Here is a 72089-nt window from a genome sequence, read left to right on the forward strand (position 1 = left end):
TCTCTCAATTGCTAAGATGGTGAAAAGTAAAAAGTCAATTGTTTGTTTTCCTACCACATAACCATTAAATAATTTTGGTAGGTGCTGAGTGAAGTAACTGTCTCGACATCATAGAGTCCTAATTTATCTTTCCATGAGTTCACAGCTCAATTAATTCAAGAGAAAAACTGAATTCAGAATGTTAAGATCTACAGGCAGGATTCCAAGACATAAATCTAACTTGTTATTCTATCACAGTTTTACCATTATCTGCCAGAGGCATGAACTTAAAAAATATAAGCATGTGAAACGCCTCAATTATAAAAATAGAATTTATTTAAATCATATATGGAGTGCACGATGTATTTACTTATTACATACAAATTCAGCTTCTCAACTAGAAAGCTGTATTTATTCCTAAAAAGTTCATTGTATTTCTTTGATTCTAAATCTCATGTTTCCTTTCCACATCTGAACTGGATCTTACAATCCTACGCACATTTACTATGGCATTTATTTTCTTCTAAAAACTGTTATGCCAATAGTATAGCAAGTATCTTTAGATTCAATAACATACAATATTTGGAGTAAAAGGTTTTAATCTTTTAGACAATGCACTTTATTTGTCTTGAAGCAGTATGTTTTGAATTAAGCCCAGTTTCACAGTCCATGTAGCTAAGATACATGGAGGTAAAAAGCAAAAGGTCAAATCAATTATTTGTCTTCCCATCATATAACCATTTTAAATAATTTTGTTAGGTGCTGATTTAAGTAACTGTCCTAACTTAAGAGTCCCAATTTGTATTTACTTTAATAAGCAACATCCTTTTCCATGTATTTGAAAAGTTTTTCAACTTTTCATTACGCATGTAATAGTAACAATTTTAAGAAATGACAATAATGTATGTAGAAACACAGTAAACAGTGCTTCCAAGTAAATAAAGACTGTACTGAGTGGTAATTATCTCAGTAATGTACTCTGTAAATGCTACAAGGACAAGACCACATCTGTATTACATAGGTTTTAATATACAGTATTAAGGGCAAAGATGATTAAATGGAAAAGTAATGTATTCAACTCCAAGCTGGCTCAGAGGTAAATACTGTCCATTCCAACACTGGGGACAATTTTAGAAGAATGATAATTTTTACATATATACAGAAAGATAAAAGCTGCAATGTTTTGTGGTGCTGAGGATTAAACCCAGAGCCTTATGCACCCCAGGTAAACACTGTCCCACTGAACTATACCCCCCAGCTCAGAAGCTGCAGTTTTTAAGGTAACTGGAGTGATGGTAGTACTACAGCAGCCACATATTAAAGATGAAACACTGTTAAATGATGCCAAGTATTTCCATTTTGGAGTTGATAATAAGCCCTGAGACAAAAGAGATTGGTTCACACCCAGTAGTTGTAAAATGCTTCCTCTGCAGTTGATATGCTTTATATAGAACAATAGGTATATAAAAGCTTTTGGGCCATTCCAATATTCCCGCTGCTCTGATAAATGAGAGATAAGTTGTAGGCAATATCTCTTCGTAAGTCTAACTGGTCCACCTCTATACCCTAGGAGGAAAAAAAAAAAAAAAATTATATTTCAAACTGCCAACAAGGACAATTTTATGGCAATTAGTTTTATAATTATATGTATGCAGCTATTAAAATCCATATAATACTAAACAAATTATACCTTGGACCAATGCTGATTCATTCATCATTACAGTAAGTTTCATCAAAGACTTAAAAATGTATAACCAATGTTTATAGAAAAAAATCTCACCAATAAGCCATAGCAAAATAATCTTAAGAACTGATTTAAAAAAAAAAGAGAGAAACCATAAAAAAAAAATACAGTTGAATAATAAAATCTTGGGAAAGGCCCTTCTAAATATAATAGTAAAACTCAAAACTATAGGGAATGCTATTTAATAAAGTGTTACCCAATTTTAAAATAAAGAGTAAAACCTATTAAGACTGCTAAAACTGAACTGTTGTAATTTTGTCTTCTGACAGGGCAGGCAACCAGCGGAAGATCCAAAGGCAGCTGCTGCTTTCTTCCGAGGCACTCTGAGGAATGCAGGAGCCCTGTCTTCTTCATGGAGCCCCAGGGGTTTAAGTGAGGTGCCTCTCAGCAAGCTTCTGTTCATTTTGCACTATGCCCCAATCTTTCTGGCTTTGAGGATACTAGGCTTAGCTGGCACAGTGATTTTAAATGCCGGACTTATGCAACATTTTCTTAGAAAATGGTTGGATTTCCTTCCACAATTATTCAGCAGATGCTACGATCACAGCCTCAGTCCCTACGATGGTGAAAAGTAGGAAGTTATAATTTGTTCAATGCCTCACAGAATTTCCACGAGCAATTCAAACATTTTTAAGGAGTAACCCAGGTGAATGTAAATAAATTGGATAAAAATTTATAAATGAACAATCCTTTTTAGTAACTTCAATCTTAAGGTTGTGCTCTTTTAAGTTTTATATAAATGTCCAGGTCATTTCCAAATAAGTTTAAAATAGTAAACATTAATTTTTAAGCATGAATTTAAGGTGTACATACTTAAATATCTTGTTTCTATAGGGCATAAAGAATCTAAATATATTTGTTATACTGTTAGTAAATATATATTGTTCCACATTTTAAAAACTTGTTCTCATATTGCTAAAAATTATAAGATATTAGTCTACTGATTGTTGGTTCAAAATTACTAAGAATTAAAATTCTAACTATTTTTTTTTTCTAATATGTGGTATCTAAACATAAGAAAGGGAAACAATTCTGTGAGGAAAACCAAGCCTGTTTTATAGAGGTGGTTATGGAATATGAGGATGTTTTTGTTGAGGGTATTTTTCTCTGGTTATTCCACACTGAGAGGGAAGGGACGTGTGGGGCAGACCTTCACAGAAGGCCTGTGAAGATGGCTCTTGTAGAAACAAAACAATTTATGACTGGTCAAGGTGGTTAAGATTAAACAATTATTTGTATTATTTTCTAAATAAAAAGCATTGATATAAAAAGTACACTGATATAAAGCTAGAGTTGAAAACAAAAATTCTATAATTTTCTTATACCTTTGAAATCTTTTGTCACTTTGGTTTTATTTCACAATGATCTATGATCCTATTTGAGTGTTTTAAGCTTTTAATATTTTTTTACCTTGAAGGGCCCCTAAAAGTCCAAAAGGGACATATTTAACTTATTTCAACTTGTTAAATTATATGGGACGTCTTCTCAAACAAGGAATGTTTAACCTTCTTTGAGTTCTATTTGTATGGATATACTGTTAATTTATGTTCAAATGACTGTATAAAATTCCTAGAAATTTGAAGTCATTCTTGCTATTACATTAAACTACTATATGTCACAGAATAAACTTTCATCAGATTTTAACCATGGCTATTTTAAAGCTTGTTGTCCATAGTTAAACTGCTTTTTTCTGATGTTGTTCTGGGAGCTTTTTGTAAGTTACGTAATCCTATAGTTTTGTGTCTTCAAGGAGATTCATAGAAAGGATAAAAAGAACTCTGATGAGTGTAGGTTTCTAGTAGTTTTAAGACCAACAAGCAATTGGTCCGAGTAAGAATTCCAGAATGCTGATGGAAAACCTAGACTTAAAAAATTCATAAGCTAATATCAAAAAGAACAAGAATTACATGAAACTGAATGAACTGATGAAGAATTATTAGGTGGGTTTTTCTTTTTCTTTAAAGTGTTGATTCTTTTCTGTTTGGTTTTCCAGATTAAAGGAAATGAGTTTCATCTTTTTAAGCTACCTACAGTTTAAAGTAGATTAGGTAGAATACATTTTCATAAACAAAAATCAAAACATTCATTTTTTTCTTGATCCCTCCAGAATCTGGAAGCTGTTCATGAGTACCCTTTCACTATGCTTATATATATGTGTGTATGTGTGTGTGTGTGTATATATATATACACACACATATATATATTTTCAATAAAATCTATTTTTATAATAGGATACAATTGGAAATATCGGCTTTGACTAGAATGTAATGCTTAAGAATATACATAGAATGCCTGGTTTTAAGGCTTACAGTGAGGGAGCAAAAACTGTCACTTCCTGGTAGGCCCCGGAATCTCAAGATATTAGATACTACAAATAAAGTCTGCCTTGGTTTGGTTTTCCAGCCTGGAAGCTTTTAAAAGTCCAATCTGAAACTCCCTGTCAAATTTCCAACAAGAAATTTAAAAGGAGACTATGGTTATTATGGCTACACTTACATAAGTAATCAAGAGACTACCTATTTTGCAAGTAATCTGGTCTGTGATTATCTTTGGTAAACAAATGGGGGTGATTAGAAGGAGAAAGCTACAGAATATGCCTATTATTCGACTGTAGCCCTATTCATTGTTTGAGTTTTTAATGATTCACCCTTAGACTGGATTGGATTCTGAACTCTAGTTTTCTCTAATATCTGGTAACAGAAACTACTTGGGTCCTGAAGCCCTGCACACTGAAGCTGGACGATTTGATGTAAATTAGAAAGGAAAAATCTTATTCCTAATATACGGGTCAAGGTTCACCAGAACAAGAAGTTCCTACCTTACCACTGTAAGCAGCTTCTCCCATCTAAGACTGTCATATTAAGATGCTCACCCCTCAAAATTTTTCCTTGCTCAAGACCTACCTCTTTCATTTGGCAGGATGCTGCTATAATTAGAATTTAACAATTAGTAGTTTTCTAATTTAAGAGGTCTGTTAAACATATCTTTACAGGTCCAAAGAAATTTTGTACCTCGTGCCCTACTGCCCCTGGGGCTAGCAGCATCCCTACTGCAAGTCTTTGTTCAAATTGTACTAGTTATCGTTTTTAGCACTATCTACCCTATTCCTAGGATGCTTGATGATGGAACTAGCACTTCTTGTTGCATACTGATAAATATTTCATGTATTGTAGGCACTTGGTTGCAAAAATGAATGAATGGGCTACCTGGTTAAAACACACTGTTGATCTGGCTTTTCAAATTATTTGATTTAGTTGGCTGGTTTATGGGAGCCATACTTGGCTTCTCTGGCCAAGAAAAATACCCCAAACTCTTAGAATTAGTGTCCTGGTAGTATAATAGTTTTCTGTTACACTGTATTTTCTCAAAAAGTTTTAAATAAATGTCAAAACAGTCTCTCTTTGGCTGGAATGACAAAAACTCTTTTAAAAAAGAGATCATGGGGCTGGGGAGATAGCTCAGTCAGTAGAGTGCTTGCCTTGTAAGCACAAGGCCCTGGGTTCGATCCCCAGCACACACACACAAAGAGATCATGATCACAAGGACACCATGATTTGTTGAGACCAGAACCCCAAAATGATGGTAACTGAGAGTAGCACTAACATCTCAAAAGGGGATAATTCTTAAATACAACTTACGATAGGCCCATGTTTTGGACTAAGCTCCTACACATTGAGCTAAAAATCAAAACGAAGTCATTAGTGCTAAAGTTCCACGTCCCCCAGCTGAAACTAAGCTGTTTATCTGACCTTGCAATAAACTGGGATTAGAGAGCTACTGAGTCTTAATCTTCAAGATAATGAAGTTCCCTTTGTTTTAATCCTTATAATCCTTACACAGAAAACCTGAAGTAACTTGATGGTAACTGGTCATTTCAAAGTTACTTTCTTCGTAAGGAGGTGCAGAGAAACAGAATAATAATTTAAAAAAACAACCAATCTGCTTTTTTCAAGCCTTTCCCTATCTATAAAACCAATTTCCTCTGCTTGGTTCATCAAAATACTTGTTGTATCTTGTGGAATAAAATGTTGCCTAATTCCAGAATTTAAAAAAAGCCAATTAAGATTTTTTTAAAAATTCTATAGATATGACTTAATTAAAAAAAAAAAAACATATAAAAGACGAGATGGGGGGAAAAACACAGGCGTATGAAGAATAGGTCAAGTAGGGTATCTATCAAGTTGATTGATTTCCTCAGGTGTATTATCTTTTTTCCTATTTAAACAACAAAGCAGAGTTCAATCCCTGGCACCAAAAAAAAACAAACAAAAAACAAAACAAAAAAAAACAACAACAAAGCAATGAACTGCACAGCAAACCCTCCAGTAACCTCCAGCAATTGTCTCCCCACAGAAACATCAATGTGAACAGCTATTTACAGGAGATCCTCCCTTCATCAGAGTTAAGGAAAACAGGTAAGGAATTGCAGTTTTAGCATAACAAGAAAAGATGCTTTGAGAGAAGGCAGAAATGAAAGAGTTGCCTGAGTCACCCTCCTCAACACAAGAAGAGAGACTCCTCTAACTTACGGAAAATGGAATTGAGTCCAGAGCCTTAATTCCTTAGACTTGGAACCCTGCAGAGCCCCAAGGCTCATGTCCCCCAGGCCAAAGATGGGCCCTCCCATGTGAGCCTTGTGGCTGACCAAATTACTCTAATGCTTCTCCTCCAACCTTGGGCTTAGAGTGTGGAAAAAGATTCCATCTGTTGGGGAAAGGGATGAGGTAAGACAGGGAAGTCTACATAGAACTTTGCCTTGATACTCAGTATTGAGTTGGTGAAATCCAACACCAGGCAGATCCCAATGGTTCCCATTGCTAGGCCAGTGCTTATAGACAGGTTCTCTGGACCTACCCCAGTGCCAGGCTAAGACCTGGGCCTACAGGGACAGAGTTGCATTCTGGCTGGTTGTGATCTCGGGCCATGACAGCACCAATCTGATCTTCAACCTTAGGCAGTACAACATAGAAAGAGACATTGTCCGCTTGGGAGAAGAAGAATAAGATAAATGTCACCTCATTATTTAGGAATCTAGGACTGTCTTCTCCAAAGTGAGGCCCAGCAGAATCCCAAGATGACTGATCACACAGGATGGTAACTTTGGACAAGTTGTCTGGGCCCTTCCTGTCTTGGGGTGCACTCTAGTGCTGAAACATAGGTAGTGACCATAAGCACAGAGAAAAGAAGCTTGCCTGTATCCTGAAGGACAGATACAAAGTCAAACTGTGAAGACTTAGTAATACCTAATCATTCAATATGCAGACGTCATCACTGTTCACCACAAGCATCAAGAACATTCAGGGAACCACAATTTCATCTGACAGACAAAATAAAATGCCAGTAACTGACCAAAGAGCAATGTGTACACACCTTCGAAATTTTAAATACTTATTATTTTAAGGAAAACACAGAAACAACTGAGTACTTTGTGAGAGAAATTTAAGAGACTGAAGTACATTTTAAAAACAAATCCTGCCAGGCACAGTGGCTCACACCTGTAATCGCAGCAACTCTGGAGGCTGAGACAGGATTTCAAGTTCAAAGCCAGCTTCAGCAATTTAGCAAAACCCTATCTCTAAATGAAAAATAAAAAGGGCTGGAGATGTGGCTAAGTGCCCCTGGATTCAATCCCTGATACCAAAAATAAAAAGCAAATCCTAGAGCTGAAAAGTGTACTGAAAAACAAAACAAAAAATAGCATTAATAGCAAAATAGATAAAAAGAAGAAGGCACCCCCCCCCCAAAAAAAAAAAAAAAAAGATTAAGAAAACTTATTAAGAAAAACTTTGGGACAGCAAGTATTTGGATTATTGTGGTTCAAAAGAGACTTGAAAATGCTAATAGTGTAGAAAGTTTATTCAAGGAGGAAATATTTCCCAAAACTTCCCAAACCTAGACAAGGTATCTAAGTACCCAGGAAACAGGATGGTCAAAGAAGATTGTCAGATTCAACTCAACTAGGTCTACTCTGAAACATATCAAGCTCTCAGCAGTTAAAGAGAGGATTCTCTAAAGAAACAATACATAAATGTGTCCCAATTTGACTGACAGCAGACTTAGTAGAAACATTACAGGCCAGGAAAGAATGATGAGAGATTAGAGTGCTTCAGGGAGAAAACTGCCAACCAAGAACACTATACTAAGGAAAGCTATCCTTCAAAAATGAAAGCAATAAAGACCTTCTCAAACAAGCTAGAATTTATTACCATGAGATCTGTCCTATAGGAAATCCTAAAGGGCATTCTTCAAACTGAAAGAAAGATACAAAAAAAAAAAAAAAAAAAAAAATTGGAAGTATAAAATTCATGGATAAGAGTAACTATATAAACTCATTGTTCTAATACTGTGAACATAGTGCATAAACCATTTATAGCTTTAGTATGAAGACTAAAATAGTTTTTAAAATAACTAATATGTTGAGATAGGCAGTATAAAAGTGAAATGGAGGTATGTATGGTAGTACATGCCTATAATTCCAGCTACTCAGTGAGGTAGAAGGATCACAAGTTCAAAATCAATCCAGGCAACTTAGCCTACAGCTAACATCATAATGAACAGGAAAGCTGAAAGCTTTCTGAGAACTGGAACAAGATAAAGATACCCATTTTTATCACTTTTATGTAACACATACTAGGAGTCCAAGCCAGAGTAATTAGGCAAGAGTAAAAACTAAAGACATCCATATTGGGAAGGAGGAAGTCAAATTGTTACTGTTTGCAGATGACATGATCCTAAATGTAGAATACTCTAAAGACTCCACCAAAAAACCTTTAGAATAAATAAATTTTAGCAAAGTTAAATTCACAAAAGTCAGTAGCATTTCTACATGCCAAAAGCGAATTATCTGAAAAAGATATCAAGAAATTAATGTTTGAAAAGAGATATTCTTACTCTCATTTGACCATTACAGTGTATATATGTATGGTCATAAATATATATAATTTGTGTCAAAAACCAATAACTTAAAAAAAAGGAATAGATCAGAGTGATGTTTATAATCTTCCCCAATAGAAATCTGTGAGGTCAACAGGAGAAAACAGCTGCAACAATTAAAAATCATATGTATAAAATTAAGGTAGCAATAACTTTTACATGTTTTCATATAAACAATACAAAAGTATACTTTATAAGCATAACTACAAAAGTATACATTGGCTTAAGGAGCAAAGTCAGATGAAAATAATAAAAAACAAGTTATATATACTGATATATATAATTTAAAACTTATTAATGAAAATGAAAACACTCATACTCTTCTTCAGGAATTCAAGTATATATCAGAATAAATAAATAGAGATCAACATAGTACTGGTAACACTTTACCTGTCGTAAAATAAGAAGTTATACTAATATTAGTCTTTTATCTTTATAAAGAAATGTTCATTATACTTGAACTTAGAAATGAATAATGGCAATTATTCAACACTCAGGTTTCATATCTACCAGCTCCTATCTGTAAAGTGCAGGGGCTATCTTAGGACAAATCAAAGGGTCATCGCAAATTGTACATGTTCATATGGTTGCTGATCATGTCATAAGGCTAGGATATCAGATTTTTCTGTTGCTGAACATAATTACAAATACAATGAATTAGAGAAAAATACATGTTAATATAGAAGTCATAATTTCACTGACTGGACCACAATACTTAACTAACTGCACTTATCTACAGAGGAAATGAAGTGATTGCTTAAGTTAAGTAAATTATACAATACCTCTACTACAAGTGGAGGGAGCTCCAAGGCCTTCTGGTAATAGTGAATTGCAAGATGAGTCAGACCCAGTTGATGAAGGCCACGACCCAAATTGTAGAATGATTCCTGGCAAGGTCCACGTAAACTGAGGTATCGATTAAGGAAGGAGAAGCCCTACCAGAAAGGAAAAAGATAATTCAGTATTTCACTCATGTGTTAAGTATGTATTAAACCACTCTATGTGCCAGGTACTGGGAATACAAATATTGAAGAAAAAAATAGTCCTACCTTATAAGAGCATAGTACATGTTACACTACATCATATTTTAGATACATCAAACATATAAAATAAGGAAATTAGCCAGGTGTGGTTATACATCCCAGACATGAGGGAGGCTGAGGCAGAAAGAATTTTGAGTTTGAGGTCAGCTTGGGCAAGTCAGTGAGACCCTACTTCAAAATAAAATAAAAAGGGTTTAGAGGTATAACTCAGAGGTAGAATGCTCCTAGGTTCAATCCCCATGATGAGAGAAAAATAAATAAGGAAATTATAAAAACAAAAGTGTTGAAGATACAGTAGTGAACAAGGCTGGTAAAAATCTCATCTTGGGGCTGGGGAGATAGCTCAGTCGGTAGAGTGCTTGCCTTGTAAACACAAAGCCCTGGGTTCGATCCCCAGCATCCAAAAAAAAAACCAAAAACAAAAAACTCATCTCTTGGAGTTCATGGTCTTATAAGAGGAGACAAGCTACCAAAAATGTAAAAAGCAAAACAAAAACAATTTTGAATTGTTATAAGAACCAGGAGGAAATCTGTTTTTTTGTAGTGCTGGAGATCAAACCTAGGTCCTTGCCTTGCACATGCTAGGTAAGCATTCTACCATTGAGCTATAACCCCAGCCTCCCCAAAAGGAAAATTTTAAAAATAACATCTGTGGGTGATGGTGTAAGAAATCATGTGCATCCAACATACATTATCATATACATATATATATATTTTTTTTATTGTAAACAAATGGGATACATGTTGTTTCTCTGTTTGTACATGGTGTAAAGGCATACCATTTGTGTAATCATAAATTTACATAGAGTAATGTTGTTTTTGTTTGATTCATTCTGTTATTTTTTCCCTTCCCCCCACCCCTCCCACCCCTCTTTACCCTCTATACAGTACTTCCTTCCTCCATACTTGCCCCCCTCCCTAACCCTAACTCTAACCCTAACACTAACCCTTCCCTCCCCCCCCATTATGTGTCATCCTCCACTTATTAGCGATATCATTCGTCCTTTGGCTTTTTGAGATTGGCTTATCTCACTTAGCATGATATTCTCCAATTTCATCCATATATATATTTTTAATGAGGGTTTTTTGTTTTTTCTTTTTTGGTACCAAGGATTGAACCCAGGGATACTTAACCACTGAGTCATATCCCCAGCCTTTTTTATTTATTAATTTTGAGAGAGGGTCTCACAGAGTCACTGAGAATGGTTTTGAACTTGCAACTCTCCTGCCTCAGCCTCCTGAGTCGCTGGGATTATAGGCATGTACCACCACACTTGGCTATATAATTATATATATATATATATTTTTTCAATATTTTTAGTTATAGTTGGACACAATATTAGTTGTTTGTTTATTTAATGTGGTGCCTCATGCATGCCAGGCAACCGCTCTATCACTGAGCCACGACTTCAGTCCCTATAATTAAATTTTTAAAAACTAATTTAAGTTAATCTTTTAGGGCCTAGAAGAGTAGAGATGTTGGGGGTCCAGAGTATAAGGGAGGCTGCATATAAATTCCTCTAGATTTTGCCAATGTCTTTTCCCCGTGATCTGGTTGTGTATCCTTACTACCTTGCTCTAAGTCTTGGCCAGGAGTACAACTACATGCTGAGTCCCATGAGTACTGAACATAGGGACAAATGTTGGGTGTCCCAGTGTGTACCAAGCAGGTATTACTTTTGAAGTAGGATTTTAAAAAAGCATTTGTCCATTTTCAAGTAACATAAAAACAAGAAATCCAAATGAATTACCTTACCTGCACAATAAGAGCATGTCTCTTTAACACATACTTCTGAGATGCCATGTGAATAAAGGTTAGGCCTATACAGAGGCTATAAAGAGGTTCATCAGGATAACTGCGAAAGGCTTGCACATATTGTCCTGGAAAATTCAAAGTGGTGTCAGATGATGTGACAAGAACAGAGTTCCTTATTTCCTCAACACTCAAACATTTTAAGGCCAAACATTACTGATCTAAACATATTCAGGGTGTACATTCTATCTTAGCTATCAATGGATGCATATTAATTTTATAGCAATATGTAACAGAATACAATTAGAAGTTTCTTCAGAAATGCATCTAGATCATGAAAATATGTGAGTAACTAAAAGTAACTTTCTTTTAAGCACAGCTAGACATTTCTATGTATAATAACACTTCTAAAAAATCAATTGTGATCATAATTCTATTTATGATCTTAAATCTATTTTAAAAAGCAATGGGTAAATGTACCTTCTGGTGAATTTTTTATAAAATTAATTGATCTAATAAATTCAAATGTGACAGATCATAGAAGTGAGAAAAGCAAAAGAAAAAGGCTTTGTTTCTTGGATTCAGTGTTTTCTTAAAGGTAACAACTATAATTTTCTTAAGAGAAGCTCATGTATCTAATAAAAATTTGGGGTTTTATGAATTCCATATATATAATTATGTCCAAAAATGATCAAATGAGCTAGGATAATTTAGCCAAATTCATCCTACATAGATTAAAAACTTCTACTCCTTCTAGCTTCTATTCCAGGAGGAATGGTAACACAAGGTTTTAGTTTTAGTTTTTGATTTTTTTTTTTTAAGTAAGAAAGATGGTAGACTGCCATTTGGACTTTTCTATTTTTACTGTCTGTGAAAACTTTTAAAATCTCAATTTTCTATTTTCTAAATATTAAACGAACAAAAAAGCTTATAAAGTTCCAATAGCTGATGTTTGAGGTTAGTGGCTGAACAATTATAAAAACATGAGTTTTTTTTTTAAGTTTTAAATAGCCAAAATTGCAGTTTATTCAGATAATTCTGAATAAACCTGGCAGCCCTAACTTTCAGGCAGCAAGAGAGATGTGCCAATTTTAAGTTTAAACATTTGGTTAAGTGTTTTTCTTCTTTTGTGCTTCTGATTCCTTGTTACAGAAATTTCTTTTATGATAAATTAGCAAATTCTTTAAGTTTAAGTAGAATTTGTAATCATCATGTAAATAAATTTTGTTAGTAAAACTTGCCTCCTAGAACAATGACTATCAGCAAATCTTAAATTCTTTTTTTGCAAATTAGGTGGCAAAGCATTCATAATTAATGAAAATTATTCTAAAAACAAACAAACATAAGCAGGGAGAGCTGCTGACCTTTAAAATGAGTAAGTTCTTTCAAAACCAAAATTTAAGAATAACAAATACTGCCAATTATTGCTAATAGTTATAGCTACATATGCTATCTTTGTACCAGGCGCTGTTTTAAGTACTTTATGTTAACTCACTTAATTTTCACAGTAATCTATAGAGTAGGTCCAATGATTATCTCCATTTTAGAAATAAAGGAACAGAGCAGAGCAAGACAGAATAACTGTTATTTAAGCCCAGGTGATTCTGCTCCAGGGGCTTGGTCCTTAATCATTACACTATCTATGCTTAACAAAGCATGTGCCAAAATGCTTACCAAGTGCATGCTTAAAACTACCAGATACAAATGCATTGTGTCCATTTAAAACACACAGGGCATGATTATCTGGGTTTTTCAGCATTAGACGGAGACAGAAGCGATGATGTCTTACGTCTTGGGAGTGCATGGTAACTTGGTTGAAAATATTCCAGAGCTGGGGTTTATTGACATTTTCCATTACCATTATCCTATTGCAGAAAGGTGAGGGGGAAATAATGTTTAAAAAAAAAAAGTCCATTTCCTGATTTCTAAGAATGAAACTCTTCAGTGCTATCCTTCTATTACCAAAATGTGCCATCCCTAACAAGGAAAAGCAGAGTGCTTCAATCTATTTAAGCAAAACCTCTTATACAATAAAAGATTTTACTCAAAAAATGCTGCTTAAATTAGTATGTCTACATCTTGTTTAAAACTTTTAACCTTTTAAACCAAATAAAATCTAGACTCAAATGGTTTCACTTTTTCCTCTTCCTGCCCAGCTGTAAAGCTGAAGTACAATAAGCACTGAATGAATAATAACGTGCTCCTGACACTGCTAAAAGGCTCTGCACATAATTTGACCCTCATAATACTATAGGGAAGTAGTGGTATTAAGAGGTCCTTTTAGAAACAGGACAGAGAGATACTACAGGTTAAATTAACTAGCCTTAAGTCACAAAGCCAGGGCTGGAATTTGAACCCAGGAAATTTAGCTCTAGAGTCCATCCTCTCAAATGCTGCCTCTGAGAATCACTAATGAACTGAATCAGCAAGCAACAAAAGCTAAAAATAAACAGCTTATTAATTCTTGACTATGAGTCTAAATCAAAGTAAATGTGTACTCTATCAAAGAATTTGATGAAATTATTGGAAAGTCACCTGATGTAGTTGTATGCCTTTCTGAAATTTTTATCCAGAATTGCAGCAGACAGACCAAAGTATTCTAGTTCTTTGCGTTTCTGCCTGTCGTCATAAAATGAATAATATTCCAATGAAGAATCTACAAGTAACTCAGCCTCTTGAAATCGGCATAGATCACATAAAGAATATATGGCCTTCAATAGAAGGTTCCACCAGTCATCTTTTGGCAAGACACTTGTGAGTACAGCAAATATTGCTAAAATGAGATCAATGAAAACCAGTTAGGACAGGGTATTTCCAGAAACAGCAGTGTCAGAAAGAAAAATTCACATCCTTGATTTTAAGATAAACTTAATAACTATAGTCCTATGGGCCTAAATTCTTGACAATAACACTCCTGACAAAAATGAGAAGGAAGCAGTTGCTTGTGTAAACTCCTTCAACGCTATCCCCCTTTTCTCTGCCTGTTTAACAATATGCAATTGTTAATTCTCATTCTGACTTGTTCTCTACAAAGTCCAACTAACCCCATTTGCATTTCTTGGTACCAGCTAGGATATAACCTGCTCCAGAGCAGAACAAATGTCCTTTCCATGATTGTGACCAGATAGAGGATTCTGCACATACAAAGCATCCCAATGCCATTTTCTGAGCTAATGACTTCCAATTTATATTTCAGATTAAAGTGTTCTTCATCTTCTTCTAATCAGTTTTGTTTTCTCTGTTGTGAAATTTTTCTTTTAACAACCTTCTTATCCTTCTTTCTCTGTAATAAGCTTCCCTTTTATAACCTTAAAAGTTACTAAAAATATTTTCCTGTCTTTGATCCACTAAGTCTCCTTGTGGGAATCTATCCTAAATTATCAAAATATGGATAAATCTATATATACAAAGATGCTTACTATATTATTTACAAAAATTTAGCAGAAGTAATCATATACCAAATATAATAAGGAAATGATTATAGAACTTCTATAGAAAATACAGCTAAGACAATATTCCTAAAATACAGTTAAGACAAGAGAGCAACATGAGAAAATTTCTGTGAGAAAACGTTAAGTGAAAATACTAAAGTTGCATGTAACACAAAAAGGCTTTAGCTCATCCACCTGGGACATCAGTGATCCCCACCATGATGAAATTAACAAATCTAACCAACAAAACCTTATGAACCTAAGAAAAACCAACAACAGATCTGAAACGAATCCACTGAAACAAGCAGGATCATATATAGAGAAAAATAAAACTTTAGGAAACATGTCAAAATATATACTTTAGTGGTAGAATATGTTGGGATAAGCCCATAATAAATGAACTGGAGAGTTGGCAGGGCTCTCAGGAATTTATAGCTAAATTATAACTGTAGTTTGTGCCAGGCTAGCTCAGATGCTGGTAAGGACAGAGTCAAGACCCCAGACTCCAGGAGCTGGGTGGAAGCAGGCTTGTGGAGAGCAGCCTGCAAACTCATTTATTGCGGGAACAGCCATCCTTTTTATATGCCCATCCACTTCTCACTTTATGCATCTTACCTGCAAAACCAGGCCTAGTCACGTAGGCAGGAAGGAGAGATAAAAGGGGGGAAAGAACTGGAGAACAAAAGAGACCTTAACCGATTAAGGATGTAGGGTGCGCTCACTTCTTGGGACTTTAGAACACCAGCCGTGGCCCCCTTCTCCCTCCTGGGAGAGGTCTGTGTTATTAACTTTAAATAGAACCTGCTTAATATGCTAAATCCTACTGTAATGTTAGGATTAGCCTGCATACTCTTCCTTATAGTACTTGCAGCTCTTAAATGTGTGTGGTCCATTTTTAACAAAAGAATCACAAGGGTTCAGGTCAATCAAGTCCTCCTGAAGGAATCCCTGGATGAAATTATTAAAAATTGGGGAAATGTTGGAAATCCTAGTTCTTGGCTGGGAGCAGTGAATGTCTCAAGTGTGTAAGGAAAACTTGCAGGGAGGAGCATTCTGCTTCTCCTAACTAGGAAAGTAAACAACTGCCCCAAGTTGACTCAGTGTTACCAGGGGAACCCATGTAGGAGCCTGGTGGTCTGATCCCCCGTAGCACATTGTGATTGGGCAAGAAGCCTATAAAATATATAGCTGTTCCCGCAATAAACGAGTTTGCAGGTTGCTTGCCACAAGCCGGCTTCCACCCAACTCCTACAGTTTGGGGTCTTTTTGACTCTGTGTCCTTACCAGTGTCTGAGCTAGCCTGGCACAAACTACATATATCAGCTAAGTCCTCCTGCCTTTCTTCTGATTCTAATAATGCCATAGTGATTTAATAAATGTTGGTTGAATTAATTAACAATGAAGTCAGAGTCTGTCTGACTTATATCTCTAGTTTAAAGCCTAAGTAATTTTCAAAGTTCTCTGAGTAATAACCTCATCCAAAACATACTTGATGCTTTTCCAAGTAAAAATAGATGCCTTTTAAAGTCCTAGGACTTGAGAGTAGGGCACAGCAACTTATTTTCAAAGAGTTTCTATTAATATTACTACATTCATCAAAACAAACAGGGAATGGAATGTATGTAACTGAAGTGACTAGACAAATAATTGGTATTGTCACCAAATCTTCAAACTTACTTTCTTCTTAAAAGTCAAAATTAGCCAGGTATAGTGGTACATGCCTATAATCTTAACAGTTCCAGAGGCTGAGGCAGGATGATCATGAGTTCAAGGTCAGCCTCGGAAAGTGAGGCACTAAGCAACTCAGTGAGACCCTGTCTCTAAATAAAATACAAAATAGGGCTGGGGATATGTGACACTCAGTGGTTGAGTGCTCCTGAGTTCAATCTCCAGCACCCCACAAAGAAAAAGGGGACTAGGAATATGGCTCAGTGGTAAACCATCTCTGGGTTCAATCATAAGTACCAAAAAAAAAAAAAAAAAGTCAAAATTACAACTAATACTTTTCAACAGAAAGTTGTAAGCAAATGTTTTTCCTTTTAATCTTTTTAAAATTGAAGTATTGGGCTAGGGGTGTGGTTCAGTGATAAGAGTCCTTGCCTAGCACTCGTGAAGCACTGGGTTCCATCTGCAGCACCACATAAAAAAACTAAATAAACAGAAAACAAAGGTACTATGTCCATCTACAACTAAAAATATTTTTAAAATAAATACATAAAATAAAATTGAAGTATTTACATTTAGCCCATCAAATGAGTTTATTATACTTGAGAAATTTGGATTAGAAATTTCATTTTATTTGAAAAGGATATATTTTTAATTAGATTACTGTCAGATATTATATCCTGAATCAGTGTCAATTCCTCCAAGTTTTATATAATAAAGCAAATGAAGAAATTACCTTTTGCATCACAGTTTGCTGTCTCTTGGTCATTGTTGTCTGATATTTTGTCTCTTGATACTTTAATAAGGTAGAGATGCCTCTCTCCAGATTTGGAACTAGATATCAGACAGACTTGGGCTCTATTCATAGCTACCTGAATTAAAGAAGGTAATTAGTTTTATTAGTCAATAGTTTATTTAAAAAAAAAAAACAAAACAAAACTGTAAGAGCCATAAGTACCACAAATGTGACTGAAAACTCCACCAGTAAGGGAAAAAGAGGTCAAATTACTATGAAAACAACCAAACAAAAATACTCTAACAGTAGAACAAATTTATTTAGATAGAAAAGGCAATTCATATTAACTTTATAACATGTATAGAGAGAAAGTGCATTCACATAGGCATGCCAAACCCCTACAAAAACAGCCAGACGCAAAAGGACATCAAGGTCTAGAAGAATTCTGGCACAAAGTACTGCCTATATGGCCAATAACTGACACCATTGCTCTCACTTTTCTAAGTAAGTTCTAGGAAAGGTTTTATTTCATGTACTCTATGGTCAAGTTTATAATGTCAGGAAGAACTTTCAATTCACTAATTTCTAAGTCTTTTGTCTATATTTGACTCTCACTTTAAAATGTCTGAGTTTAAAAGAGTAAAATAATCATAAAGTAGCAATATTGGTTTAAATCAAATAACAAACATTTGAGCTTGGTGCAGTGGCACATGCCTGTAATTCCAGAGGCTCAAGAGGCTGAGGCAGGAGGATCACCAGTTCCAAATCAGCCTTAGCAACTTAGTGAGGCACTAAGCAACTTGGTGAGACTCTGTCTCTAAATAAAATATAAAAACGACTTGGGTGTGGCTCAATGGTTAAGTGCCCCTAGGTTTAATCCCTGGTACCAAAAACCAACCAACCAAACAAACATTTAAAAACTCATATAAAGATAATTACCAACCTTTAAAAGCATGGCTAGCATGGTTAGTAAAGTATCCACATAACCATACATTTTGCCTTGTGAAAACAATAGAGTAGAACGGTGAAGCAATAACTTCAGTTCCTAAATAAACAAACACATGATAATAAGTGTGATAAAATTCCTTTGCTGTAAACTGTTTTATTTACATAGGAAAACTTTATTTTAGAAATCAAACCTTAAGAACATTTGCTTTAATGGTCTTTCACAATGATTAATGTCTAATATTTTAGAAACTAATTTAATGTCTCCTAATAAAAATGGCTAAAACGTAAGCCTCACAATAATTTTTAAAAAACATTAAATTTAATACCCCAAAATAAAACTTTGGATCTAAGCGATAGAGACATCCTTAACTGAGGAGAAAGTTCTAAAATACAATCCACCAAGAAAAAACTATGCTACATGTCTACCTGCTGTGCAGCATTTGCATCCTGGGCTAAAGTATCAGGATCATACATTGGTTCCAGAGCTTCCAGAGCCTTTTCAGGTCGGCCCAGCTGTTGCTGAAGGGTGGAAAGGGAAATCCTTGCATCCAAATGGAGGGGGGCCAGATCAACCACTTTGCCATAGCTTTCAGCAGCACGCTCCATGTAGCCTAAGGCCTTTAAACACTCTAAGAGGATGTTAAAGTATACATGTGAATTACAGATTTGTAAATTGGCCAAAATTATTTTTCCATTTTTAAAGAAAAATCATAGTAACATGAAAAATTACAAGAAATGAATGTATACTTTTTAGTACTTAAAGCAATAATTCCTTCCAATTTTTATTGATTTATCAATCTCTAAATTCAAATTCCTACAAGGATGTATTCAGTGTATATGTACAACTTGGTGTTTTGCTTTATTCACCTAGCATTATCCTTCAAACATTTCCCCATGTCTTCACTGGCATTTTTGAATGGTTATATAATAACCAGACTATTAACCAAAGTTACTTTACATTTAGGTTATTTCCAAATTTTTATTCTTATAATACCACAGTAAACATCTTCACATATATAAAGCCACAGTTCACAGTAGGTAAACCAAATTAACCCACAGATATGATTATTAGGACATAATGGTTTTAAAGATGATTGTGTATATCTTTAAATTAGTATTTTTATTTAAATCCGGGGTACTGGCTTCTTTTGAAAAACTTGGCTTTGGCAACACTGGGACCCCTGGTCCCATGCTAAGAAACAGCCCTTTCACAGCGCTCTCCAGTTCTCACGCCTCCTTACTACTCTCACCTGCCCACCTCACTTACTTTTGTCACTCCTGAGTTTTGTGATCCCCAGTATCAACAACCTCCCCTCACTTCACTCAGCTCCCTAAGATAATTCCCAGACATGAGATTATTGAACTCTATTTCTCAAACTATGCCCATTCAACCACTAAGTCCTATCATATGAACTTGAAAATGGGTCTCTGTGAGCATTTCTTCTTTCCATCCTAACAGCCATAACGCTAATCTGGGCCCTTTTCATCTCTTTCCTTTTTTACTGCGGTGCTCCCCTAAATGTTTTTGCCTCTGTTTTCTCAAATCTCTCTGGACTATCAACTTTAGGTTAAATTTTAAATATGTTAGAACATTAATATGAATGGATTGTCACAACGGAATTTCTAAAATTTTTCAATATTACAGATGTTTTATGTTATACTACAAGTATTAAATTCCTCTGATTTTTCTTGATTTTTAGATAACTCTGAGGTTTTACCTTACATTCATCTCCAGTTACATGGGCTCAAAATGGAAATAGTACTTATCAGTATCATGATTACAATGAAGTAGGAATTTTTAAAATATTTACTACTAGTAACAGGAGTACTTTCAGTATCATAACCTTAGGTTAAAAAAAAAGAAGCAAAAAAAATTTCTGTTCTTATCTTTAAAATTCAAATCTCACAAAGATAACTTTTTATGATGGTATTGCATTTCTATTCATGTTCACTCACTTAAAACAGAAAAACATTGTTTTTTTATTTGGTTTTGTTTCATTTTTTGGTACCAGGGATTGAATCCAGGGGTGCTTAACCACTGAGGTACATTCCCAGCCTGTTTTTTATTTTAAGATAGGGCCTCACTAAGTTGCCACAGCTGGCTTTGAACTGGTGATCCTCCTGTCTCAGTCTCTTGAGCCACAGGGATTATAATGCTGGGAAAGCATTATCTTAAGTACTCTCTTTCCCAGTTCCTATCTGTGATATGAGTGAGTTACTGACTCAAATGCCAATCAGTCCTTCTCTAGAAAACTTTCTAAAATATTTCTCATGTAATATCTTAGAGCCAGGACAATTTTCTACTATCGTGCAATATTTTAAACCAAAACAATTCCATTTTTAATGCATCTTCTATGTTAACCGTAAGAAATCCAGTTAGAATATATTTGCTTTCATATATTTTTCCAAGATATTTAGTTGTGTTCTGGAGTCATTTTTTCTACTCTAATTGACTTATTTCAGATTACTGTGGACTTAGGCAAAGTGAAATGAGTGATAAAATTTAATCTTGAACATGTATGGCTCAAAGAGTACTGAAAAATACATTAAATATTTTCTCTGAAAATAACATTATGTATGCATCTATAAAAATTCTTCAAAAATTAGATTTTACCCCAAGTCTAAAAATGCATTACCACAAACCAAAGTATACAGGTAGCTAGGTAAGAGACAGACATTTAAGGGACATGTTAGTCCTTCTACTTCTCTGTTACCAATAAGTGAATTGTTTCCCCAATGCATCAGTGAGGGGAAATCACTTAGTAGTATGACAATTTATAATAAATTCCAATCTTCATAAAACCACCCTGACCTGGGCAAAGTGGCACACATCATAATTCCAGCTACTGGGGAGTCTGATGTAGGAAGAAGGCAACTCAGACCCTCTTTAAAGTAAAAATTTAAAAAGTAAAAAAGGGTTGGAGATACAGCTCAGCAGTAGCACATGTGAGGCCCTGGGTTTAATCTACAGTATCAAAAAACAAACATAAAACTGCCTGTACCAGAAATATTTCCACTAAGATATTAATACAATTATTGCCATCTTGGAATAATAAGTTCTTGTCTGCTTATATGATTAAAACTCTTCCCTCCCACTAAAAATGTATTACCTGCATGCCGAAGCCAAACTACTGCAAGGTTGTATCTTTCAGAGCAAACTAATGCACTGAGGAGGGGAAGTGCAGAATTATATTCACCAACATCCAGAAAAGCTTCAGCAACATCTAGATAAAGGTCTCCCATATCTTCAGGATTCTGTTCCACTAGTGTTGTCAAGAGCGGCTAGACCCCAAATAAAAGCCTGAAGTTATCAAACATTCATTACAAATGTGCACATCTATGTACAGTTCTCATTTTAATATATGTCAGTTATATGAAGCAAGCTGAAAGGAGCAAGGCTTAATAGAAACAGCTTAAATGATCATTTTTCTATTTATCTCTATGGAAAAGAACTCATACATCTATCATTCACTCATTCAAAACATGATGTGGACCTGTTTAAAGGCAGGCAACTGCAGGAATTAGGACCACTCTGCTCCGTTGAGATCCTTTTCTAACAAGCCAAGCACACCCATTCCTTGTCATCCCTGTGTTTGCTGATGTGTTTGGAAAGTGATTTCCTTAGATATCCCCATGGTTTACTTCCTTACTTCTTTTGGGTCTTACTGAAATGCCAAAGAGGATGACTTTTCTGATGCCATTTGTGAGCTTTCCCACCCCCAATATTTTTATTCCTTGTTTTTCTCCAGAACATTTATCACCAACCAATATCTGACATATTTTATGAATTTATTTTACTTTTTTATCTAACCCCATTAGAACAAAAAACCCATGATGGTAGGGATTTGTAGTATTTTACTCAATAACCTATCCTAGAGCCAACAAAGTAGAGGCCCATTACGTTTTTTTCCAATGAAAATACTTGGTCCAAAGTCGACAAAAAAAAACCAGGTGTCAGAATTATTATCAATGAACTAAAGACCCAATCTCAATTTTTGATCTTTGGATTGTTCTCATTCTAAAGGAAAACAAATTATTACAGGGCCAATTCCAAAACACTTTTAGCTTGTCTTAGACATTCATACAAAAGTAATTTGATGATTACTGTGACCTCTTCAGTTAAAAAATGTGAAAATCCAGGGTCAAGTTACAGTATTTGTCATCCAAAGAAAACCGTGGTTTTGATCTGATGTATCTCAAGTGCACATCTTAACGTTACTTACATTAAGTGGTTCAAGGATGTTGAGATGTACAAGGCAGACCATCAACTTCACCATGATATCTATTGGCACGCCATCAGGTATAGTGCAGGTAACATTCTCATCAGCTGGGAAATCATCAGACAAGAAGCAGTTCTTATATGCAAGCACAGAATGTGGGGCAAATGAAGCAAACTGTTTTGTACATAATATCTCATTTACTTTATTCAAAGAAAATGATTCCACAGTCAATTCTAATTTTGGCCAACTCTGTTATTAGATTCTTATATCTACTTCAGTCTGTCCCTTTTGTTTGCATTCATCCTTCTTATTCTTTTCCTAGTATCTACTTATCTAAAACAAACTCCCATACTTTCTATCAAAACTACAAAGAATAAAAAAAAAAATGATCAGGTTATATGACATCTCTTTAGTTTTTATTACAATGAGATTAAGAAGAGGGTAAAATTCAGTTTATGTTGCAAGCAGGCAGGCAAAGGTGTGTTTCCTTCAGACTGCAAAATAAAGGCCTGAAGTTCACTGCTTTCTGAAAAAAAAAAGGGGGGGGGTGGCAATGAGGGAAAAATAATACTGTTTTGTTTTCTAAAACATCATTACAGAAGAAGAACAATTTTTAAAGCCCTGAGAAATTAAAAAAAATCTGATCCACATTTAAAATACTTTATTAGCAAGAAAAATTTGTATCAGTAAAATTCAAAGTATGTGTTCCATTTTAGAAAATCCTGAAGTATAGGAAATCAGTGATATAAAGTGGTAGAATAAAATTAACTACTTTTAAAATAAAATAATTTTCATGTTTTAAGAACTCGTCATAAGTTATAGCACTGCTGAAAATTACCAAGTCATAGAAGGATTTGGACAAGTTTAGTTAAGAGACTTTCTATCACTGAGCTTTAAGGTAGTAACTGGTATCAAAGACCCAGCTTATTCCCAGGCATGGTGGTACACGCCTGTAATTCCAGTGGCTTGGGAGGCTAAGGCAGAAGATCACAAATTCAAAGCCAGTCCCAGCAACTTATTAAGACCCTATCTTCAAATAAAAAATAAAAAGGTTGGAGAAGTTCAGTAGTAAAGCATTCTTGGGTTCATTCTTCAGTACCATCCTGGGCTCCTGGGGTGGGGTGTATGAGGGGAGGATCAGCTTGTTTATTCTGCTCAATAATAAAGCAGAATTTTCCCAACATGGAAATTTATTCACCCTAGACCCCACATAAATTCCATTAGAAGAAGAAAAAATCTAGTCTGACTGACTTGGCTATATTTATAGCATATTTCTTCAGTAAATAGTAGTTATAGGCACTTATCCGAATAGGATTAACTAATGCGATCATTTTATTAAGCATTTTGACTTTACTAAAATGGGATTCTATTTATATGTGGATACTATATTCCAAACTATCATTTTGATTTGCTTTCTAGAAATACTTGCCTCAGTATGAATTTTGTGTTCCCCTAAAACTTACTTGTTGAAACTGAACCAAGTGATGATATTAAGAGGTGGGGTCTTTGAGACATGATTAGGTCTGAGGGCTTTGCTCTCATGAATAGGATTCATAGCCTTAAAAAAGAAGCCTGAAGTACTTCGTCCAGTCCATTTGTCATGTGAGGACACAGCAAGACCCATACAATGCCATGGGTGAGGAAAGAGCCCTCACCAGACACCAAATCTGCTGGTGCCTTGACCTTGGACATCTCAGCCTCCAGAACTGTAATAAACTTCTGTTGTTTATAAATCACCCAGTCTAAAGTATTTTGTCATAGCAGCCCAAAGGAACTGAGACACTATTCAATGAAATATCCCTGTTAAACAGTCAATCTGTACAGATGTATAAGTCAAAAACCTTGCTTTTACAATAGTTGGAAGTTCCTACCCAAGGAGAGAGTAGCTGCTGGAGGATGAAGAGAGAGTCCACACATAGGAAAGGGAAATATGAATTCAAATTAGGACCCTCGAGTGGCGGGCCAAGATAAAGTGTCAGAGACAAGTGCTCAAAAGTAACTGAAAAACTGCCCTCTCATAAATATGTATATCATGGCAGAATCTGTAAATGCCATATTACATGTTATGGTAACAAAGATATGTTATTATTATTGTTTCTGTTTTACAAAGAATCTGAGGCTTAAATAAATGAAGGGAAAGTATTAAATTAAGAAAAAAAAAAAAAACCTTGCTTTTAGATCAAATCACAAAGTAAAAGTCAACTTTATGTTGAGCACAAGATGCATATCTAAAATCAAGAGGTTCTGAACGGTTGCAAATAACATGCAAACAAAAAGGGAGAAGTCACAACCTCAATATCAGACAAGGCAGAATTCAGGTAAAGTATATTTAAAAAGGCAAGGACATTTTATAAAACTACAGGGCAATACTACTTAAGATATAGTCTAAGACCTGTGCCAGTCCACAAACTTTAACCAATTCAATTGGATAAGTACAGAGACTGCAAGCAATTATTTAGACACTCAATAATTTGGCAATGCTAAGGAGCATATACAGTTAGATTCCCTACACTTTATATAATACATTATTAACTACCACGTATTAGCTCTATCTTTTAAAAAGCTGATGATGTCGGTCACTGACACTTTATTCTCCTGAATTCTCATTAAATCTTTCACAGTTAGAAGAATTAAGAAATCTGAATATCAATAGCAACACAATCTACCAATTAGTGTTTTCATTTTCAAAAATGCCTACAGAAAACAATCTTTGCTTACATTGGAAGTGTTTCAACCTTCTGATCTTCTATTCTCCTATATATATTTTTTAGTTATTTTATAAACTGTAAGATGCTGTAGATTTCAGATGCATTATTATTTTATACACAGATCTCCTCAACTTAACAATGAGGTTATGTCCCAATAAACCCATCCTAAGTTGAAAATGTTATCAATCGAAAAATATATTTAATATAACTAACCCACTGAACAACATAATTTAACAACACAGTCCACTGTAGGGTATCAGTTTTTTACCCTCATGATCTATGACTGATGGAACTATATAGCCTGCTCTTCCTGCCTGGCATCATCAGAGACTCTGATACTGCCTAATGCTAACCTAGAAAAAGATCAAAATTCAAATTCAAGTTGCCTAGCATATGTAAGGCCCTGAGTTTGATCCCGAGGACCACAAGAAAAAAAAAGAATTCAAGACGCAGTTTCTACTAAACATGTATTACTTTCATACAATGGTAACTATTATAAAGTTGCAAAAATTGTGAATCAGGGACCAATTGTTCATTTTTAAAATTTTTTTTGTATCAGCGACTGAATCTAGGGGTGATTAACCACAGAGCTACATCCCCAGTCCTTTTTATTTTGAGACCGGGTCTTGCTAAGTTGCTTAGGGCCTTGCTAAGTTACTAAGACTGGTTTTGAACTTGTGATTCTCCTGCCTCAGGCGCCACCATGCCCACCAGGAACCAACTGTTCTAAGAAAGAAAAATACCACTACTTGAAAACTCTACCATGCTGTTGATTTATGATAAGGTGCTTCCTGATTCCAGATAGGCTAAATCATTAACGAACTAAAGAAGGCAGGAAAACAGAATCAGTGAAACATAGTAAAATATATTGAATTATAAAATGTCTCATTATATTGATAATTAAAATTTTAATATTTTTCAAAACAAAAAATTTTAAACAAATATTTTAGGAGAAAAATGTTAAACAGAAATTATAGCTGTAAAATAACATAAGAGCCTCAATTCTAACCTATCCCAGATCCAAAGAAAGTATTAAAACTGACAGTGTCCTTCAGAGGCCCTAACTCATGGTTTCATACCACAGTTTCTACTCCTTACTCCACTCAAGAAGCCCAACCAAGAGGTGCTATCTGATCCTACCCAGGCCAAGCAATACTCCCACATGCTGTGACTCAGTTTGGAACTCCCTTCCCCATGATTGTCTGCTTAAACTGTACTTCTATAAACATATTCTGATCTGCAATACACTAACTTCCTCTCTTCCCGTTTTACCACAAAATCATCAGATAATTCCTCCTATTTTGATTAAATTATATGCACTTAATTTGAACCCTTCCTCCCCTCCCTACTTCCTTGAGGGCAGGAAATATCATATTCATGGGTGCATTCTCCATACCCAGCATAGTCACTAAAAGAAACTTACTGAACTAGGATTCTTTTCCCCAACAACTTTCCACTTGAACATTTATCTGTCCCATATCTCATCTTGAACCTTGCTCTCTATGAATTAGCAAACTGATTTGTGAAGTGAATTAGTACTTGCTATTAAGATGAGTCATATTTTTTTAAAAAAATTTAAGTAATTATGGCTTAACCCAAAGGATTACAACATGATGGAATCTTTCTGTATGACAACAGGCCATGGAGGGACCTACTCTGAAGCAGGTAGTACTCAGTATCAACTCACTTCCTCCAATTCCACAAAATTCTCATGGGATAGTAGCGCAAAGTATAACATAGGAATTCTCTCCTAAGAACAGGGATGTCCACTCTGCCCATAAAGAAGACCAATTTAGTTATAACCTCTCACAGGTTCTTACATGTTAATATTTTCACAGAACCGTCAATGGGTATGGTAGAAAGAAAACAACAGGGATGAGAGAAAGAGCTAACAGAGACCCTACAAGCCATACTTCCAGTACAACTGTCTAACCAGATCTCATTACGTATACTGAGTTTTCAAACAATATAGAGTATCATTAGTTTCTACTTTTCATGTGAATACTTAAGTTTTAAGTGGAATTTTTAATAGTACAGCATTTTAAGTCCTTTTTGAAAAGTAAATCACTATAAATCTAAAAGTTTTTAATAAACTGTTCAGGAGTTCATTCTTTTATCCTACAAGAATGAATAAAAGAGACCCTGGGTCATTGAGAAATGCTATTTTATCAAAGGCATTTTACTAATGCTTTTATTCTTATCAAAAAATAAAAGGAATATGAAACATTTTTTAAATGACTACTAATAAACCAATATACACAAGAAAAACATATAAAATCTTCAGAGGAAAAACTGCTTATTGGGAATACTTGCTATGAGAACTTTAACTACCAATTCAAAATACCGTAGTATGCACAAGAGAGAATTATGTAGACTTTCTTATGCAAAGGAAACTACAACCTTTATTTTCTTCTGAAGTGCCCTCTTCTGAAGTTTTCTTTTCTAGCAGAATTCCAGAAAAATCTGTAATTACCTAAAAGAATGAAAAAAAGACAGGAAAATCACATAAATGAAAAATCTTTTCATAATGCAAAGACTGGTGTAGTTACTTAAAATAATCTTTGCAACATAAAAATGGGATGTAAAAAGGAACAGTAAGTCTTTTTTAAAATAAGAAACCATAGCTGGGATACATTAATATTTTTGTATATTAACTAAAACTAAAGATAGAAAATAACTCAGCAGCAAACCAACCTACTTTCCTCAACAGCTAAGGAACTGAATGAATCATAATAATTAATCTGAGTTCTGCTACCAGGAAGTGCAGACACACTTGGCACCTATGATAATGGCAACATCATTTATCATACGATAACTACATTTTGTATTTCCTACAGAATTACTACAGAATCTAGAAATCTATTATTTCCATAGACTTTAAATATACAGTTTAATATATAATTTAAATAAGAAATTGCCAATTTCTAAGAACTTCTGGAATACAGAGAAAACAAACACTCCTACCTCCAAAGCTTTGTCATATTGCTTGTTAGAAATATACAGTTCAGCTGCTATGTTAACATCTTCCATAGAGACTAGGCCCTGGTGTTTTGAGAAAGCTTCTTCAATTATATTGATAGCTGAAGTACCATCATTGGCTTCATAGTAACTCCTAAAAAAGTGAAGTTACAAAACGGACAAATACTTACTTAATTATGATTATAAAAAACAGTCCCTGGCTGAGTCCCTCTAACTAACTATGGTTTAATTTTCTTAAAATTTGAGAGGAGAAAACATTTTCTTTTTTAAAATCATAATCGGCATTCTGGTTCTATGAGCAACACAATGACAAAAGAACAAGTCCCTTACAAAAGGTGGCAAAAAAGAGTCTAAAAAAGATTTGTATAATGTGAAAGGTATATTCAAATGTTCAGTGTAAGAATTAGTGGGAGTCTCAGGGACAACTCAGTGGTAGAGTTCTTGCCTCAAAAGCACAAGTCCCTGGGTTTGATCCCCAGGACCACAAAAGAAAAAAGTAAAAAAAAAAAAAAAAAAAAAAAATATTGGGAAGGCACTAGTCACAAGGGCCCAGGAACCAGGGTATATGTGGTGAGGCTTGCTGATGTGCAGAATGATGAAATTGCATTTAGAAAATTCAAATTGATTACTGAGGATGTACAGTACAAAACCTGTCTAACTTCCACGGCATGGATCTTACTAACGACAAAATGGGTTCCCCAGTCAAAAAATGGCAGAATACAATTAAAGCTCATGTTGATGTCAAGACTACTGAGGGTAGGGAGGCTGCTTTTCTGGGAACTCCAGGGTGAAATTCCCCGGGGTTCGAGAAAGCCCAGATCATTCTGGCACACTGCCTTAGCCCTAGGTTCAAATGCAGCCATCTGGAGATGGGTATAACCTGCCAACCCCCAAACAACTTGTTTTCCCCTTTCTTACCCTGTTTTCCTGAAGAAGCTCCTCACTGAATCCCTTGGTGTGTTTCACTATAAATAAAGCATTCAAGGGCTTTTCCTTTTGTTAGGATCAGACCCATTAGGGCTCTTCCACCAGTCAATGCCCTCGCTTTGAATAATTTCTCATCTTTTGTGTTTATTTCTTAATATTACTTTTCAAGCTTTTATTTCCAGTTGGCCCATACCTCTCACGGTTACCTACTCCCTCCCCATGCTCAGCACCTGAAGGTATGCCAAATCTGGAAAAAGATGATGGAAATCATGACCCAAAAGATGCAGACAAATCACTTGAAAAAAAGGGATCAATAAACTGATTCAACATTACAAAAGACAGAAAGGCTTGTCAATCTATTTATACTCTTCATGATGTCTATTGGAAAAGTAGAAGTGCAGCAGAAGTGGTAATGCACACCTGTAATTCCAGGGACTCGGGAGGCAAAGGCAGAAGAATCACAAGTTTGAGGCCAGCTTCAGCAATTTAGCAAAGTCCTAAGCAACTTAGTGAAACTCTGTTTCAAAATCAGAAAAAAAAGGGGGGGGGGGGACATGGGGATGTGGCACAGTAGTTAAGTACCCCTAAATTCAATCTCAAGTACCAAAAGTAAAATTAAAGAAAGAAAGAAAAGGGCTGGGGTTATGACTCAGTGGTAAAGCACTTGCCTAGCACACATGAGGCACTGGGTTCAATCCTTAGCACCACATAAAAATAAATAAAATAAAGATATTAAAAAAAGAAAGAAAGAAAGAAAAGAAAATGAACAGTAGAAGTGCTGAAGAAGCCCAAGTTTGAACTGGGGAAACTGATGGCGTTTCATTATGAAGATAATTCTGGAAAAGCAACTAGAGATAAGACCAGTTCTAAAGTTGAACAAGCTCATAGATATGAAGCACCAGACCAAGAATTTATTTAAAATTCAGATTTTTAAATAGTGACAAAAAGTCTTATTTATGAAAAAAAAAGCAATCCAGAGAAAAATGTGCAATGTCACAATGCATAACAATGTCCTAATTTCAAGTATTTCCCCTAATTTCTCATTTTTCAAATTTTCTATTATTTCTGCTTATTCCCTCTGTAATCCAATACCAAGAACACTTAATGGATCTACAAAGCACTGATCTTACCACTTATTCACTGTTCTCTATGTCCTTCCTGTCCTCATTTTTTCCCCCTTGTTGGTAGTACATAATTACTTCCTTGTGCACACCCTCAGTTTTCTTGCCCTGCCTCTCCTATCAAAATCACTTGATAAAACCCCCTACAGTTAAATAAATTCATCTGTGCCTATCTTTACCACCACCTGCCCAGCTAACACACCAGCTGGTTCCACTTTAAATTAATGACCCTAGCTCAAGAGTGCCCACTGTACTGATAAGCAATATAGTTATATAGTTTACCTAGTCCAGTACTTCTCGAATTTGAATGTACATAAAGATGAAGTGGGAAAATCTTTAAAGGGGCACATTCTGATTCAGTAGAGCTGAAGCATAGCTGAGATCCTGCAAGTCCAACAAACTCCCTAGTAATACAAATGCTGCCAGTCTGTGGGGTAGGTAAGGTTCTATTAAATATTTAGCTGTTTGTTCCGTACTGAAATGTAAGCTCTGCAGGGCAGGGGACTTGTAAAATTTGTTCAATAATGGATATCCTGGTTCCTTGTACAGTGCCTAGCATATAAGATATAGTCAATAAATATCTCCTGGAGGAAAAGTGGGGATCAAAGAGGAAGCCTAATCAATCATTATAGTAACAAAATTTCATGTAAGAAAACCTGCCCCCCCCCCCCACCAGCAGTGTCAAAACTGGTCACTGCCACTCTTCCCCAACAAAAATATACATAACACAAGTGAAAAATTTACTACCACAGGCCACCTACTAATTCTTAAAGTAGAATCCTACTAGACTAACCACCAAAAGCTAGAAGTTTATTAGCAGATAACCTGGGAACACCCTCAATATTCATGGTATGCCATCAAGGATCAACTTGGGGTTACTCTGCCTCACCAAATTTCCTAAGAATACTTACTTGTATTCTTATATAACCCATTCCTTGGAGGGTAAGTGGCAATTTCACAACCAAGCATCACCAGAATAAAAGTCATACAAATAATGGAGTTAACATTACTGTAACCAGATCAAGAGGATTAATCCTAGGCTGAAATACTATATGGTAGATACCCATAAGAACAGAAAGCATACCACAGGCATTATTAAGCCAAAATGTTCCCCACTTTGTTTGGCTACACAGCATATCAGAGAAGTAAATGCAGTATGACATACTTTAGAATAAAATATAACATCATAATAACATATGCCAACTATAAAAGAAATTTTTAATCTTAAAATATTTTAGTACTGACACAAGATAAAATGATTGTAGGTAGTGGTAAAGATAGGCATAGATGAATTTATTTAACTATAGTGGGGTTTTATCAAGTGATTTGGATAGGAGAGGCAGGGCAAGAGAACTGAGGATGTGTGCAAGAAAGTAATTATAATATACTACTAATGAATAGCACTTTTCCAATAAAAAATTAAAAAAAAAAATACTACAGATATATACAACTTCAACTAAGTTGTGGAAACCTGAAAAACAATCATCTTTCAAAATATGCTTTATATTTAAGCTTCTATAATTGGAAATGTAATCTTATATACAAAATTTTCTAAGTCATCAGTTCACTTGGAAACAGGAAAGTATTTTTAGAAAACCCCACTTCTGTATTTAGGCACAATATAAAATATAAAAGGCAAAAACATGTCATTGAACCTCAATGAAAAGTATATTCTATTTCAAATGCATTTTTTTATTTATAAAAACAGATGATTAATAAAAGCATCCATATATATTTCAATCCAAACTTACTTTGCCATATCTCTAGCCAACTGCATAAAACGTTCTCCATCAGATGGAGACAAAAGATTTAAAATACGCCTATAGCCATCCATAGCCATTTTATGATCACCCATCTGTTCATAAAGGCTTGATCTCTCCCAGAGATAACGGACATTAGTAGGTTCATATTTAAGAGCTAAAAAGAAAGGAATAATAATTAGATATTTATCACAAAAAGATGTGTGATCCATAATCTTCTCAAAAATTTAATAAACATTTTAATTCTGCAATGGTAAGAAGCGAGTTATTCTGGAATAAATCTATCTTCACAGGAACAGTTGACTAAGGTTTGATCTAAGACTAGTTAGAACCTGAATCTCCATATTATTTCATTTGGTTACTTTAGTGTGACATGAATTCTCAAGGATGTTAATTCTCTAGAACCAACACTGACCTCAGTGGGAAACTGAAAGTAATACTCATCTATCAACTTTTGTGCTATATTAGCTCACAATGTAAATAAAGTTGCTGATAAATAGGCGAACAGAGGAACCCCAAATACTTTCTCTGGCATAACTGATATGAAAATAAACACATTTCAGCCAACATCTTAGCCTAGAGTAGCACATGTAATTACCAAACAACCTATTACATAACATCTAATCAAAGTGAGAAAAATGGTTTAATTACCTTTTGTATAGCAAAAAATTGCCTGCTTAATATTGTCTTGTTCAGAGGACATTTCTGCCAGTCTAACCCATTCTTCTGTGTCACTAGGATTTAAATGTGCAGCAATCAATTCAAATTGCAATGACTTCTCCATGTCACCTTGATCCTCATATATCATGGCAAGAGTAGAGAATGGTTCATAAGCCAGAGGAGCTATAATGAATTAGAAAAATAAAATCAATTGACTGAGGGAAGCTGCTTGAGCTGATTTTGATCCCATGGTTCAAACTGTGGATCATTTTAGAATAAACTCTAAATCATTTAGCAGAATTATACAAATATTTAATGGAATTTAGAATAAACACTAAATTATATTTGCTTTATTTTACTTTCATACATGCTTAGCATTTTTCAAGTATTATTTTCTTTAAGCAAAATATAACATTTAAAACCCTATCCTCTACTGCACCTTCCTTGTGAAAAATTCCCTTTCATTAAGGCAAAGTATGGTTCAATAACTTGGTAAATTCATCCCAATAACCATTAGCCACATCATGGGAATGAATCTTCATGATCTAGCTGTCACATGAAAGTATGGGATGAACTCACAGAGGACACCTTAGCAGTACCTGACCCCAGGAGATCAAAGTGACTGACTTATCTACATTTTTGAAATACTGTTTCCAAAACAAAGTTCAATGACTCAGAATTAAAGTCAAAGATTAACACTGGGGATGGAGCTCAATGGTAGAGTGCTTGCCTAGCATGTATGAGACCCTGGGTGGAATCCCAGCACCAAAAATAAATAATAATAATAATAAATTCAATAATAAACAATTATAAGCTGAAATAAAAGAATAGATAATAATGGAAAGGAGGAACCAAATGAAATTTCCTGAAGAGTTTGGTTAATCTTACTTCTAAAGTCACAACAACAAAAGTAGTGGCCTCAAATTACCCTAAAGAATAATCTAAGAAATTATAACATCTAAAACAATCCTAGTATAACTAAAAGGAAATGCAAAAATAGTGAAAAGGCAAATTAAAATTTCATTGTTTCAGAACTACCTAAACCAATCTGCAGAGCATCAATTGGCAACAATCAAATAATAAATAATAGTAGTTAAAAAAAATCACTTTTATGCCCAAGATGTGCCATTTAGTCAAGAAATAAGAGGACAAGTTTAAATTGCATCTTTACCAAAAAATAGGTTAAAATAATTTAGCACTGCCTCATTTGGAATATGGAAGAAAAAAAAACTCACGCTTTTTTCCTTCTATATTCATAATGTGTCTGCCATTGCAAAACAGGGCTGGGGGTATAGCTCAGTGTTAGAGTGCTCGCATAGTATGTGTAATTCCCAGCACCACAAAAAAATAAATGAATATAATTTAAAAAAAATAGTACAAGTCTAAAACCCCTAAAATAAAAAATTAAACAAAAAGGAGCCTTGCAAGACTTCAAAAAATATTAATGATATCTCACTGAATCATATCCTATGATCTTCATTTTCTAGATAATAATGTGAAGTGAACGTGGCAAATTGCTGTTACCACGATCACCTCTAAGCTTCTGAATATATTTACAAATAGTGGAGTGAAATGCTCCTCCATTTGTTTTAAAAATAAGACTATTAAATTGCTATTATCCAAAAAATTCCCCACAAAAAACACCTTGTCTTATGATTTCCATGCACATCAATATTGCCTCTTCACGTTCTCCTCGAGCAAAGCGAATATTGGCTTCACCCATGAGACCTCTCAGAGCTCTGGGAAGTTTACTCCGAGGCCTCTTCTCCTGTATGGAAGAAAAATGACACCTAAATTAAAATACAGTAAAGTATTAGATATCAACTTCAATGATATTAGTAAATACAAAACATCAAGAAACTGAAAGTTTCCTTTAAAACTTTTTAATCTTTTAAATTCAGAACTAGGGACTAAATGGTTACAACTGACTCTTTAGCTTTAAAGTCTACATTGAAGTAAAAAAATCTAAAACTCGATTGCAAGAAAAAAACAGAATTATTCTGATATTCTCCAAAGAGAAGCACCTAAGAAAATGAATAATAAAAAACAAACAAAAAAACTCCCTTTCTACAGTAGAAAAGTTCAAAACACAGTAAAATATAAGCAAAAAATCAAAGTGTTCAGGAAATTACTATCACTAACTAGAACAACAAATTATTATGCAGCAAAATGGATGTATATACCAAGAAACATATTATTATGTGCTCTACTAGTGATCTTCCTTCAGGTTAGGGATGTAGCTCAGTGGTAGAGAACTTATCTAGCAAGTGTGAGGCTCTGGGTTTAATACCAGTAACACACACACAAACACACACACACACACACAAATCCTCCTTTCAAATTTATCCATTCAGAATGAAGTTGGTTTAAAAAAATATTAAGATATACTATAGACCTTCTAATAGCAAAACCATAGTACGTTTGGACAAATATGATAACTAAGATTTTATGTTAAAATTCTCTAAAAGAAAACATAAGAAATAAATAACAGCAATTGTTTCACAGTATTTCCTTTCTTATTGTTTGAACTGTTTCCCAAGTATAAAACTTTCTTTTCAATGCCTATGTCAATTTCTTACACTTTATAAATAAGTAATTTACTTTCATCATTTTCTTGGTTTCACGATTAAGAACCATCTCCAATACAAATACATCGCCTGCAGTTGGTTGCTCAGGTGTTTCCTCCTCTTCCTCCTCTTCTTCCTCTTCCTCCTCATCATCTTCAGTCTCTCCAAGCATGGAAGCAAAGACCTTATGAACTGACTTACTCACTCCATCTGATGTTTCTCCTACAGAAAGAGACATTAAGATTGGGGAGGGTGGAGAATTAAAACTTTGGAACACTCAGTGGTTGAAAGAAAAAAGTATTTTCTGGTTTTATGGAATACAATTTTCTGACCCCAGCAACATCATACTTGAAAGTAAATAGTAAATAGTAATTCACTATTTGCTAATGATAAATTAGCATCCTCCAAAACAATCCAAAGAAGAAAGTTGTCACAAAGCCATGTTTTCTGCTCTGTAAGAAAGCCAACTCCTCCTTTATGGTTCATCTGGATATATGTAGGCAAAATTAAGTGGAAAACTTAAAAAAAAAAAAAAAAAAAAAAAAAAGCAAAGAGGGAAAAAGATGTTTTTATTTGTAAGTCATAGACCCAAGAACTAAATAAGCACATGGTAGAATCCACATGGTATAGCACATCAGCTAGATGTGAGAGCTATACAGCCAAGATGCCTGGTTTCAAACTCTATCTCTATCTATCTACAGCTGTATAAACTTGAACAAATGACTGAGGTTTTCTACTAGTGCTTAGAATAGACCTGCATAGAGTAAAAACCTCACTGAATGCTACTGTTAGTATTAAAATAGCATTATTATTTCAGAAACAAATCAACCTGACATACTTCATATGCATATTAGGATACTACTACAGTAGAATGATTTTTGTATGTTCATAATGACCTTCAAAGTGATGAAGAAAGGTTAAGTTCAGAAATCATTTTTCTGTTAAATAAAGCAGAGACATGGAACACATTTTAGAAAAGTTCCAATAAAATAGTTAAAATTTTAAATATTGTATTCAAAAAACCCTTAAGCCTGTTCAGTTATACTTCAAACCCCAAAGATACTGAATAAATGAAATAGTCAATGTTTAAGGAAGAACAGACTTTAAAAGCTACATGTTCTGGCTCTTTCCACCATCATTTTGTGCCGCCATAATGGTGCACATGAATGTCCTGGCTGATGCTCTCAAGAGCATCAACAATGCTGAAAATAGAGGAAAACGCCAGGTCCTTATCAGACCGTGCTCCCAAGTCATTGTCCAGTTTCTAACTGTGAAGATGAAGCATGGTTACATTGGTGAATCTGAAATCATTGATGATCACAGAGCTGGGAAAATTGTTGTCCACCTCACAGGCAGGTTAAACAAGTGTGGAGTGATCAGTTCCACATTTGATGTGCAGCGCAAAGAACCTAGAAAAATGCCAAATAATGTGCTCCCAACCTGTTAGTTTGGTTTCATTGTATTGACAACCTCAGCGGACATCATGGACCACAAAGAAGCAAGACGAAAACACAGGAGGAAAAACCCTGGGATTATTTTTCTGGGGTTGTAAAACATACATACAATAAAATGCCTCCATGGGGAAAAAAAAAAAGCTATGTGTTCTGAACAACAAATAAATAATTATTATTACTTATTATTATTAGGAAGTCATAAACATCATATTCAAGAATTCTGAACATCCAAAACAAATATGAAAAGAAAGATGCAAAATTCATCACAAGAACAAAACAAAAATAATAAAAGAAAAATCAAATGATTATCTGGATATAAAGAATAATCTGCTAAAATCCAACATTCATTATTAATAAAAATTCTTAGTCAACTGGAAATGAAAGGGATGATCTTTACTTTGATGAAGAGTATCTACTGGCCAGTCATGGTGGCACATGCTGACCGGGGGATGGCAAGCTCCAGGATAGTCTGGGTAACTTAGCAAGACCCTGTCTCATAATAAAAACAAAAAGGTCTGGGAATGTAGCTCAGCATCACGGAGCCACGGGTTCAATCCCTAGTACTGCTGGGGAAAAAATCTTCAAAACTTTTCACAAATAGTTTATGGTGATTTACTGAAAGTTACTGAGATTGAGACAAAGATTCCTGTTGGTACCACTTCCATTCAACATTTTACTCATTTTACTGGATGTCCTAATCAAGGAAAAAAATAAAAGCAAAGATGGCAAGGAAGAAATGATCATATTATCATTACAGATGACATGATCATATATAAGTGATCCAAAAGAATCTAAATTCAAACCATCAGAATACATTAATTTGACAAGGTTGTTGGATACAAGGTCAATATATAAAAATTGTAGTATTAAATATCAGCAATGATGAATTGAATATGAAATTAAAAGACCCTATCTGTGTGATATGTAGAAAAGAAACTCCAGAGCAAGAATTTAGCAATGATATTCAGCAATGTCCAGGAAGAAATGATCCTAAAGACCATATGTTTTAATCAGTAGATTTTGCCAAAGCTTTTTCAAAAGTAACCCCTTCTATTCTGAAAACATGCTCACACTCACCAAGAGTCTTCAAAGGGTTCTGGGCCAATTCCTTTTTAGGAACAGGGAAATTTTTATCTTTAAAAACTGAGGGTATTATTTTAGCTGAGCCCCACCTCCCACCTCAATTCTTGCCTCTCTGCTCATAAAGAACTAGAACTGGACTCAGTTGACCACCCTTTTTTTTTTTTAAAGGGAAGGCCTGATGGCCAGCTTTTGTGGCCAACTTTAGGTAAAAAGGCTGACAAGCACCCAGTGGTCCCGCTGTTAGAATTGTACCTCAAAGACTAACTATAAAACAGCTGCTTATCCCCTGAGCAAATAAAGAAGGACCCGCAGATTGTAGAACTTCAGTTGCTTCTCTACTCCACTTGCAGGGCAAAGTAAGAAATTGTAATCCCAATTTCCTCCCTTTACCCCTTCTTCCTCATGTGGTCCAGGGAGGTAGAAATAAAGCTTGTTTGTTTTCTGTGTGTTCTCTCTGTGCTTATTTGTTCAAAAAGAAGAGAGCCAGTCCATATTTTTACCCCCCAAAACTAGAATTCAGTGTAGTTCTACATCAGATCCTATACATGAAGGTACATTCTAATTGATCATTCAGCATATTAGGTAAACTTGACATGGGCAAATGGATATTATGAGCTATTATCAGCATTCTGACTCTGATCAGTAGGTGTATCAATCACTAGAACTTAATAGATTTGCTTATTATTTCACCTATTAGACTCTGATGAGTTTAATTAGTCTGGGTATACTAACCAAATTTAACATCTGGACATGCAAAGCTTAGGACTGGATCCTAGAATGAGGTAGCACACCATAATACCATAATACCTACAAGTGTGAAAATACTTGTGTGTGAAGTCCCATCTGAACAGTCACTCACCTTCCAGTATGACATGGTTTGGAAGGGAGTTTGTATGGGAAGTCTGACTCACTACAATTTGGGTGAGTATAGTCTGAAATTAGTCACCAAATAAGAGGCCCAATTTAAAAAATAATGACTACAAAGGTAACCAAACAAATACATCAATTTGAAACACTTCTTCAACAAGAGGATTTCACAAAAATAACCATTATCATATATACCTACTGTTATTTATTGAGCAGCTACTATACACTGAGCATTATGCTCCTAATACACCAGGCAATAAATAATACCACTTCAATGAAAAACATGTTTTCACTGAATTACTTTGCTTAGGAATTCTTAATATTTAATGCACAAAGCAAATAATCCCAACATACCTTCATTAGCATCTTTGTCCTGGGATTTGGTAGATTCAATTCCTGATGAAGATGGAACTTCAGAATCATCTGGGTTTTCTTCAGCTGATAATTTTCCTTTTTCCTGAAGACTCTGTGATTGAAAATTAGCTTAACTGATTCCAAAAACTAGTGCAGATTTAGCTCTCCCCAAATTTAGCTTTGCCTTAATTTTTATTTATAAAACCTGGGACTAGACACCATAGGTGGATCTCAATTTCAATACTGTCAAAGCATTTCAAAGTACTTAGGGTCTGACTCTTACATCTTAAGTCATTTGAGAAAAACAAATAACAGAAGTGATTATTTCACTAATCTAATACTTTAACCGAAGACATGGGGCACTTAACAATTAGGTAAGAAACCACGAGCTAACTTCAAAATGTTCAATTGCTTTTATTTTCCCTGGGACTTCAAATAAGTGAGAAGCTATGGAAAAGTTCAGATATTTCTTGGTGAGTATGAAAAATAAAGTATGAGTGAAGATTTTGTTATCAATTTAGTTCACTCTGTGGAAGATTATACCACACCAGCCTGGGACTCCTTAAAAATGGGAGGTCAGGGTTTAAGGTTTAGCTCTGTTGTAGAGTCCTTGGCTAGCGTGGGCTAGGCCCTGGGGTTGATACCGGAAATAAGGAAAGTGGGGCCCAAAGAAGTGAGTTACCCACCAGGATCACCAACGACTTAGTGTCACACCTAGGACTAGAACTAGTCAAATATTCTGACTCCAAACTGTTCTTCCAGCTCCCATGTAACCTACCAGCATGAAGCTACCCTCAAATAAAAACTTACCATTTGGCTGAAAAAAAAAGGGGGGGGGGGGTAGGGGGAGGGGAGAGAAGTTACCACCTAGACAAAAGCTTTTCGGTAGGGGAAAATATTTTAAGAGGATCTTAGCACAGGGATGAGGGGTGAATACTGGAGTTTCGGTATTAGTAGGAAAAAGCTTCTGGGATTCCTGGGCCCACCCTATCACTGCGAAAGGGGTCATCTGGGTCCCCTACGCCTAAGTGTTTTAGGACGACAAGAGAGTGCGCATCTCACTTTCTTCTCTCGGGTTTTTCTCTCTTCTCTCCGCCTTTCGAACTCTTCAAAGGAGATTTTCCCTTCCAGGTAGTCGATGAGTTCCGGGCTGAACCCCGACATGTCTGCAGGGTCGGTTTAATCAGGCCCAAGCAAGGGAACAAAGAACAAAAAAGCGGCGACTCCGGGTGCCCGGGCCGCGGAGAGGCGGAACACCGCGTGCTCCCGGGAAACCTGCCCGGCCTGCGCCACAGCCACTGCGCTCGGGTTCCGCTGGTGCGCCCGGCCCGGGGCTTCCTTCCCCGACCCAGAGTGGCTCCCGATCCTCTTCGCAGGAGGCTATCCCCAGCCGCCTACTGCTGAAAACTTTTGGGCAGGTGGAAAAAATATGCTTCTAAGTGACTTTAAAAATCTAGATAATCTCCTTTAACAGCACGAAATTGCCTTACTCTCATTCCTAATCAGTTTCCATTTCTGAAAAATTTTTTTAAATTAATTTGATCGTTGCTGTAGTGATTTTCCCCTTTAATTTAACTACTCTTCCACGTGCATGTTTCACTTTCCATTTTGCACCTGCTGCAGAGAGCTGAAGTCCTCCCACAATTTACCTCTTAAACCACATCACCTTTGTCTGGCACCTTCAATTTTCCCATTTTCCGTAAATTCTCAAAATCTGACTTTCCTCAGGCTCCTCAGTACCTGATGAGTTCACATGCTGTTGCCATTTAGGCCATCTTTATCATGCAGAAGTACATCTGTCAACATATAAATCCTTAGAAGTGAAAGTTGCTATTCCCAATGACACCGTGTATTTTCTAGTAAGTCCTAGAACCAGGATTTTTAAATTTTATTTTTGGTGCTGGGGACTGAATTTAGGGCCTTAGGTATGCTAAGCACCCATTCTACCACTGAACTATACCAGGAGCCCTAGAACCAGGATTTTAACCCTGGTCTCTGACTTCAAATTCTATGCTTGGAATCGTGATGATACACTGTCTCTCCTTAATGAAGCTATTTTTCAACTCCTCCACACTCTGATTTGCATTTTGCCTTATATTATAACTACTTCTCTGCTTGTCCTATTCTAGAGAGACTACTTGGAAACATCTTGAGAACAGCACTAGCTGATGTGTCATGGTAAACCCTACTCTAGACCAGTAATTTGTATTCAAAACACATTTGTGAGTTAAATTGAATGGAATTGAAAGTGCCTTTGGAACTTTGGGCAAGGGAGTTGAGGTATGGAGAATGTAGCTCAGTATGTAGCTAAGGTTAGAGACAAGTTACAGGGAGTCTGCCATCTGACCATCTTCATGACAATCCAAGTGAAGCTAAGCAGCAGTAGAATCAGAATCAGAGGCCAGGACCTGCAAAACCAGGACTACTGGGAGAGAAATATCTCACAGGTAGAAGTTATACCCTTTCTCACGAGGAAGGATCCTTAGAGTCCTACCAGGGACTAAAACATGAAAGGTGAACAAGTTAATGTAATCCACAGAAATCATTTGTGGGAATTTTCCCCTGAAGTTTTCCAGGCACTTAGCATCTGCAGCTAAGAAGTCAAGAGTCGCTAGTCCTAACTCTCCTAGGGAAAAAGTAGAGAATCAAAGCGTGAAGGAATGGTAACTTGGTAAAACACTGTAAGACTCAGATGGTTTCGATTAGCTTGTTTTATTGTTGGATACCTAGACTATGGGAATAACAAATCTGAGGGTACAGATTTCTGTTAAAGAAGAAGGGAGCAGTGCGTAAGGGGTGGGAGGAGAATATTGATGACAGGAAAGTTCTTTTAGAAGTCAGAAAGTAGTTGAGTAATTTGAACTTTTAATCTTTCTGTTTTTCTTTTTCCCACTTCCTTGTAGTGATTTGTCGTCTGGTGAGTCAGCGGCATCCACATTACCTTGAGACGAAGCAGAATTGTTACAGCAGTAATGAAAATAGCAAGAAGAAACATTATGCTCTTTTAGGCTGATTTTTGAGAATCAAAATGGGAAGTCTGAAAGAAGCAGAGCATTGAATTTATACCATAACAAGAGAATCTTAAGAGAGTACAGAGAGAAGAGATTACTCCGTTCTTTCTTGGAGCCAGGAAGAGCTGTGTTGGGGAGACCATTTTTTCCAAGAACTTCCACTTTTCTGCAAAAGCTTGTGGTAACTTTCTCTTTGTAGAGGAAATATGCTTGAAAGTAGAGATACTACCTCCTGTTGGGACAGAGATTTGTTTTCTAATTCAGTATAATAAAGATAATGTTTCTTTCCAGGCCAGAGTTTGGCATTTTTGCTAGCAGCCCCATTTTAAGAGTAGGAATGTCCTAAGTTTGGAGCTCCTCACCTCTGGCACAGACCCACTTGTGCCCAGCATGCCCCTGAACCCACATTTGCATGCCCTCCTTCAATACTTGGGGGATGAGCAGAATCCATATGAATGTAAAATTCATGCTGCCTGTCACATCGTGAGTCATAAAGTCAATGATCTCAGACCCAGGAGTTTCATGTGACTGCCTGGATTGATGAAAATGTAGGAGGCTAATGTGTAGCTTTCAAATATAATACAACCATACACTCTCCAAAGCCAGACTAGATCTGAGACAGAGGACAATGGGCCATGTCCTGGGAATGGGGCCCTCAGTGAAAAGAAGTGGGGTCCATGTTGGGAGGCTGCCAAGGACCTAAGTAGAGAAGTACCATACACCCCTTGAACATTTGCAGAACATTTATTTCCATTCGAGGAGACACTACAATTTTGTTATCCTGGCAATAGTTCTCTTGCCCAGGGGTGGTGTAGAGACCAGGGGTGTTAAGAATTGACACAAAGTGAAGCCTTCCCCAAATGCCAATAGCACCACCATTATGGAACTCAAGTCAGTGTGGAGAAAGGGCTGCCGTCAACAGCTACTCATTGTGACAAATTTAGCAGCTGAAGGATGCAAGCTCTTGCCTAAATCTTATGTGGATGTCTTTCCTTTTCAAAGGTCCTAAAGCTGATAAGCACTCCCTTTGTGGTAGTCTTGACACCCAGTGCTGGAGTGGTGGTGAGAAAAGGAAAACCACTGGTACTTGGAGTGAACCTCAACAGCAGTGAAACACTCCCAACCTTATAAAAGCTTTTATAAGGAATGGCTTATCAATAATTATATTTTAATGGGAAAAAATAATTGTGTCAACTAAAAGCAGCTTCCATTATTACGGTGTGAAGGATAGCAGAATAGTGCACCATTACTTCAATGTAACAAGTATTCATTAAGCACTTACTACATGCTACACATTGTGCTAACTGCTAGAGAAATAAAAATGGATTAGACATGATCTCTGCTCACCAAGTCCTCACAACACTCTAGGGAAAACAGACACATACACAACTAATTATAATAAAACATATTAAACCAGACAGAATTTGCTCTTACACAAATAATTTATTCTTGATATTCAATATTGATAATCCACAAAAAACTGTTTGGGAATGTACAGATTGCATTATTAGGACATTGATGTTCATATTCCAGTAGAGTTCCATTTGTAGGAATCACAGAGAAAATGATATAGCTATCTATAATGATATAGCACAGGTAGCTATTCCAGATGAGAATGTGGGAATTACAATAATTCAGAACACACTGACGAGGAGAGGAGGTTGGTTGGAAAAGAATAGAAACCCTCTTGTTTCTCCTCTCCCTTCTTGTGTCCCAGAGACTGAGGACTGGAAGTAGCTAGAATATTTGGTGTAGCACAATGTCAACCTCTGAACATACTAGCATGAGAGCATCTCCCAGGGACCTCAGTACCTCCTAGAATCCCATATCTCCTTGCTTCCATTTCTACTTACTCTTATTTAGTATGAAACTCAGACTGTGAGTTCTTAAGGAAAACATCTAATCTGGAAGATTATTATCTCTTTTCAACTTATGATGTCTTTTTTTTCTTATGATGCTATTGTAAGTCCTACAAATCAATGCAGTGCCATACATCAGATTTGTTATAGAAGGAAAAAAAAAACACTCCAAAATATGCACATAAGTCACATAATACCAAAGGTCCAGATATTTACATATAAATCTGGATATGTAGAATGAAATCATTACAAATTGACAAATAAGCATGGAGGAGAAATAACACACAGAAATTTAGCCATGACCATGGCAGAATAGCTCTAAAGAGAAGCTGCTTCTGTAATTTCAAAATGGCCAGATTCCTGAAAGAACAAGAAATGTTATAATGAAATAGAAAATGAAGACAAAGACAACCAATTCAACATATTTCAATGAAAACTCTTTTTGTTCCCTTTTTTTATATTAGATGTTAGGATTAACTAACTATCGAGCTCATAATTATGAAATATACTCCAAATCAGAAGATCTGCTTCTTTCACAAATTTGAATAATTCCTATATTACCTTATTCTATGCTCACATGAAAGTATGTATTTAGTATTTCTGTGATATTTTCCATGAGGTAGAGATTGTATTTGCAATTTATAGATGAAGAAACTGAGGCTTATAATCAATTTATATGCCTCACACTCAAGTAGGAACTATGGTATTAATGATTATTCTGTTTTAGTGTTTGATACCCTGCAGTCTATGTATGAAAAATAGTCAAGGAAAACCTTCATTAATATCTTTCTGTTTATTCCATTATTTCATTTTAGGCTAGTATTCAAGTTCATATTTTACATAGCAAATTGCATCTTTTTTAGAATAAGGATCTTTTTTTTTTAATCATCACATTTAAGAGAACTAATAATGAAAACCCTTTTACAAATACAATGAAACATAACAATTGTTATGCTTCCTCATAATTTCACCAATATAACTATGGAAGAATGGGAAAAAATTTTAATTATAATTTCATTCTCTTTATCATTTGGCCAGACACCATGCTAATGTACTAGAACCTTAATGTATTTTCTTGAAACATACCATAACTGCTGTTTTTTAAATGGTATATATAGAATGCTAATGCAATAAGAATACTAAATTCAAATCTTAAACATAATACTTCCTTTTTCCAGTGCTGGGAATTGAAACCAGGGCCTCATGCTTGCTAGGCAAACATCTACCACTGAACTACACTCACAACCCATAAATACATTTTAAACTTTTACTTGTGAGAAAAATGCCATCTTTCCTATTATTTTACTTTGTTTTTCTCTAATAAGGAAGTTCAAGTTCAATGATATCCATAATACTTTCTCTTCAAAAGAACCATTCTTTTAACTTTTATTATTTTTTATTTAACCCAACTGCTCAATTTGATATATTTCTTTATGTATGATTTTTTACATAATTATATGACCTGGTCCAAAAACTATATAGTTAGGAGTGTGTGCTATTTCATTAATTTAATCATTCTATTAAGAATAAAAATCCATTATTTTAATATATGTCTCCCTAGAAACTTATGCTTAAAAAATTGTAACTATTATTTTTTTAAAACTCATACTAGAAAATACCTGAACCAAATTCAGATGTTTAACCATGATGAGTATTATCAGAACTAAGCACTTTTTTCTCTGAGAAAAATAAAATCATTTTTCAAATAAATACTTTGAAAATCTCTATTTTATGACTGATTTGAATGTTTGGATAGATCTTGAGAATAAAGGGACAACTTTTACCTGAGCTCAGAGAAAACTTTCAGCCTCTGAGGTAATTGGGAAGGGAATTTTTCTGCTCTTCATAGTCTGCAAATGCAGAAGCTAAAAGTTCTGGCTGGAAAGAGAGAGGTCTGGGATTTTCATTCATGGAGAACGTATTTGGAAATCTCCCAAGATCAAGACCTCTGCCCTTAAAATATGCCTGAAGGCTTCTGAAAAACTAAAGAGAGAAAGAAAATATTCATTGCCCTATGTAAATAAAACAACACTACTCAAAGATGAATTTCTTTTCCTCTCCTTCCCCCACCCCAGCCACCCCCTGAATTGGCTACTCTAGAAAGCAGGAGGCTGAAAATCCAGAAATAAAAGTTTAAACTTCAACTGTTTCTCATCCCCTCCTCCTGCCATCTTTCTGACATTTCAACCCTAAACAAGGTCATTCACCATTGTGGATGAAAAAAAAAGAGGGAGGAATGTCAATCATAATAGCACCAGAGGCAGGATTCATTGTGAGCCATCTCAGAGTACTGAGGTCAGAGATAAAACTGAACTCCACACTTAATATTAAGCTGGATGTCTCCTCTGCCTGAAGGAGAGAGCCCAGTTGCTGCCCTGGGCAGTAGTTCTTTTTTAAGAAAGGATTTTTCAGATTCTGTTTAGGAAACAAACACATAGAAGCTGTGCAAAGCTGGTTTAATTGTTATAAGCCTACACTTCACATCAATTCTTTAGACAAACAGTATTTTAAAACGTTTTTATTGTGTTTGGCATACTTCAGAATTTTTACAGGTCTTTTGAATTCTATTTTCTAGATAACTGTATGTTGAAAATATACTTAGAAAATTGATAACTCTGCAGGGTCCCTTTCCAATTTTTGCAATTAGTTTTGCAAACGTTGATTATATGATAACCTATATTATTAGTTCAATTTATGATGGGCAAAAATCAGTTCCCTGTTATGCTTCACCATTGAGCTGTATCCCCAGCCCTTTTAATTAATTTTTCGGTACTGGAGATTGAACCCAGGGAGATTTAACCACTGAGCCACATTCCCAACTCTTTTATTTTTTAATTTTTGAGACAGGTCTCTCTAAGTTGTTTAGGTCTTCGCTGCGTTGCTGAGGCTGGCCTCAAACTTGCAATCCTCCAGTGTCAGTCTCCCAAGTCACTGGGATTACAGGTATCTGCCACCATGTCTGGCCTCTATTTATTTTTTGAGAAAGAGCCTCACTATGTTGCTGAGGCTGGCCTCAAACTTGTGATCCTCTTGCCTCTGCCTCCCAAGTAACTGGGATTACAGGCACATACCACAATTACATTATTTCGTGTATATATTAGGAATCAAGGCTATAAAGTCAATGTGCATATGAGACATTTACAAATGTAATGTGCTATGTATGTATAAGATCATTTCTAAATATAAATGTTTCTCCTTACAGAAATAAACATGAATTGGCCAGAGAAACAATACAATGCCAACCACTAAACTAGCAAAAACCTGGACCTGTCTTTGTGGAAATTCTCAACCCTCAACTGTAGCCTCCGCTCAACTGTGCCCTACAACATAGAACACAGTATGCATAAGTTCAGAGAGGTGCCAGTTCCACCCTATAGGCAGCATGCCCCAGATGTGTTCTTACCAGATCACGATTTCTGGGGTTGCTGAGTGACTTCCACTTGTCTTCATTTCTCAGCGTGGCTCCATGCACATGCCCAGTTAGCACCAGGGCAACACACAGCAGCAAGAAGGATGCTTTGGACATGGTGCAATGAAGCTGAGTAAAAGGAAGATCAGGGAGCTATTGATGGTCAGAGAGAGAGAGAAAGAGGGAGAGAGAGAGTCAGAGGAGAGAGGGAAAGAGGAAACATCTATAAAGGCAGAGAAGGAAGGAGAAATTATTATTGGTTCACCTAAATTTTGCAACCATCTTTTTTCCATATTCACTTATAGATGAGGCCCTCCAAATCCAGGTGACTCACTTAAAAAAGTCCATGATAAGGAGAACATTATACAATGGTGAGCAGAGCAATTATGAATATAACCTAGAAAGTCCATGTATGCCTTTTTCATCTTTGAACAAATGCACACTTTGCTGTCTCCAAAGAAAGCAAGTTTTACAGCAAAACCTTAAATTACTTAGGTCTTAAGATAGCAGCCTTAAAAAAGAAAAGAAAGAAAAAGAGAAAAATTTACTTCAGATACCCTACACTAAGAAATGCTTCTGACATACACATCTGAGAAAGAGAAATGCATCCCATACCTCTATGAATACAGACTGTCTTTCCACCCCAATATGTGAAATGAAAATGGAAACACAAAGGGCAATAAAGCTTACCAGGAGCTTGGCTTTGGCTGGCCCTTGTAGGTAATCCTGCCTACATTCTGCAAGACGATTCATAGGTACTTATAACCAGTGGATCAGCTGCAGGTGGGAGTCAGTGACGTGTGCAGAGGGATTTCAAAAGTAATGATCCCATTTTCATCCATGGCACAAAGACCCTTGAGAATCAGATCTGCGAGCTTCTTCAGGAATAGCCTATTTATCTTACAAATGCAGCAGCCTCTCCTTTAACCACTGAACATTTTATAAAACACGGGAAGCACTTCTACACAGCAAAGTGCTTTCTCCTTTTTCACATTTAAGAAAAGGTATATACATAGCAGCCGGGAATATGATGATCCCACCTAATAGAATGTTCTTTTGGAGATATCAGTTTTCAAATTAATAGCACTTTTTGAACAGGAAATTCTATTGCAAGAGACAAAATTGTTCTTTTTGGCATACACCTTGTATTTCTTCTTAGAATCCTGAGAAGCTTTACAAGTTTGAAATAGTCGCATGGCTTATCATAATACCTCTTCAAAATGGAGCAAAAATATAGCATGGAAAAAAGAAAAATTACTCTACCTACAGCATCGCCTTACTGAATAAATCCCATCTGTTGAAAATGGCAGGGTTGAGAAATTAGGCTTGATGTGATATAAAGTTGCTTTGGTTCCAATGATTCAGAACAAAATTTTGGATAAGCTCATTCATTGCTGTCGAGGCTGGTGCTCTTCACTGGAAATTAGAACATTTACCTATGGTTTCAGCCTTGCCATCCTGACCTTGGGGGCAACTCACTATGACCATCATTTGTTCATTTCCTTTATTCATTAAGTCAATGAATTTACTGAGTGCCTACTATGTGCCAGGCATTGTGCGGATAAGATGGTTAAGAAGGATAAATACAGTCCTTGCCTTTAATGGTCAACCAGACTTTCACCAGATCATTAGACTATAACGTGTAAATATAAATGATGCTAATTTCTGTGAAGAGAGATATGATTCAGTCTCCAGGTCAGGGAAGGCTTCTGTGAGAAAGTGACCATCGATTAGATGTTACCTAGGCAACCTGAGGTAGATAGAGGGAGAAGAGTTTCACACAGTGGCTAGCCGTACAGAAAAAACTGTGGCTAAAAAGGAACATTGCACATCAACTGAAAATAAGTTAGTATGCCAGGAGGAGAAGAGGGAATAGGGGGAAGCCTGATGTGAAGTGGAACCAAGAGACAGATTATGATCTTTCTGCTGCAAGCAATGCTAAGTGATAGAAATGTTTTAAGCACCTAAATGGTTTCATGAGATGAATTTTTTACGATTATTCTGGCTACACTGATGAAGACAGACTGAGCTTAAAAAAAAAAAAAAAAAAGAAGGATGTACAAAGCCAATTAGGTGGCTACTGCAGGTAGTCCAGCTAGGAAAAGATATTAGCATAGATTAGGGCACCATTGGCACAGAAGCAGAGATATTTAGAAGGGATTGGTAATGTACTGCCCACCATGGTGGTGGTGTATAGGGAGAACTAGGGGAAGGGAGTTTCAAAATTAATCCCCAGGTCTTTGGATTCTGTAGCTAAATGGATCACAGTGCCATTCACTGGGATATCGAACACAGGGATGGAGGAGAGAAGATCATGATTGCACCCATTTACAACACGTTGAACTTGAGGATTCTTTGAGATCTCCAAGCAGCATTGGAGAGTATGCAATGGCTACACAATGTAGTTCTGAAACCCAGAGGAGAGGTCTCAGAGAGAAATATAAATTGGAGTGGTTGACATAGACATGGACGAGATTAGCTCAGTAAGGTTCAGAAAATGATCAGAAAAAGGCCTAGGACTTGATCTCTGAGAAATTCTAATATGTAACAACCATATACAGGATTCTACAAGAGACCCTGGACTCTCCAATGAGAAGGTGGGCCCTCTCAGAAAGGAGAGGGACAGTGTGCCTTTCCTGCATTCCTGTGTTATTAGAGATCCCAGAGAAGTTTCCAGAAGTCCTGCCCAGGCCTCTTCCTGACTTTTGATTGATAGTAGGGTGACATCAGACTTTCAAGTTCCCACTGCCATGACAACTCTAGGTCACTTTGGCCCATGCTGACTAATTCTAATTGGATTCTTAACCATAAATTCTTACAGATTTTATAGTTAGGAGGAATTATCCTTATCTCCAAGTTTTGAGTTTTGGGATCTGGTCTGTGAAAAGGGTCACAAAATCTCCTCCTTCAGGGTAACTTGGATTCCTCCTATCAACAATATCTGGGGCCTGCATTTTACCTGCAAATAACAAGTTGTTTGCTGAGAAATGTGACATATCCTGTTCACTTAAGCCAGGCAGGGCTGCAGGTAAATTATTTCTTAGAAAAGAAAGCATCTCATGAACTATGTGATCCTGCAGTATGTACAATTGGAAAAATGAGAGATTACAGTCTATTTATGTATGATCTATCAAAATGTATAAATGCATTCTACTGTCATGAACAACTAATTAGAACAAATAAAATTCAAAAAACTTTTTTAAAAAAGAAAGGAAAGCAGCATAGTAGGCTCAATTTACAGAATTCTTCCCTTAACCTTGTTTTCCCACCACCCACATCTGTCTGTCCCCTATCAGTGGGGGACCCCAGGATGGCATGGAAACAAAAGTGCTTCACGAGGGGATGAATTGGACAAAATGAAGCCTGAAAGGGGTCAGTGGAACACTAGAGCTGTTTGGGTAGGTGGGGGAAAAGTCATACGAGAAGGGGATAAAGAAAGATAGCCCGGCAAGCTCTTGAGGAATTTAGCTGTGACAGGAAAGAGCAGAGGCAGCAACGAGAGAAAGTGGAGTCAAATGAGGGTGTCCTTGTAGTTTTTAACGTCAGAGCCTAGTTTGTTTAAACATCAGCAGTTAAGTGAGTAAAGGAACATTCTGGAATTTCATCACTCTCCTTAAAACTCCAGGACTCTGAAGTTAACACCTGATAAGACTCAAGGACTAAATTGTTAATGAGATTACAGCAAATTCAATTCACCAAAAACTCTTTAGATGATGTTCACTCTTACTTTCCTGGGGCCTAGAACATTGAGCTCAATACGCAGGCAATGTGATTTTTAAACAGAAGAGAGCAACTGAATAAACTAGATTTTCATAGCCATTGATCATGAATAACTTCTAGTTTTCGTTCCATTTTTATAAAACACAGCTCATTTGTTCTCCCATTTCCCCCAGCATTACCAGGAAAAAGGAAATCTATCAGGAGCTCAGCAAAGGAAGATTTAATGTTCTCCCTTTTCAGAGCTCCCCACTTGAGAAATATTTATAGTTTCTTATAGTAGCAATGGACAACAGGCCACAATTACATACGATAATCCAATTCATAAACACCAGGGTCCCCCTGATTGTTAAAATAAATGTTTGATTTATTTATGGATTGACTTTGGAACCAGGGATTGAACCCAGGGGCACTTAACCACTGAGCTACATCCCCAGTTCTTTTTATTTTATTTTGAAACAGGCTTTCACTAAGTTGCTTAGAACCTTGCTAAATTGCTGAGGCTGGCCTCAAACTTGTAGTGCTCCTGCCTCAGCCTCCCAAGTCACTGGGATTACAGGTGTGTGCTACCACACCTAGCAGAAATAATATATTTAAATAAAACAAGTTTCAAAAATTTCCTTTGCTTCTTATTTTTAAATCTGTTTTAAAGGGTTGAGAAAGAAAGGGAGAAAGAGAGAGAGAGAGAGAGAGAGAGAGAGAGAGAGAGAGAGAGAGAAAACATTTCAGGTTCCCAACCATTAATTTCCGGTCTAAATGTTTTCATTCGATTTCTTCATTAAAAACAAACAAACCAACCTTTGGACTTTACAGGCAAAAAGGTGCTTCTCCACCCAGAGGCATCTGAATGATTTTTCTTTGTATTTTTGTTTTTGACAGTGGGTAGATTTCAAATTGCAGGTGGAATAAAGAGAATAAGAGAGGTGAGAGGTAAACCTCTTGCAGTGCACAGAACAGAAACGAAGAGCTCTGGATCCAGGGAGAAATAGTGACTGGGAGGAACAGGAGAGGAGAGGTCATAGCTCATACCCTGGTCCTATGAGACCCTGGGGAGGTGAGAGAAGACCTGGAAACTGCTGAAATTCTCATATTCTCTCTCTCTCTCTCTCTCTCTGTCTCTCTCTCTCTGTCTCTCTCCTCTCTCTCTCTCTCTCTCTCATTGTTATAAGGGCTTCGAGTTAAGAAAACCCATGGCATTCTCAAACAGCTCCACAATAAGGCTCGCCACCTGTCCCTTTCAGCAGCATCAACACTAGGTGTCAGTGTCTCTGACTGCATAGAGTTGGCCCTCAGATTCTGGCTCTTCCGTAAGCCACGGAGAATCCCTGTTTTATTCTTTGCTATCACCAGTTTTGTTTAAAAATGTTAAGGGGAACCCAGCATGGTGGTGCACGCCTGTAATCCCAGCTACGAGGGAGGAAGGAAGATCGCAAGTTCAAGTTCAGCTTGAGCAATTTAGCACTTAGCAAGGCCCTGTCTCAAAATAAAAGGGCTGGGACTGTATCTCAGTGGTAGAGCACTCCTGGAATCCCCAGTACTGCTAAATAACTATATACGTTCATAAGTAAGTTAAAAGGGTATATTAAAAAAGGAAAAAAAAAAAAAAAGATCTTCTTCTGCATGTTATAGCTGTTTTTACCTCAAAAAACCAGAGTGTGAGCCAATCCCAGAAGCCTGAGACATAAAGGGAAGAGGCCTCACTAAGTGGGATGGCCATCCTTCCTTGAGAGCATTGACTGGCCTCACAGCCTCTGCTCTCCTCAGGTCTTCATTATCTCTGGATGGGTTAGAGCAGCAGACTCCCTTTCACCCTTCTCTCGTCTTATTCATAGCTACCAGCCTTCCCTAAACACAGATGCCACAATTTCAGCTAATCAGAGAAGACTAACCAGCACATACCTTTAAACCCTGCCCTAAGGTCAAGCTATCTCTCCTACAAGAAAGAGGAAGGAATTGAGGCAACAAAATGTAAACACCATGACAATCATGCTTGAACTGAAGCCAGCTGGCAGAAAGTAAACAAGAAGTTAGACATATAGACTCATGCGGGGTCCTCGTTCATCTCCTGTTGCTCAAACTGAACATCTGAGACTCAGTAATTCATAAAGAAAACAGGTTTAATTTTGCTCACAATTCTGGAGACTGGGAAGTTCAAGATCAGGTGTTTTCATCTGGTGAGGACATTGGGCTGTGTTAACTCGAAAGTAGGGGCACATGCGAAAAACAAATGGGGACAGCAGGACTCCTGTGATAGTGACCCGTTCCCTTGAGAAAAGCTTTCATCCATTCGTGAGGGTTCCACCCTAATGACCCAGGCACCTTCCAGTAGACCCCACCTCCCAATACTGCCACGTGGAGGAATTAAGTTCTAACACATGGATTTTGGGGGAAACAGTGAAACCATTGCCTTCCTCTGCAGCCTCCAAAATTCATGTCTTTCTCATGATGCAAAATGCATTCATTCCATCCGAATTGCCTCAAAGGTCTCAACTCATTCCAGAATCAACTTTAAAGTTTGAAGTCCAAAGTCTCACAGAAACTCAAGCAAAATTCCATCTGTGAACCTTTAAAACCAAAAGTTTTCCAATATACATGGTGGAATAGGCATAGGGTACATATTTCCATTCCAAGAGGGGAAAATTGGCCAAAATATAGGGGTAATTAATCCCAAGCAAGTCTGAAAACCAAGAAGGCAAACATTAAGTCTTAAAGCTGAAGAAAAATCCATCATTCTATGCAGCCTTCTGGACACTTTGGAGGTTGAGCCCCCAAAATGTTGGACAGCCCCACCTCCTGGGCTTAGCTGGGCTCAGACTGTGCTTTTTTTTCCCTTGGGTTGGAGTTGCACACTGGCGCCTGCAGCTTTTCCAGGTGTGTGTTGCACGTTGGTGGTGGTTCTGCAATTCTGGAATCCCAAGGGTGGCCCCACTCCCATGGCCGTACTAGGCATTTTAGGGAAGATTCTGTGGGAAACCTGCTCTTGGAATAGATTTCTCTCTGGAGCATCCTTTGAAACCTAGGCGGAGCCATGGTTTCTCCATGGCTCTTACATTCTACACACCTGCAGAATTTGCCCCCAAGACTTCCTGCTTGATCCTCTCAGGAGGAGGCACAAGCTGCACTTGGGCCACTTGAGCCACTGCTGAAGCAAAGGAGCACTGCACCAGAATGCAAGGAGCAGAGTCCTGAGGTGGCCCTGGGTATGGAGCCTGTGGAGGGTGTGTCCAACTAGTCCCCCAAAGTCACTCTGTCTCCTAGTGCTCTGGGTCTGTGCTGGGAGAGGCAGCACTGATGATCTTCAAAATACCTCCGGGACCTTGTCCCATTGTCCTGATGAACAGCACCTGGCTCCCTTGCAGTTGGGCTGATATCTTCAACAATGGTCACTTGGACACACTCTTAGCATTCTCTGCCAGACATGCTTCTTCACTTTTTACATGGCCAGGCTGAATATTTTTCAAATTTTTATGCTCCTGTTTCCCTTTTAATTATACATTGTACCTTTAGATCATCCCTTTGCTTTTGCTTCTCAACATATGTAGTAAAAAGTAACCTGTGGTAGTTACCTCATTCCTTCAACAAAACGCATTAATCCATTCCTGAGGGCTCCACCCATGACCTAAGCGCCTCCCACTAGGACTCTCCTCCCAGTTCTACAGCATTAAGAAAGTGAGGTTCCAACGTGAATATGGGGGAGATACATTTAAAACAGAGCACAGAATATCTTAATAACTGAACTCTATAAACTGGATTTGAGAACCAAGTTCCCCTGTCATATCAGATCATATTGACATCTCTAGAATTACAAAAGAAGTAAAGGATTCTTCCTAAAATAAGGAGGCTATTTTTATTTGTTTGTAGTTCTGGGTATTAAACCCAGGGTGCTCTAACACTGAGCTACATCCCCAGCCATTTTTTTTTTTTTTTTTTTTTTTTTTTTTATTTTATTTTTAAATTCTGAGACAGGGTCTTGGGCAGTCATTGAGGCTGGTCTTGAACTTGTGATCTTCCTGACTCAGCCTCCCAAGTTGCTGGGATTATAGGCATGTGCCACTATATCTGGCAAGGCTGATTCTAAGGGTTTTATAAACAGATTTTCAACAGGAAGACGGGTTTTTCAGCAGAAACTAAGGTGGCTGGCATCACTTTTGGCTTTGCGATGATCTTAGAGCAGAGACAACTGAAATTTACTAATTACTCACTAGCATTATGCCTACTTCTCCCAGCTTCTTGACATCCTAAGATAAAGTCTAAACTCTTGATAATGATGTTAAAGTTCTCAATATGACCTAATCCCACCATCTAGACACTGGATCTCTCCAGTGACCATCATCAACACTCATACCTCAGTGACATTGAACTTGCTGTTGCTTCTACCTGGAAGGTCTTCTCCAATCCCTGTATGCTTCTCAGAATTTCTCCTTGTCCTTCAAGGCTCAGAGAGAATGTCACTTCTTTTGAGAAGACCACTTAGTCATTTCCACAGCTCTCACCACATTGAGTTAATGTAATAGACTGAATGTACTCCCCCAAAGTTTGTAAATTGGAGACCTACACAATGCGACTGTATTAGAAGGTGGGAACTTTGCAGGTGTGAGGTCATGAGGAAGAGCTCTGATGAATGGGCTGTCATAAAAGAGACCTTGGAGAGTCTCTGGTGCTTTTCCCAACTTGTAAGAATTCAGTAAGAAAACAACCATCCAAAATCTAGAAGAGGATTTTAACCTGAACTTAACCACCTTGGCACTCTGATATCAGACTTCCAATTCCCGCAACCGTGAGAGATAAATCTCTGTTGTCTGGCAAGTCACTAGGGTACTTTGTCACAGCAGCTAAAACAAGACAATTGACCGAATTACATTTGCTTCCGCATATCTCATGGTTCACAAGGTGAACTCCTTGAAGTAGGCACAGTGTCTTTCTTTTTTTTTTAATCATTAATTCTTCAGAGTTGGACATAATACATAATGTCTGTCATAGAGGGTTATATCACCAATGTTTACAGAATTAATGATTGTTTAGGTAGAATTTGATCTTAGATTCTTATTATGTTCTTTTGAAATTTGAGCCTTGTTACACATTTCTGTTTAGCATAGTTCACCTAGAGACTAACATAATGTCAAATTTTAATAAAGATCATTCTAGTTGGCCAGTAAATATTTGTCAACTTGACTCGAATATCATCAATGGATGAGTAAAGTACAAACAAATATTTGATCTAGTGCTTCCATACAAACTAGTGGAGACTGGGGGATCATGACACTTATATGACCACGTACACTTTCTACTTTAATTGTTCTGTATTTGAGGGACTAGGACAGAGATACTTTGCCCAAGACCAAAGATGACACAGGTAGGAAATCCATTCAAGAAGAAACACATATTCAGCGAGCCAGCCATGGTGGCGCACGCCTGTAATCACAGTGACTCAGAAGACTGAGGCAGGAGAATCCTAAGTTCAAGCTCAGACTCAGCAACTCAGCAAGACCTTGCCTCTAAATAAAAAAATAAATAAATAAAAATAAAAATGATTGGGGGTGTAACTCAATGGTGGAGTGCTCTGAGGTTCAATCCATAGTACAAAATATATTTTTTTTTCTTTTCTTTGGAATAATAGTTCCTCAATGAAACGTTCTCCCCTAAGTTATCAGTGAAAAGCACCTTGAGAGTTCTTGCCTCTTCTTTTGTACCTTTTAAATAATTATCTAGATGTTTGGCTCATCACCAAATTTTAAGGTTGGCTTGCCCTTCTGATACAATAAGCATGGTATTTATTAGGTGGTTTTGTTAGCTATCATTGTTAATTTTCACAGCCCAATATATAGACCACATGCTTCTTGTTTTACACATTGGGAGTGGGTTAGGGAGGGAGGGTTATAACAGAAGTTTCCAACTGGTTTCTTAGCTTGTTACTTGGTGTAAATCTAAATGTGTTTCCTTATGAGTCTGGGACTGGTGTGCATTTCAGGTTTCAAAAGGGCTAGAAAATATATGAGCAACAGTTCTATGAAATGATCCTTGTTTCCGAGATGATCCTGGTTGCAGTGAACCTGGGAGTGCAGATTTAAACTTCAGATTCTCTCAGGATTTGGGCTTCCTAGGACCCATGTTACCCAAAGTACTCTAGGGCACTGGAAGATGTGGTAGACTGAAGATGCCTCCCCGAAGATATGGAGCCCTAATACTTATCAATGTTATCTTATGGCTTGGATGTGAGGTGTCTCCCAGAAGCTCACGTGTGAGACAATGCAAGAAGGTTCAGAGGAGAAATGATTGGGTTGTGAGAGCCTTAACCCGATCAGTGAATTAATCCCTGATGGGGACTAACTGAGGTAACCAAAGGCTGGTAGGGTGTGGGTGAAGGAGGTAGGGCACTGGGGGTGGGACTTTGGGGTAAATATTTGTATCTGGCGAGTGGAGTCTCTCTCTCTCTGCTCCTGATCACCATGTGAACTGCTTCCCTTTGCCACTCTTCCACCACGATGTTCTGCCTCACCTTGAGTCCAAAGGAATGGAGCCAGCCACTTATGAACTGAGACCTCTGAAACTGTGAGCCCCTAAATAAACCTTTCTTCCTCTACAATTGTGCTGCATGGGTCTTTTAGTCACAGTAGCGAAAAAGTTGACTAAAACGTGTTACTTTATTTGGGAAAAGGTTTTTATAGATATAATTAGCTTTAAGCTTTTGATATGGGAAGATTATCCTGAATTATCTGGATGCCCTCAGTGCAATCAACATTATCTCCTGTCTTTAAAAAAGAGAGGCAGTGGGAGAATCCACAGACACACAGAGGGGAAGGCAATATGAGCAAAGAACTGAGAGAGGTGCTAGTCTTCAGGACTAGAGAGATGCAGCCACAAGCCAAGGAATGCCAGCAGCCCACAGAATTTGGAAGAGGAAATGAACGAATTCTTCCCTACAGGCTACAGAGGGAACATGGCCCTGCCTACACCTTGATTTTGGTTCAGTAATACTGATTTTAGACTTCTGTCCTTCAAAACTGCAAGATAAAATATTTCTGTTGTTTTAAGCCTTCTATTTTTTGGTAATTTATTACCACCACCACACGAAAAGAACAGAGGAGATATGGAGATGTCAGGCCAGTCACAGGGGGAAGGTCCATGACTCACCACAACTGCTTTAAGTTCTATTGAACATGCTGCACTGTAGACAGAGAAGTTGGATCCAAATTCTTTATTTCCTTTTGAGAAATCTGAGCTTGTTCTGCCATTCGACTTCTAATACAAAATGGGTTTGGTTTGAAAGGTCTATTGTGAACCTGGGTTTTTAAATAGGTAAACCTACACTTTAATGCATCTTTTTTATACAAAAGGGATTAGATAAGACCCTACGCATGAGTCACATAATTTTGTAATACACTGTATATTTTAACTCATTAATAAAGTTATTCAAGTATTTGTAAAAAATACCATTTTAAAAATAGAACCACCCTAAATTTCCAGGTACGCATTTTGTATGATAAAGGAAGTAGTTTCAAAGAAGGAGAAAAATGAGGACAAGAAAGACAAGTATTTCTTTGGATATTTTGGGGCATAATCAGGCAGATGATTCTTTTAGTACTACTCATCAATTGTGAACTCTAAAATAGAACCAATGAGCTCTCATCCTAAGGAAATTTAAAAAGTCAACAAAAAACAAAACCCCAAATACTCCACCCCTTGGCAAAGGATATGGGTTCCTAGCATTCCAGCATAAAACATTACCTATTTATTTTTCACAAAATAGAATAAATAACAAACCTTTCTGCTCCACCTTAAAAAATGCATTATGTATGTCTGGCTCTGGGAATAAATTCATGAGAAACCTCAGTAACAAAGATGATTTCATCCTAAATCTTCCAACATTAATGTGCACCCAGATGTTAGTGGTTCCAGGTATCTGCTAAAAAATATTATCTGCTGACCTTTGCTTTTAAGCATTTCACACTTATTTTTAATTTAGAGCAATCACGTATTTTAGGTTCTCAAAAAAATTTTTTTTTAATTTCAAGAATGGCACATAAAAATTGTACATATTGGTGGAGTATGACATGATATTTCAGTATGTGTAGTGATCAAATCAAGGAAATTGACATATTTATCATGTTGTGTTTTAAATTCAAAATACTCTCTATTAGCTATTTTGAAATATACAATTAATTGTTGTCAATCCTAGTTGTCAACTTACTGAGCTACAGAATGTTAGAAGGTATTCCTCCTGTCGGGTGGTACCCCTGTACTTGTTAGCACACTTTCTCCATCTCTGCCTCGCCTCCCGTCCTGGCTTCCGAGAACTATGTTCTACTCTCTATGCCTACAGGATCAACTTTGTGACCTTTCACATATCTGCCTTTCTGTGCCTGACCTATTTCACTTGACAAAAGACCCTCCAGCTCCATTTATATTGCCACAAATGATGGAATTTCATTCTTTTTTACGGCTGAGCCGCATCCTCATTATGCATTCACCTGTTGATGGACAGTAGGCCGATTCCATGTTTTGGCTACTGTGAATAGAGCTGCAGTAAACCTGGAGGTGCAGATATCTCTTCGAGATTCTGATTTCATTTCTTCTGGGTACGTACCAGTAGTGGGATTGCTCAATCATATCACAGTGCTATGTCTAGATTTTTGAAGACACTCCATACTGTTTTTTTAAAATAATGGCTATATTAATTTACAATTCCAACCAATAGTGTATAAGAGTTCTGTTTCCTCCACATCCTTGCAAGCATTTTTTTGTTACTTTTGGTCTTTTTGATCAAAGCCATTCTAACTGGAGTGAGATGGCATCTCATTGTGGCTTTAATTTGCATTTCCTTGATGATTAGTGATAATTTTTTTTTTCTTAATTTTATATACTTGGCCATTTGTGTTTCTATTCAAATTATTTACTCCTTTTTAAAATCAGATTTATTTTCCTTTTATTGCATTGAGTTGTTTGGATTCATTATATATTCTGGATCCCCTGTTGGACAAATAGTTTGCAAATATTTTCTCCTATTATGTAAGTTGTCTCTTAATTCTGTTGATTGTTTGCTTTGCTGAGCAGAACTTTTTGGTTTGAATGAGAGAAAATTAAAATTCTGCTTTTACAAGATGGGTTATTTTGTGTTTTATTGTAAGTTGTACAAATTCTTTATATATTCTGAAAATGAGTCCTTTGTCAGAAATGTTCTGTCTGTAGTTCACTTGTTAATGTCTTTTAAAAGTCTTTACATTTTATGGAGGATATTTACCAATTTAAAAAATCATGGTTGATTTCTTTTTTCTAAGCATCTTTGCCTACCATTATGTCACATTTTCCTTTCTTCTTCTTCTAGTTTTTGTTTTTTTTTTGTTTTGTTTTGTTTTGTTTTTGGTACTGGGTATTAAGCCTAGGAATTCACCCACCCACAGTCAGAAAGCTTTCTACCACTGAGCTTCCCCAGACCTTTCAAAATTTCTTGATTTTGAGACAGGGTCTGAGTTGCCTGGGCTGGCCTTGAAATTGCAATCCTCCTGCCTCAGCCTCCGGAGTTGCTGGGACTACAGGTGTGTGCCACCAAGCCTGACTCAGAAACTTATTCTTGATTATGATAGCTTTAGAGAAAACTTTGAATGCATGTAATGTGATTCTTTTCAAATATTTGTGACTATTCAAAATGGTTTGCTTTTTCATATAAATTTTAGAATAAATTTCTAGAATTTTAGAAATGTATCACATTGAATTTTTGCTTGAGGTATTTGATCTATATCTTATTTTGAAGATATCCTAACAATTGTGAGTTTTCACATCAATGAATATTGTATCTCTATTTATCTTAGGGTTCTTAAAATTTCCCAAAGCATGTCTCGGGATATAGCTCAGTGGGAGGGCATGTGCTTAGTATGTGCAAGGCTCTGGGTTCTGGGTTCATCTCCAACATCACCGAAAAAAGATGAGAGAGAGAGACAGAGAGAGAGAGAAAGGGAGAAAGTTCTCTAAGTAATATTTTGTAGCTTTTGGTGTAGAGGTCCTGACATTTTAATTTATTCCTAACTACTTTATTTTTGTGGTAATACAAATGGTATTTTATAAAATTTATTTTATAATTGGTAGATGCTGTATACAGAATTTTTTGTAGATTTTTTAATAGATTTTGTGATCTCACTATATTCAATTATTGCTAGTAGTTGAATTGTGTACTTCTTCCTTTTTGATCTTTATGCCTTTTCCCACCCTCCTTCCTTTACTGTATTGACTAGGATCTCAGAACAATGTTAGAAAGAAGTGATAAGTGTGCAATCATGCATTGTTCTTGACTGTTTGGGATTTTATCATTAAATATATTTGCAGCCAGGTATGGTGGCCCACACCTCCAGAGGCAGGAGGATCACAGATTCAAGGCCAGCCTCAGCAACTTAGTGAGACCCTGTCTCAAGGCAAAAAGTAAAAGGCACTGGGGATGTACCTCAGTGGTAGAGGGACCCCTGATTTCAATCCCTAAAAAACACACAAAAATCATCTATATAGACATATATAATCATATTTATATATAAACATAATTATATATAATCATTCATATATACACAAATGTGTGTATATATCATATCTCATATATATATATATATATATATATATATATATCATATACTTTTGTGCTAGGGATTGAATTCAGGGGGGTTTAACCACCGAGCCACATCCCCAGCCCTTTTTAATGTTTTATTTATAGACAGGGTCTGGTTGAGTTGCTTGGCTCCTTGCTAAACTGCTGAGACTGGTTTTGAACTCAGGATCCTACTGCCTCAGTCTCCTGAGCCACTGGAATTACAGGTGTGTGCCACCACACCCAGCCCAAAGCCATTCTTCTTTATGGCCAAGTGTATATATACCTCATTTTATTTATCCATTCATCTTTTGATGGGCATCTACGTTGGTTCCATAGCTTGGCTATTGTTTTTAGTTTTGATGAAGACAAATTTATCCATTTTTCTTTTAGGGTTTGAGCTATGGGGATAATTTAACATTTTTATTCTATTTTATTTGTTTAAAGTTTCAACAGTTGTTTGTTAAGTAAAAACAAAGCCTAACTACAGGGGGAGAGGAAATGTCTTTAAGTTACAGTCAACATAGCTGGTTTACTTAGATCTCACATTTGTACATCTACATTTATCATATCACAGCACAAAATATCCCCCATCTTGTTCTCTCAAGCTACCAAATAAGTCAGAAGATTAATTCACACTGAGTGGGGTTTTCTCTGGATATCTGTGTAAAGGGTGAAGATGTGAATTCACTATTTCCTTGGGTGACTCTCAAAGTCTCTCCTTTCTTTTCAGTATTTTTATTTCCTTATTTTTCTTCTATTTACCAAGAATTCACATTGCAATATTTAATTGCCTATTTTTGCCACTTGTTTGCATCAGTTCTTTAAAATATTATTGCCTACGATCCATGTCATGTTCTTTGTAGAACAGAATCTAAAAGTTGTAGGTATCACACAATTTAATTCAATAATTATTTTTAAAATAGAAAATAATGAAGATGTTGGTTCCTAAGCCAATATGACAGAGGGTTGGGCCTACATTTTCTTCTATAATGTATATAATGCCTAGGTCTCTGGTATAATGCCTAGGTCCTTGGTTCACTTTGAGTTGAATTTTGTGCATGGTGAGAGATAGGGGTTCAGTTTCATTCTGCTACATTGGATTTCCAGTTTTCCCAACACCATTTGTTGAAGAGGCTATCTTTCCTCCAATGTATGTTTATGGTGCCTTTGTCTAATATGAGATAACTGTATTTATGTGGGTTTGCCTTGGTGTCTTCCATTCTTTTCCATTGTTTTTCATGTTTGTTTTGGTGCCAATTCCATGCTGTTTTTGGTACTATAGCTCTGTAGTATGGTTTAAGGTTTGATATTGTTATGCCCCTTGATTCACTTTTCTTGCTAAAGATTCCTTTGGCTATTCTGGGTCTCTTATTTTTCCAAGTGAATTTCATGACTATTTTTCTATTTCTCTGAAGAATGTCATTGGAATTTAAATAGGAATTGCATTAAATCTGTATAAAACTTGTGGTAGTATGGTCATTTTGATAATATGAATTCTGCCTTCCGAGAACATGGGAGATCTCTCCATCTTCTAAGGTGGCCTTCAGTTTCTTTCTTTAGTGTTCTGTAGTTTTCATTGCAGAGGGCTTTCACCTCTTTTGTTAGATTGATTCCTAAATATTTTATTTTTTAAAGTATATTGTGAATGGGATATTTTCCTAATTTCTCTTTCAGCTGATTCATCACTGATGTATAGGAATGCAATTGATTCAACTTCCTCAACAAGACTCCTAAAGCACAAGAAGTAAAATCAAGAATAAACAAATGGATGGTATCAAACCTAAAAGCTTTTTCACAGCAAAGGAAACAATCAAGAGCATGAAGAGAGAGCCTACAGAATGGGAGAAAATCTTTGTCACCTCCATCTCGGATATAGCATTAATCTCCAGAATATATTAAAAACTCAAAAATCTTAACACCAAAAATAAAAACAAATAATCCAATTAATAAATGGGCAAAGGATCTGAACAGGCACTTCACAGAAGAAGAAATACAAATAGTCAACAAATATATGAAATAATGTTCAACTTCTCTCACAATTAGAGAAATGAAAATTAAACTACACTGAGATTTCATCTCACTCCAGTCAGAATGGCAATTATCAAGAATACAAGTAACAATAAATGTTGGTGAGGATGTGGGGGAAAAGGCACACTAATACATTGCTGGTGAAACTGCAAATTGGTGCAACCACTCTGGAAAGCAGTATGGAGATTCCTCAGAAAACTTGGAATGGAACTACCATTTGACACTTTGTCTTATACCCACTTAAAATCAGCATACTACAGTGACACTACCGCATCAATGTTTATAGAAACTCAATTCACAATAGCTAAGCTATGGGACCAACCTAAATGCCCTTCAACAGATGAATGGATAAACAAAATGTGGTATATACACACAATGGAATATTACTCAGTCATAAAAAGAATGACTTTATGACTTTTGCCAGTAAATGAATGGATCTGGATACTATCATGCTAAGTGAAATAAGCCAATCTCCCAAAACCAAAGATTGAATATTTTCTGATATGTGGTAGCTAACCCACAATAAGGGGTGGGGAGGGAAGAATAGAAGTTCATTGGAATAGACAAAGGGGAATAAAGGGAAGAGTGGACGGATGGGAATAGGAAAGATAGTAGAATGAATTGGCCATAACTTTCCTATGTTCACATATGAATACACCACCAGTGAAACTCCATATCATGTACAATCTCAAGAATGGAATCCTAATTACAATAAGTCACAATCCATGTATGTATGTAAAAATGTACTCTACTGTCATGTATATCTAAAAAGAATAAATAAATAAAGATAACTGAAGACCATAGAAAACAACAATAAAAATTCAGTTGCCAAATTGGAGGATATTATACATTTGGAAGTATTCTATTTTGTTTCCATGACCTAAAATTTCTCACTTAAGGAAATGGACTTCATTCCTTAACATTTCTCATATCTTTCTCTGCTAGACATGGAAGCAAGTTTTCTGACAAATTTGTCCCAGGGGAACAAAATAAATGCTTTCCTGAAATGGAACGTAACTCCTCCTTAAGTATCAGTGTGGGAGCCCAGCGCCATTCTACCACTGAGCTTTGGCTGGGAGGACAGGCATGTTTCAACGTGGCTGCTTAGCATGTGTCATTTCTTGAGCACCTACTCATGAATGCATGTGGTACAAAATTCATCTACTCTTCACTTAAGAGTTGTAAGATAGATGCTACGAGGCATAATTTATGTATGAGGATATAGACTCGGGCTAATCAAACTTCATGCACTCAGGAAACTTAGGTCAGGAACCAAGGGAACAAGCCTTTCTGACTTGGTGAATCATCTACTAAAAATATACTCACATTGGAGTCATGGGGTTGGATGAAAGAGTAAAAAGGAAGGCTGTGGGCAGAACTTTGCAAATAACATTTTTTTAAGGTAACAGGAATATCAAATATGGTTAAAAAAGATTTTGACAGAGAGTAGGAAATGAACTAATATTATCAGATACTACAGGTTTTCAGTGAAAGATCTGTTTCTTAGATAATCTGGTTTTTTACTACAGGCAAATAGTTTAATTTCTCGGAGCCCACTTCCTTTTTTAAAATACGGAGATAGTAATCCTTCTAAGGGTTTTGTGGAGAATAAAATGAGAAACTGAATGTGAATGTATCTGCCATGGATTCTGGTCCAATAGGTACTTGATACCTGCTCAAAGGACAAGATAGAGCTGAAATGGAAGTCTGCATAAACCTCACAATAGTGTCCAGAATGTTCTTTTTTTTCTAAAGTTTTAATTTGTTCCAGTTTGTTGTACATGACTGAACAATGCATTTATACATTTTGATAGATCATACATAAATGGAGTGTGATTTCCCATTTTTCTGATTATATATATAGTTGGATCACCTCGGTCATGCAGTCATATATGTACATGAGGAAATAATGTCTGTTTCACTCTACTGTCCTTATTTCTTTTTTAAAATAATTCATTTTTATTGTAAACAAATGGGATACATCTTGTTTCTCTGTACATGAAGTAGAGGCATATTGTTTTTGTAATCATACATTTACCTAGGGTAATAGTTTTTGATTCATTCTGTTATTTTTTTTCTTCTCCCAACCCCTCCCTCCCCTCTTATTCCTCTATACAGTCCCTCCTTCCTCCATTCTTGACCCCACTCCCACCCCCCCATTATGTGTCATCATCCGTTTATCAGCGAGATCATTCATCCTTTAGTTTTTTGAGATTGGCTTATCTCACTTAGCATGATATTCTCCAATTTCATCCATTTGCCTGCAAATGCCATAATTTTAATATTTTTTTTTATGGCTGAGTAATATTCCATTCTATATATATATACCAAAGTTTCTTTATCCATTCATCCATTGAAGGGCATCTAGGTTGGTTCCACAATCTGGCTATTGTGAATTGAGCAGCTATGAACATTGTTGTGGCTGCATCACTGTAGTAAGCTGATTTTAAGTCCTTTGGGTATAGGCCAAGGAGTGGGATAGCTGGGTCAAATGGAGGGTCCATTCCAAGTTTTCTAAGGAATCTCCACACTGCTTTCCAGAGTGGCTGCACTAATTTGCAGCCCCACCAGCAACGTCTGAGTGTACCTTTTTCCCCACATCCTCGCCAACACCTATTGTTACTAGTATTCTTGATGATCGCCATTCTAATTGGGGTGAGATAAAATCTTAGGGTGGTTTTGATTTGTATTTCTCTTATTACTAGAGATGTTGAATATTTTTTCATATATCTGTTGATTGCTTGTAGATATTCTGTGAAATGTCTGTTCATTTCCTTAGCCCATTTGTTGATTGGGTTATTTGTATTCTTGGTGTAGAGTTTTTTGAATTCTTTATATATTCTGGAAATTAGTGCTCTAAGGACCTTGAAATCAGACCAGAGACCCTGCATCTTATAGAAGAAAAAGTAGGTCCAAACCTTCAACTTGTTGGCTTAGGATTAGACTTCCTTAACAGGACTCCCATAGCACAAGAAATAAAAGCAAGAATCAATAACTGGAATAGATTCAAACTAAAAAGCTTTCTCTCAGCAAAGGAAACTATCAGAAATGTGAAGAGAGAGCCTACAGAGTGGGAGAAAATCTTTACTATCCTTATTTCTGATGCAGGTGGGTGACTGAATCAAGTTAACTGGGGCCTCTAATTCAGGGCTCTGACTTGGACTCCAGTAACAGCAGTGCCATGAGGCAGAGAGGCAGCATTTCCAATCCCCTGAAGGCTACCAGGGAAACAATGCCACACAAACATCTTCAGGCTTCTGCTTGATTGGGTTTCCTCAGCAAGGGAACTGACTTGCTGTGAAGTTAATGTCTTCTTCTTCCTCCAGAGTCATTAGCTTTTTAATGCCCTTCTTCCCCCGCCTTCTGTCTGGTGAGGCTACAAGTTTACATTTAAAGGGAGAGGAGGATGAATTCTGAGTTGTTTATTTGTATTCCGAAGGACTCTTAAATAATTGGGAGCACAGGTTCTCTCCCTTTCCCAGGAGGTGAGGAGGGTAGCATGTTGCATCTACAAACTGTCAAAATGATAATTTCCCATTCCTCTTCTGTTGTGCAAAACAAAACTAAACTACACCAAAAACTCCTTTAGCACATTCAGGTTCTGTCTGGCTCTCCTCACATTGCTCTCAAGGGAGAATAACAGCAAGGGGAACTGACACGAATATTACTCGTACATAATAGTTTCTGATCCAGAAACCTCATTTTTGCTCTCAAGATAATATGGAGAGGGAGGTTTCAAGATGGCGGCCTAGAGGGTGGCTGCATTTCATGTTGCTCCAGGACTCAGGATTCAAAAGAGGAGATATTGAGACACTTGGGACCAACTCAAAGCAGCTGGGTGACTCTCACCCGTTGGGAAGGCGTCCCGGATGGGACGGTGGTCCCGGAACGCAGGGAACTTTGTGAAGTAGAGCTGCCGGCGAGACACCCCTCCACCCACAGGAGCAGTGAACGCGGACAACTGGGAGCATCATAGAGAAGGCCACTCGGCACAGCGCTGGGACTCGGAGCAACCACTGGGGCTCCGGCAGCTGCCCAGGGGAGGAGTGGCGAGGAGAGCTGTGTGGACTCAGAACACTGGGGCCTGCCCTGAGGAGGAGGAGGAGGAGGAGCGTGGCCGCGTGGATTCGGAGTGACTACACCAGAGCTACAGGCGGTTGCCAGAGGAGGGGCTGCGTGGCGAGCTGTTTGGACTCAGACCACTTCTGAACCCCGGGGCCTGCCCGGAGGAGGAAGAGGAAGAGGAGGAGCGCGGCGGGGCGTGTGGACTCGCAGTGACTGCATTAGCGCTCCAGGCGGCTGCTCAGAGGAGAAGGCGAGTGGTGAGTTGTTTGGACTTAAAGTGACAGCTCCTGAACACAGGGGGGCTGCCTGGAGGAGAAGCGTGGTGGGTCGCTTGGTCTTGAGTGGCCGCACCAGAGCTCCGGGCGGTTGCCCAGAGGACCCGTGCAGCGGGTCACGTGGATTCAGAGCCACTCAGAGCGACCGCTCCTGACCGGGGGGTTATCTGCAGAAGGAGGAGGAACAGGGAGGGTCACTTCGACTAGGAGTGATTGATTGCCCAGGGCTACAGGTGGTTGGTGGGAGGTGGAGGCACGAAGTGAGTTACTTGGACTCCTAGTGACCGCACCGGAATACTGAGTGGCTGTCTGGAGGAAGAGGCATGTGGCGGGTCTCTGGGACTCAGAGCGATTGTACAGGGCCCCAGGTGGCTGCTCAGAAGAGGGGCCGCATAGCCAGGCGATTAGGTGCAGAACAGGGTCCCAGGATCTAGGAGGCTTCTTGGTGGAAGAGCCGCACAGAGACAGGCTTAGGGTGGAGCGAAGGTTCCAGGCCTGCGGGCAGATTCTCTGAGGAGGGGCAGCCTAAGGAAATTCATCTGCGAAGGGTGAGGCTCCCAGGCCCAGGAGGTAGGGCCAGGCCCCTGGGAACTTTGCAGAGGAAGGCAGCCCAGCCCAGGCGGTAGCTGTAAATTGAGGAGAACCTCTAGGAGGGAACTGACCAGCGAGACCTCCCCACCGGGTGAGTCTTCCCTGCCGGGTGAGGTTTCCCCACAAGGACGATAAAACCAGAGACTCAGGCCCAAACAGGCCTTGCCTCAGCCCGCAGCCTAGGTCCCCTTTGGATGACCATTGGTTAACAAGTGGAGGCACCTCTGCCCACTAACAGGGAATATACCCCACCTGAAGGCCACCACTCCTAGAGAGGCAGCATCCTTGTGGAGCACTGCATTATCAACTTCCTCCAAGACTTCAGCCTACTGAAGGCTAAGGGGGGATATATATAGAAATCTTCAGGGACATTGTAAGTCAATAGAGGAAATCTGCAATATCACAGCGGTCCACTGATACCTGAACAATATGAGAAAACAAGGAAAGAAAATGCTGCAAACAAATCTAGATGTTACATCAATAAAACCCAATGACAGCATGGCAGAAGAAATGACAGAAAAGGAGTTCAGAATGTACATAATTAAAATGATCAGAGAAGCAAACGATGAGATGAAAGAGCAAATGCATGCACTGAATGATGAAAGAGCAAATGCAAGCATTGAATGATCGCACCAATCGACAGTTAAAAGAGCAAATACAGGAAGCAAAAGATCATTTCAATAAAGAGTTAGAGATATTGAAAAAAAACAAACAGAAATCCTTGACATGAAGGAAACAATAAACCAAATTAAGAACTCCATAGAAAGCATATCCAATAGGATAGAACACCTGGAAGACAGAACCTCAGACATTGAAGACAAAATATTTAACCTTGAAAACAAACAGAGAAGATGGTAAGAAATCATGAACAGAATCTCCAAGAACTATGGGATATCATGAAAAGGCCAAATTTAAGAATTATTGGGATTGAGGAAGGCCTAGAGAAACAAGCCAAAGGAATGAACAATTTATTCAATGAAATAATATCAGAAAATTTCCCAAATCTGAAGAATGAAATGGAAAATCAAGTTCAAGAGGCTTATAAGACTCCAAATACACAAAATTACAACAGACCCACACCAAGGCACATTATAATGAAAATACCTAACATACAAAATAAAGACAGAATTTTAAAGGCTGTGAGAGAAAAGAACCAAATTACATTCAGGGGGAAACCAATACGCATATCAGCAGACTTTTCAATCCAGACCCAAAAAGCTAGAAGGGCCTGGAACAACATTTTTCAAGCCCTGAAAGAAAATGGATGCCAACCAAGAATCTTATACCCAGCAAAACTTACCTTCAAATTTGACGATGAAATAAAATCCTTCCATGATAAACAAAAGCTAAAAGAATTTACAAAAAGAAAGCCAGCATTACAGAACATTCTCAGCAAAATATTCCATGAGGAAGAGATGAAAAACAAAGAAGCAAATCAGCAAAGGGAGGAATTATCCTAAAGGAATTGTCAAATAAAGGAGGAAACAAGTTGTGTCAAACAAATAAATAAATAAAATTTTAAAAATGAACCAAATGACCGGGAAACCAAATCATATCTCTATAATAACCCTGAATGTTAATGGCCTGAATTCATCAATCAAAAGACATAGACTGGCAGATTGGATTAAAAAGAAAGATCCAACAATATGTTGCCTGCAAGAGACTCACCTCATAGAAAAAGATACCCATAGACTAAAGGTGAAAGGATGGGGAAAAACATACCATGCACATGGACTCAGCAAAAAAGCTGGAGTATCCATCCTCATTTCCGATAATGTGGACTTCAAGCCAAAGTTAGTCAGAAGGGATAAAGAAGGTCATTTCATACTGCTTAAGGGAAGCATAAATCAGCAAGATATAACAATCATAAACATCTATGCCCCAAACAGTGGCTCATCTATGTATGTCAAACAAATCCTTCTCAATTTCAGAAACCAAATACACCATAACACAATAATACTAGGTGATTTTAACACGCCTCTCTCACCACTGGACAGATCTTCCAGACAAAAATTGAACAAAGAAACCATAGATCTCAATAACACAATCAATAATTTAGACTTAACGGACATTTATAGAATATACCATCCAACCAAGAGCGAATATACTTTCTTCTCAGCAGCACATGGATCCTTCTCTAAAATAGACCATATATTATGCCACAAAGCTAATGTTAGCAAATACAAGAAGATAGAGACACTACCTTGTATTCTATCAGATCATAATGGATTGAAGTTAGAAATAAATGAAAGAGTAAAACACAGAAACTATTCCAACATCTGGAGATTAAACAATATGCTATTATATGATGAATGGATAACAGAAGATATTAGGAAGGAAATTAAAAAATTCTTAGAGGTAAATGAGAACAAAGAAACATCATATCAAAATCTCTGGGACACTATGAAAGCAGTACTTAGAGGGAAATTTATTTCATGGAGCGCATTTAATAAAAGAAGTAAAACTCAACAAATAAACGACCTAACACTACAGCTCAAAGCCCTAGAAAAAGAAGAACAGAACAGCACTAAAAGTAGTAGAAGACAGGAAATAGTTAAACTCAGAGCTGAAATCAATGAAATTGAAACAAAAGAAACAATACAAAAAATTGACAAAATAAATAGTTGGTTCTTCGAAAAAATAAACAAAATTGATAAACCTTTAACCACACTAACAAAGAGAAGATGAGAGAAAACCCAAATCACTAAAATTCGGAATGAACAAGGAAATATGACAACAGACAGGATTGAAATACAAAACATAATTAGAAGCTATTTTGAAAATCTATACTCCAACAAAATAGAAAAATTCGAAGACATCAACAGGTTTCTAGAGACATATAAATTGCCTAAACTGAACGAGGAGGACATAAACAATTTAAATAGACCAATTTCAAGTACTGAAATAGAAGAAGTCATCAAAAGCCTACCAACAAAGAAAAGTCCGGGACCAGATGGGTTCTCAGCCGAGTTCTACAAAACCTTTAAAGAAGACCTCATTCCAATACTTCTCAAAGTACTCCATAAAATAGAAGAGGAGGGAACCCTCCCAAACTCATTCTATGAAGCCAATATCACACTGATACCTAAATCAGACAGAGACTCATCAAGGAAAGAAAATTTCAGACCAATATCCTTAATGAACATCGACGCAAAAATTCTCAACAAAATTTTAGCAAATCGCATACAAGAACATATTAAAAAGATAGTGCACCATGATCAAGTGGGTTTCATCCCATGGATGCAAGGTTGGTTCAACATCAGAAAATCAATAAACGTAATTCACCATATTAATAGACTTAAAGTCAAGAATCACATGATTATTTCAATAGATGCAGAAAAAGCATTTGATAAAATACAGCACCCCTTCATGCTCAAAACACTAGAAAAAATAGGGATAGTGGGAACATTCCTTAACATTGTAAAAGGCCATTTATGCTAAGCCCATGGCTAATATCATTCTAAATGGTGAAAAACTGAAAGCATTCCCCCTAAAAACTGGAACAAGGCAGGGATGCCCTCTTTCACCACTTCTATTCAACATCATTCTTGAGACTCTGGCCAGAGCAATTAGACAATCCAAAGAAATTAAAGGGATACGAATTGGAAAAGAAGAACTCAAACTATCCCTGT

General features: G+C 36.8%; 2 protein-coding genes and 1 pseudogene across 3 annotated transcripts; 1 reads left to right on the forward strand and 2 right to left on the reverse strand.

Annotated features, from left to right (window-relative positions):
* Positions 1-293: 293 nt before the first annotated feature.
* On the reverse strand, positions 294-40192 carry GTF3C3 (general transcription factor IIIC subunit 3). Its single transcript, XM_079132585.1, has 18 exons — positions 39995-40192; positions 38933-39044; positions 35209-35396; positions 34252-34375; positions 32599-32790; positions 31939-32104; positions 28125-28272; positions 27561-27633; positions 22456-22559; positions 21343-21514; positions 18659-18861; positions 18228-18329; positions 17285-17420; positions 13988-14225; positions 13127-13317; positions 11456-11580; positions 9439-9591; positions 294-1545 (listed from the first exon to the last, which is right to left on the reverse strand). The coding sequence occupies exons 1-18, from the start codon at positions 40094-40096 to the stop codon at positions 1423-1425; spliced, it is 2652 nt and encodes an 883-aa protein (XP_078988711.1). The 5' UTR covers positions 40097-40192; the 3' UTR covers positions 294-1422.
* On the forward strand, positions 35420-36742 carry LOC306658175 (small ribosomal subunit protein uS8-like; annotated as a pseudogene). Its single transcript has one exon. The product of its transcript is annotated as a small ribosomal subunit protein uS8-like (transcript).
* A 5413-nt stretch (positions 40193-45605) lies between the features above and the next one.
* On the reverse strand, positions 45606-47355 carry LOC306656408 (uncharacterized protein C2orf66; the record flags this gene model as incomplete). The annotated part of the gene is made up of 2 exons (XM_079131534.1): positions 47206-47355; positions 45606-45785 (listed from the first exon to the last, which is right to left on the reverse strand). The coding sequence occupies exons 1-2, from the start codon at positions 47326-47328 to the stop codon at positions 45606-45608; spliced, it is 303 nt and encodes a 100-aa protein (XP_078987660.1). The 5' UTR covers positions 47329-47355.
* Positions 47356-72089: the final 24734 nt, after the last annotated feature.

Source organism: Sciurus vulgaris, assembly GCF_902686455.1.
Source record: "Sciurus vulgaris genome assembly, chromosome: 3".
Taxonomy (NCBI): Eukaryota; Metazoa; Chordata; class Mammalia; order Rodentia; family Sciuridae; genus Sciurus; species Sciurus vulgaris.

Coding starts and splice junctions, on each gene's coding strand:
- GTF3C3 (XM_079132585.1), bottom strand. CDS start 40,096: ATGTCGGGGTTCAGCCCGGAACTCATCGACTACCTGGAAGGGAAAATC. Junction 28,273..31,938: donor TTGGCTAGAGATATGGCAAA/GTAAGTTTGGAT, acceptor TCACTTTTTTAG/GAGTTACTATGAAGCCAATG. Junction 9,592..11,455: donor GACATGCTCTTATTGTGCAG/GTAAGGTAATTC, acceptor CCTTTCTGGTAG/GGCTTCTCCTTCCTTAATCG.